Here is a 54,427-nt window from a genome sequence, read left to right as displayed (position 1 = left end):
GTCCGGGAAGATCCCACGTGCTGCAGAGCAACTAAGCCCGTGCACAACTACTGAGACTGTGCTCTAGATCCTGGAATTCACAACTACTGAGCCCACGTGCCAAAACTACTGAAGCCCGGACACCTAGAGACCCTGCTCCGAAACAAAAGAAGCCACCGCAGTGAGAGGCATGTGCCCGCAACGAAGAGCAGCCCCCGCTCGCTGCAACTAGAGAAAGCCCGCGTGCAGCAATGAAGACCCAACGCAGCCAAAAATACATAAATTAATTAATTTTTTAAAAAGACCGCCATCGGGATGGCTGGGGGACAGCTTCATGCTTCCCGAGGGGGGCCTGCACCCGGGGACTCAGGAGGCGCCCTTGCTCCTGGCGATGTGTCCGGAGGCCCCGGCGCAGGAACAGCACACGTGGCGTCCACGTAGGGAGGCTGGGCCCGAGGAGCACACGGGGTCTCCCTGGTACTATTCTTGCCACTTTCCTTCAGGTGTGCAGTTTTCAAAATAAAGCATTCGGGGAAGAGGGCAGAAGCTGAAAAAGCCACCCAGGCCCCAGCCTTTCAAGACCCCATGCCGGGTCAGGTGGGGGAGGACCCTGTGAGATTAAAGAAACATCACAGAGAGCAGGGGGGGCGGAGTCTCGAGGGACAACTCCCTTTCGGGGCAGAATCTCAGTAGACAGACCGCCACATTCCCCTAGGAAGGATCCAGAACCTTGGGACCCAAACAGCCTGAGCACCTCAGGGGAAGAAGGCCCTCCCGGGGGTCAGGGGCACACGGACGCCTCTCCACCCCCGCGCGGGGCCCGCACGCACCCAGCTCCTCGCGAGTGAAGGGCAGGAAGGTGGTGTCCTCGTTCAGGTTCTTGTTGAAGTCGATGCAAAGGAGACTCAGCTGCTTCTTGATGCTCTTGATTTTCTGAAGGAAGAAGACGGCCGTGAGATCGGGGGGGCAGGGGCACGGAGGGGATGAGAGGAGGGAGATGGGAGAGAAAGGGCCTCGGGTCCTAACTGTTAGGACCCTCCTCAGGAGTTACCCCAAGGTGGCAGTCGAAGCTTCAGCCATTTCAACGGAGCTAAGTTTCTGCCCCTTCAGGGTCTATCTGGTTTGCAGAAACAGGTAGAAATGGACCTGCCTGGGGAAGGGAGCGACGTGGGGTGCAGGGGAAGGTGCCGGTTCCCCGGGGCCCCTGCCGGGCCAGCAGCAGGCGGGGCGCCTCGAGGACCTGCCCAGGCTGAGCGCCCTGCCCAGCCCAAGACTCAGCGCGCCCGCCCCGCTCCCGGGCTGAGCAGACGTGCCTGTCGGAGGACAGGAGGGGCGCTGGGGGAGCGTGCCCGCTGGCTCTGCCAGGAGGAGGGGCTCGTCGGGCACGCTTGGCTCAGAAGCAGCCCGAGGGACACCGGGCCTCTGTGGGCAGCAGGCGCCGTGCCGGGTACTGGCCTCCCTGCAGCCTCACGGCCCCACCGGCCACTGCTGGGCAGGAGCACAGGGCGCCCTGGGAGGGCGGGGCGGCACTCAGGACCCAGCCCCGCGCCAGCAGGCCTCCTCTCCTGGGCGCCCCCCTCCACGGGCGTCCCCGTGGTCCCTCCGGCCAGTGGTTCTCAGGTGCCAAGGCAGTCTGCGCAGCCCCACGGTCCACACCCCCGCCTCCTCCAGTCTCGAAGCTCCATGCGCCTGCCGCTCCGGAGGACTTCGGGGCCCCCGTGCCCATAACCCACCCTGGATGCCAGAGTTCCACAGTCCTCTGAGTCCCGTTTCCTCCACCACAAGGCACAGCACCGACCAAAGCAGGACAGCATTTGTGTTGAGTAACAAGAACTGTCGCTGAGCCCTGGGTCGGGCCTGGTACCTGCATTAACCGCTTCTGTCACTTTCTGACGCAAACCAGCCAGCGCAGGGCTGCACCCCAGCCCCTTCTGTACGGGGCTCCAACACTCGGGGCCACCGCCCCCCTGCGCTCATCATGCCCGGTAGGCCCGGAGCCCCGGGTCATTCTAGCCGATCCTGAGCTGCTCCTACCGGGGACCCACACCTCAGGCTCCAATCCCCAGCCACCCCTCCCCTCCTTGCTGCTGAACCCTCGTGCTCCCGGGAGGCCCTAGGTGACGAGGCGGGCCCCTGCCCAGGACCACGAGTGACAAGCTCTTTCCTCATCTGCTGGCCTTACTGTTCTCTGTCCTCCACACAAACCAACTCGGTCAGCGCTCATGACCACCTGTGAGGGGGTCCTCGGGTCACGCACGTTGCAGAGGGTGAACAGGGACAACGGGGTCCAGTGACCGGCCTCCAGGGACCCAGCCAGTTGGTGGCAGAGCTGGGTCTGATCCCGGCCATCAAGACGCGTGCAGCCACAGCGCCACACGCCCCCCACCGAGGTGACGCGCTCGACCGTGGGTGGCTCACCATGCCCGCCCCCCTCCTCACCCTACGGGGCTGCCACCCGGGAGGGGCTGGGCTGCCCATCACCTGCCTGTCCAGGGCGCCGCAGGGACCCTGTCCGGCTGGACCAGGGGTGGGAAGAGCTGAGGGCTCTGGGGTCCACGCTGGGGGCAGAGGGGTATCAGGCAGCTGGGAGGACCTGAAGGGACGGGCCCTGGGGGACTGGGCCCACTGGGACCCCATGGGGCCGCAGGGCTCAGCCCAAAGAGGAGGGAGGGGGTGAAGGCAGACGCCACACTCGTCAGCCTCCCATTGCCCCCCAGCCTCCATGCAGGAGGAAGGAGACGGGGCCAGGAGCTGGCTCTGCGTCCAGGCCATGCTTTCCAGCCGGGCGGTCCGGGAGCCCCCTTCCCTTCCCTCGGCCTGGCCGCACCTGGGTTGGCCTGCTGGACTTGGTGAGCTTGTCCAGAAGCTCCTGGGGCATGGCGCTGCCTGTGCGGTGGTGCTGGGACATCCTGAGCAGCGGCTCCACCTCCCACACCCCGTTCTCCAGCGTCTGCGAAGGTGCCTCCACGAAGTCCCGCTCCCTGTGGCGAACTCGGCCTGCAAAGCGGCCTGTGGAGCTGCAGAAGGGCCCTACCCTGGACCACAGACCTGCCCGGGACACAGTGAGGCAGAGAGCCAGCCGTCCTGCGGGTCACTGTGCCCCCTCCCCACCCACGGAGCCAACAGTCTCCAGCCAAAGCCCCGCGCCCAGGAGGCAAAGGCGCAGACACAGAGGATCCGGATGGCGGCCGTTGGCAGGTACTCGTTGTTCCTCTTGTGCCTGAAATTCTTCCTGAAGACACGGCGCCTGATGCAGTGCGGCTGGAACCCAGGCCCGGCAGGTGTGGGTCCACACGAGCCCAGTGACCCCGGCATGTCCTTCCCAGGCTCCAGGGAACAGGGCAGACGCTGCCTCCTCACTCCTGGGTCACTCGACCCCCAACTTCTGGTTCCAGCCCCAACTGCAAACAAGCGTCCTTCTCTCGGTCTGCTGAATGCCCCGATGTGTGCATTTTTGTGTTTTCGGGGTGATTTCTCTGCTCAACACGGCTCCGAGCGTAGCGCTGAAGTGTTGGCCGGTGTCCCAAGTGCAGGAGGGCGGTGACGTGCTCACGGGGACAGTGCGTGTGTTAGATGAACTTCCTTTAGCCCCGCATTGAGTGAATCAACAACTGCTATCAGACCAGGTGTCTCTAAACAGAAACGCATATCACATGTGACCGCGTGGGGATCGGTGGCGACAACGTGGTGACAGAGGGTGACCCCCAGCCTCACACCACAGAAAACACTCCACCACAGTGGACAACAACAAAATGAAAAGCTTGACTACAAAACTTCTAGGCAGAAAATTTAGAAGAAACTCTTAGTGCCTCGGGTTAGAGAAGGATTTCTTCCATAGGACACAAAAGGTGCAAGAAAACAGTTAATAGACTGAACTTCAAAGTCAAAACCATCTGCTCATAAACATACTAGTAATAAGATGTCCCTCCACACACGGGGACGTCCCTCAGCCACGCAGAGGGGTGAAGCCCTGACACTCGCTGCCACGTGGATGGACCCTGAGAACACGATGCTCGGCGAGAGAAGCCAGACACAGAAGGACACACAGGGTGTGACCCCACTGAGGAGAAACGTCCAGAACAGGCAGATCCACAGAGTCAGCGAGTGGGTTCCTGGTTGTCAGGGGCTGGCGAGGGGACGGAGTGATAGCTAAGGGCGTGAGGGACATATTTGGGGTGATGGAAATGGTCCAAAACATGGCAGTAGTGACGGCTGCACAGCTCAGTGAACTGTCCCCACGTGCTCCGGTGCAGCCTGTGACAGCATCGCTCTCGGGACGGAGGGCTGACCGCAGGAAGACTGAGCGAGCAGTGGGTCCTGGGCCCGGCCGCTCAGCTGGGGGCCCCAGGTGGGGAAGTCACTGGGACTTGCTGAGCCTCCACCGAGACTGGCAGCAGCCCCAGGGCCTCACTGGGCGCGGCGTTCCCGGCCCCATAGCCTTCCCTCTGGTTCTCGTCACCGGCTGTCACCAGACTTGCAGGCAACGTTCCTTTCTTTTGTCTTTCTTAAAGGCAACTCTTGAGTACATGTATTTAACATGTAGGGAACCAGCCCTGACACCTTGATCTGGGTCTTCCTGCCTCCAGAACCTCGAGGACATCCATTTCCATTGTTTACGCACCGAGTACGTGGGGTTTGATGATGGAAGCTGACCCACGTGCGGGGTGACATCAGCGGAAGAATCCCGTGGCGAGGGCCTGCCTGAGGGCCACGGGCGCCCGGGCCCTCCCCGCCCCCTGCCTGCAGCCCTGCGCCCGCACCCACCTGGGAGCAGAACAGGTGCATCGCCTGCCGGAACTCGTGGAAGTAGGTCTCCAGCTCATCGTGCTGCAGTAGGGAGGGCGGGTCGGGTGTGGGCCTGGTGAAGTTGGCCACCGTGGCCGCGATGGCGATCTGGCGGCTCCCATCCTGCTGCAGGCAGCCCGGCTGCAGGCTGAAGCAGGCCGTCTGCTGAGACACAAGAGGAGTTTGTGGATGATTTTCAAGTTGGGGAGCGAGTTTGGGTGAATGGGAATAAGCCTGGATTTATCGAGTTCCTGGGAGAAACCCAATTCGCACCAGGCCAATGGGCCGGGATCGTTTTAGATGAACCCACAGGCAAGAGCGATGGTTCAGTGGCAGGAATTCGGTATTTCCAGTGTGAGTCTTTAAGGGGCATATTCACGGGACCTTCAAAGTTGACGAGGAAGGTACAGGCAGAAGACGAAGCGGACGGCCTGCAGACAACTCATGCTTCCAGAGCGACTTCGCCTCTGTCCACTTTGACAGCCAGCATGGTGTCCTCTTCCCCAGCCACCCCCTCAAATATTCCCCATAAATCGCCCCAGCCAACCGCAAAGGAACCTTCAGCTACGCCTCAGACCAGCAACCTTACAAAAACCACCAGTGAATCTATTTCCAATCTTTCGGAGGCCGGCTCAATCAAGAAAGGAGAAACAGAGCTCAAAACTGGAGACCGAGTAGTGGAGACGCGGGTTTGATCCCTGATCTGGGAACTGAGATCCCACGTGCCGAGGGGCAACCAAGTCCGGGCGCTCTGGAGCCCGTGTGCCACAACTAGAGAGAAGACTGTGCGCCGCAACTAAGACACGATGCAGCCAAATAAATAAATATTAAAAAAAAAATACAAACAATACAAACTTGGACTTCCCTTCCCTGGGGAGGGACGCGGGGTGAGGCCCAGCTTCTGCCGAGGAGCCCCAGCCCATGGCCGGCAGGTTCTCCCACGCACGCACCGACGTAGAGGTCCAGGTAGAACTTGTCGATGGAGGACCTTGCCCGAGGCCACATCCCGGACCATGTAGAGCCTCACGCCTTCGTGCCACACGTTGGCGCCCTCCTCCAGGTCGAAGGTCAGCCCCAGCAGCTCCTGGGAGATGCCCAGCAGCCCGCGTGTGAGCGCCTGCATGGGGAAGTACTCCTTGAGCAGGTTTGGTCCACGCGGTAGCGCGTCTCCTCCCCCTGGTTCATGTAGTAGCGCAGGTCCCAGGCATTGATGGGGCCGTCAAAGTGCAGGCCCCGCCTCTGGCACTCGGCCTTCTTTAGCTCCAGGATCACGGCCGCTCCTGGCTCCCCGAGGGGCTTCAGCTCCTGGGCCAGCTCATCTGCGGGCGGAGGGGAGAGGCTCGGCTACATCCCTGGGGCGGCCCCCCAGCCGCCCCCCACCCAGCGCCCCTCGAGGCAGAATGAAGGGTCCGGGAAGGCGACCCCCAAGGGCTGACACTGTGGGTCTCAGGCAGCACCACGTCCGGTCAAGGTCCGCCTGACCCCGTCCCCACTGGGACTCAGGGAGAGGCGGGGTTACCTAGGACAGTGGCCACCACCTGGCTGGTCTTGGCCATGTTCACCTCCAGCAGGGAGTCGGCATGCGTGCAGAACCCCAGCAGGTGGGACTTCAGGGCCTGCAGCCTCACCAGCTCCCCGAGGATCGCGCAGTTCTCCTGGAGTCGGGCCAGGTCTCTGCGGGTGGGCAGGGCTCTCAGGCCGCTGGCGGGCACAGCCAATCCCCCTCCCTCCTCCTCCTGGCCCGGATTTCTAGACACTTTGGTGCTGTCCTAACACGTGGTCTTTATAAACACAGGTCCTTTTGGAACAAGAAAGGGCATGAACCGTGATGGGTTCTAAGGCCAAGGGCAGGAAGAAATGCGGCCAGGCTCTCCAGGAGTCACCAAGGGGCCTCCCCGGGCTCAACAATACAAACTCGGCTGCCATGCAGACAGCAGCTCATCCCCACGGCGCCCGAACACCCAGCGCCTGGACGGTGAGACACCTGTTGCTGCAGGTGGCCCGTGGCTCGCTGGTGAGGCCCGGCCCCAGGCGTACGTCCCCTTCTCCGGGGCCACCTCTTCGGTTCTGTGGTGGGGTTCTCCTGGGAGCCCCCAGTCACCACAGGACCAACGTAGCCTGTGTGCAGCCCAAGAAGGCGGGGACACAGGACTGTCCCCGGTGCCCCCCGCATCCCCCGCAAGGCCGAGCGAGCACCAGTGGTGTCTGCGGGGAGGATGAAGGGCTCACGCACAGCCCCCATCTACTGAAGATGCGAAACGGGAGAAGCACAGACTGCAGCCACACACGGTATGGACCAAACACAAGTGTCCATGCAGGACCTGATGTCTGAATGTCAAGGCTGTGCCCGGGCCACAGCGAGAAGGCCCAGCCGCCACGCAAGGCACAGAGAGGGGATGGGGAGGCCACCTGTGCATCTGAGCTCATCGGGCATCACCCCAGAGGGAGAGGGAGAGGGAGAGAGGGAGAGACGTCTCTCCCTTCCCTGGGGGTTCTCTAGTGCAGCCAAGGCTGAAAACCACTGCATTTCGGGAGATGGGTCCTTGTGGAAAAGTTAAATAGTAGCTCATGGCATTATCGACACATATTAAAAAGGCTCAAATTCTTGGGGAGTCAGGGAGGGTAGCTGGCAGCTGCCTCGTAAGCAAGGAGAGATTGGGCATCAGAGGAGGTGCCTGTGCAGCCCGCCGCCCAGGGCCCCGCAGACCTCAACTCCCAGCGGTGGTCCCGGGCTGGAGGTCAGCGGGGAGGTCAGGCCGTCCAAGCATCAACGTTAACTTCAGGGCTGATCTAAAAGGCGCCTGGTGGTTGTTGAAGCAGAAAGAAGAGAAAGCAGTGGGGAGAGGATGGGAGGGGGAGGGAGTCCCCCTCCTCTGCCCCTCTCCCTCTCTCCCTCCCTCTCTCCCTCTCTCTTTGCTGTACACCTGAAATTAACACAATACTGTAAATCAGCTATACTTAACTATATTTTAAAAAATAGATAAGTAGGGCTTCCCTGGTGGCGCAGTGGTTGAGAGTCCACCTGCCGATGCAGGGGACGCGGGTTCGTGTCCCGGTCCGGGAAGATCCCACATGCCGCAGAGTGTCTGGGCCCGTGGGCCATGGCCCCTGAGCCTGTGCGTCCGGAGCCTGTGCTCCGCGATGGGAGGAGCCACGGCAGTGACAGGCCCGCAAAAAAAAAAAAAAAAGATAAGTAAAATGAGGTCATTAGGGCGGGCCCAAACCAATATGACTGGTGTCCTTATAAGGAGGATGTGAAGGCACAGGGAGAAAACAGCCATCCACAAGCCAGGGAGAGAGGCCACAGAACGACATTTTGATCTCAGATCCCCAGCCTCCAGAACTGTGAGAAAATAAAATGCTGTTGTTTATAAGCCATTCAATCTGTGGTATTTTGTTATGGCAGAAACGAATTCAAATTGTTCCCAGTTTTGGCCATTGTGAATAAATCTGCTATGTACACACTCTAATGCATGGTCTTTTGTGGACGTGTATTTGTGGCTCTTATGAAGAATACTGAGAAGTGGAATTCCACGTGGACATCCAGTGAGTCCCCGAAGCTGCTGCTGAATTTCCAAGGGATGGCACACCCCGCATGTCCACGCTCTGCTCCTCATGCCTTTTGCAGGGGTTGCTTCTGCCCTTGTCTTGGCTGCTGTCCTGTGGAGATTCTGGATGTGGAAAGAATGTTTGTGCCATGAAAAGGACCAAAAGAAGGGCTCGGGGACGTTTTTCCATTCAGTCTTGGACTCAGGCTTCTCCCCACTGCCCTATGCTTCCCTGGGCATATTATTCCTTGGAAAATTCCTGATTTTTAGAAAAAAATAATACACACTTGATGTTTAAGAAAAAGTGTTCCAGGGACTTCCCTGGTGGTCCAGTGGTTAAGACTCCACGCTTCCACTGCAGGGGGCACGGGTTCGATCCTCGGTCGGGGAACTAAGATCCCGCATGCCGCACAGTGCAGCCAAAAAAAAAAAAAGAAAGAAAGAAAGAGAAAAGAAAAAGTATTCCATACAGAAAGAATACTGAAAAGGAAGTACATGCATACCTCAGAGATATTGCAGATTTGGTCGTGAACCACTGCAGTAAAGCAAATATCAAAATCAATCAATGGGGGCTTCCCTGGTGGAGCAGTGGTTGAGAGTACGCCTGCCGATGCAGGGGACACGGGTTCGTGCCCTGGTCCGGGAAGATCCCACATGCCGCGGAGCAGCTGGGCCCGTGAGCCATGGCCACTGAGCCTGCGCATCCGGAGCCTGTGCTCCGCAACGGGAGAGGCCACAACAGTGAGAGGCCCGCGTACCGCAAAAAAAAAAAAAAAAAAAAATCAATCAATGGATCAATCAATAAAGGGAATATCATGAGTCACCGTTTTTTCTTTGGTTTTCCAGTACATATAAAAGTCACATTTACACTGTACTATAGTCTATTAAGTGCACGATAGCATTATGTCTAAAAAAAAAATAAATCTTAGGGACTTCCTTGGTGGTCTAGTGGTTAGAAATCTGCCTTCCAATACAAGGCATGCAAGTTCGATCCCTGGTTGGGGAACTAATATCCCACATGCTATGGGACAATTAAGCCCTGGCGCCACAACTACTGAGCCCATGTGCTCTAGAGCCCTTGTGCCACAACTAGAGAGAAGCCCGCGCACCGCAGCGAGGAAGATCCCGTGTGCCGCAACTAAGACCTGATGCAGCCAAATAAATAAATATTTTTAAAAACCCTTAATTTAAAAATATTGCTAAAAATGCTAACATAAATTATCTGACAACACACAGTTCCCACAAACGTTCAACTGGTAAAAAAAAATCTGCAAAGCGCAATGAAACGAAGTATGCCTGTAAAGATGAGGCCAAACTGAAACACCCAGAAGCATCAGTGTTTAGTGGTTAACGTCCTTCTGGGCAGCCAGAAATGGGCACAGTTTTCCCTCAAGGGGTGGTGCTTATATGAGTGGGGCGACATTTAGCTAATCCCTTAATCATGATGGTTGTGCAGCTTTCAATTTTCCAATCCTTTAAGCCACACTGTGCTGGACACTTTCTTACAGATAATTTAGTGCACTTGGATGTGTATTTCCTTGGGCCAGTCCTGGAAGAAGAAGTGCAAGTTCCTGGATATGAAAAACATATTAAAATACATTTATATGTTACATCTCGCATGTATTACATGAATGTGTGCTATATATTAATATACAAAGTATAATTTTATAGTTATGTATGTGTTTGTATTTAAACCAAAAAACATCACATGATAAAAATTTTAAATACAACAGAAAAATCCGAAAATAAGCTTTTCCTTCCTAATGGCTTCCTCTCAAAGCATCCCTTAGCAACAGTTTGATATTTCTTTTCCAAAAATAGTTTGCATATATTTACATATATATGTGCTATTAAAGATTTACAAAATTGTTTCCTATAGCATTTGCCATTTTATATCTTGCTTTCTCTCCTTATCATATATATATATATATATATATATATATATATATATATATTTTTTTTTTTTTTGGCCGCACCGTGCTGGAATGTGGGATCTTAATTCCCTGACCAGGGATCGAACGTGTGTGCCCCGCATTGGAAGCGTGGAGTCTTAACCGTCTGACCACCAGGGAAGTCCCTCAGATATATTTTTTAACATGACCACAAAGGGATCTACTTCCTTAAAGACTGCATAGCATTTAATAGATTACAGCATAGCATGTCTTAATCTATTTAAACAGCCCCATGAACGGACAGATAGGCGTTGCTAGTTTTTGTTATCATAAACAATACTGCCCGGATAGCTTATTCTCACATCTTTGCATACATTTACAAGTTTTTCTCACAGGTTGAGTTATTAGCTAGTTCAAAGGAAAATACATATGTGCATTTAAGTTTTAGCAGATGTTGTCAATATTCCATCCAAAGAATTTGCATAATTTCACGGAATAACAAAGTGTCGGAGTGTCTTTTTCTCTACATCTTTGCTACCATTGGGTAAGATACATCTTTTACAGTTTTGCTCATCTGCTACATTGTTTGGATTTTGCATTCCTTGGAGTAAACTTGAGTGAGTTTGCGCAAATGTTTATAGGTTCTCTGTACAAACTTTATAATAGTTTCTTCTGTGTGGACACTCTCTTTCTGTCTGTCTTTTTTTTTTTTTTTTGTGGTGCTGCATGGCTTGCAGGATCTTAGTTCTCTAACTAGGGATCGAACCTGTGACCTCTGCAATGGAAGCTTGAAGTCCTAACTACTGCATGCCAGGGAATTCCCAACCATCCTCTTTATTTACTTACTTTCCCAGCCTCCTTCCTGGACTCCTGCTAATTTATTCCTTTCCACTCTATCCTCTACAGGCTTCCAGAATAACCTTTCTCACAAGAAAATCTGGTCACATTGGGTCACCACTCAAAACATGTCAGAGACCTCACCCACACCCCGCAGCCTGCAGGATAAAGAGCCTATGCTCTTTAGTCTAGTTTAAAAAGTCCTTTATAATATGGTTCCTCCCCCATCCCAAATGCCCATTAATTGAGCACTAAGTTCAGATACCCTGTGGGTGCTGGGGACCCAGAGATGAATGAAACAGGCAGATGTCTGCTTTCTGCAGCAGTCTACAGCAGTTTTTACTATTTTTTTCATTATTGTCTCTCTATAGGAGAAAAATAGAATTATCTTTAATTTAAATCAGTTTTAATCTAATTACATTTAATTTCTCCCTAACAACAGAAATTAAATGTTTAGGAATAAGATTTTGTCAGGGAGGGTTGGCTTTGGAGGGCCACAAGCCATTGTCATGTCTAAGGTTTTTTGTTCTGTTTTGTTTTGTTTTCGCCACCCAAGAATTAGTTTTGGCCCTCTTGGGAGCCATATCACTCCCATTGAGAATGCATGCTCTAGAGGGAGAGCTGGACAGTAAACAAGTAAATGGAAAAGATCATTCCAGGGAGCCAAGAATGTTACTGTGAATTCCCTGGTGGTCCAGTGGTTAGGACTCTGCGCTTCCACTTCAGGGGACCCGGGTTTGATCCCTGATTGGGGAACTAAGATCCTGTAAGCCCCGTGGCGCAGCTGAAAAAAAAAAAGTTACTAAAGGAGGAAGAATGGTTGAGGGAGCCACGACTCTTGATCATTTGAATCAGGAAATCTCTTTCCAGACAAGGAAGACGAGCCTTGGTTTCTTCAGCTGCAAAATGGAAATAATAATTTCTCCCCACAGTTCCTGCAAACAGTGAAAGCTCAATAACTGAGCTTTGTTGTTATTATTAATTTTTAATTTTTTAAAAAACGTAAATGAGATACGCTTCTATTTAGCTACCTAGCAGGGTACCAGCTCCCAACCTCTCACACAGCCGGCGCCTCTACCTCCGTCCGTACGGTGGCGCTGTGGGGCACAGCGGTTGGGCTGCTCTAGGCAGCGGAATCGGAAGTCTCGTGCTCCTCCCACTTCCGGTCTTTGGCCCAGGCTTGGGCTGCGTGGAGAAGGTGTCACAATGCCGACCGGAGACTTTGAGTGAGTGTGGGGTCATGGAGGGAGGCTTGGGAGGCGGACTGGGCGTTCTAGGGGGTATTATAGAATCTGGATGCGCCGAGGCCGCGGGAGCCGGGCCGCGCCTCATCCAGCCCTCCTCCTGGCCAACTTGTCCCCGCAGTTCGAAGCCCAGTTGGGCCGATCAGGTGGAAGAGGAGGGAGAGGACGGTGAGTCTGCCCTGTCGCCCCCGATCACCACAGCCAGCCCTCCAGGCCGTCACTGCTGCCTGTTCCAATCCCCCACCCTGGCACCGCCGTCTGACCCTGCATCTCCCCTCACGGCCAGCCCCTGCCCCGCGCCATCCTTATCCGGGCCAGCCTATCTCCAATTCCGGACGTTCACCTCTTCCTCCCATGCCACCGCCCAAATCCTTGATCCCAGCACAGCTGCTCCCCTTCTCCGGGGAGGAAGTTGTAACAGCCTCCCTCCTGCCTTTGTACTAGCGCCCGGGTGCCAGGGATCCCCTATGCTTGCCATTGCTGGAAGTTGCTACAGCCAGCTTCGTGTCCCCAGACGGCTATCCCAGGACACTTCCTGGCCAGTCGTCTGCCCTCGGTCCCGCCTTTCTCAACTCTTGGTGCGGACATCATCCCAAAGTTCCCTCCATTTCGGTTTGGGAGCTCTTGCCTCTCTATCTAATCCCTGTTCCCTACACTCCCTTTCACAGACAAATGTGTCACCAGCGAGCTCCTCAAGGGGATTCCTCTGGCCACCGGGGATACCAGCCCAGAGCCTGAACTATTGCCGGGAGGTGAGTGACAGACTCCTCTCCGTCCCTGGGCTGCCTCTTCTCCCCAGCCGCCTTCCTGCCTGGTCCCCGTTCCCCAGGGCTCAGTTCCTCTTGTGTCTTCCCCTCTCCCAGCTCCACTGCCGTCTCCCAAGGAGGTCATCAATGGAAACATCAAGACACTGACTGAGTACAAGATAGATGAGGATGGCAAGAAGTTCAAGGTGAGGCTGGGGAAGAGGTGGGTGCCCTTTGCTTGGGGGCACTTGGACAAGGAGAGAATGATGTGTGTTGGGTGCATTGATGAGGAAGATCCCCTGGCCCCAGGAACCTTGAGGAGCTGGAAGCCCACACGTCTCCCCTTCTGTCTACAGATTGTTCGCACCTTCAGAATTGAGACCCGGAAGGCTTCAAAGGCTGTGGCAAGAAGGAAGGTAAGGACTTCCCTGGCAGTCCAGTGGTTAGGGCTCTGCGCGTCCACTGCAGGACACATGGCTTCAATCCCCGGTCGGGGAACTAAGAGCCCACATGCCGCGTAGTGTGGCCAAAAATAGAAAAGAATAAAAAAAAAAAAGAAGGGGGAGGAAGGTAAGACCCTTCTTCCCCTGTCTTGGGGGCGCCTCCAGGGCTGACTCAGAGAAAAATAGGAATCCTTTTCCCCGGTACCTTTATTTTTAGAAGTGGGGTTTAACTGTTTGCACTTGTTTTACTGGAGCAGAACTGAGGCCTGTTTGTAGTCTGTGGGGGGCCCTGAAAAGTCCAGCAGGTGCAGCAGTGGGTGGGCTTGATTCTTACTCCTCTTGGGTTGTCTACCAGGAGGAACAGAGCCAAGCCTTCCCCTCAGGTGGCTGTCACAGCAGAAGAAGTGATAGCAATAAATACATGTGGCACAATTCCCGGCGTACTTTCTCTGTGTTAGACCCAGGTGCTTTGCAGGAACTATTTTCTCATTCAGTCCCCGTAGCATTCCTGGGAGGTGTGGGGAGCATTGTGGTCCCTTTTTTTATAGGGGAGGAAGTTGAGGTTCAGATTGTTTAATTAGCTCAAGGCCCCTGGAAGTCTGGGTGACCCTGCACACCCCTGCGCATCACTCCATGGTGGGGGCTGGTCCGCTACCTGCACGGCCCCCACCAGGAGCTGTTGGCTGTGGAGCTGTTTCCCCCCTGAGCCTCAGTTCTCTCATCTGGAACATGGGGCTGAGAGCTGCCCTTGCCTCCTGGAGCTGGTGTGAAGCTAGGGCCTGGCAGGCACTCAGGGAACAGGAACTGTCATCACCACTGCTTTGAGGAGCATTTGGGGAGGGTGTTGAGTGGGGTTCAAGGCCCAGACACCCTGGAGGTGGCGCTTGTAAGTCTAGGGTGCCAGTGGAGGGGGTCGCATTTGTCCTTGCCTTAACCTGTCCCCTATCCCGCGCTGAGCTCAGAACTGGAAGAAGTTTGGGAACTCAGAGTTTGACCCACCAGGGCCCAATGTGGCCACCACCACTGTCAGTGATGATGTATCCATGACATTCATCACCAGCAAAGAGGTAAGTGGGCCAAGAGGCTGGTGGCCAGGGTGGTGGTGGTGTCGGGGTTGTGCCAGCCCAGTCTGAGCTGCTCTGACCTGCCCCACCAGGATCTGAACTGCCAGGAAGAGGAGGACCCGATGAACAAGCTCAAGGGCCAGAAGATTGTGTCCTGCCGCATCTGCAAGGGCGACCACTGGACCACCCGCTGCCCCTACAAGGACACACTGGGGCCCATGCAGAAGGAGCTGGCCGAGCAGCTGGGCCTGTCCACTGGCGAGAAGGAGAAGCTGCCCGGAGGTGCCAGGGCCCGGGGATGCGGCTGGCAGGCTGTGGGGTGGAGGACAGGGATTGTGTGCGCCTCTGGGAGAGTCGTGGGTCGTCACCTGGTGTCTGAACGGGACCGCCACTGCTGGGGCTGTCGTCTCCCACACAACAGTGTCCGCACTGCAAGGCTGTGACCACAGGCCACGTTCGTTTGTGTGAGAGAGACTGGCAGGTGGGTGCTCTGACTGCTGGTGATGTCACCTGACTCTCCTCACTGGGGGCCGTGAGAGCCGCTCGTGGGCACGGCCACGTGTGTGACTACATACACCGTGAGTGGTGGGGAGACGGTTGTTCCCCGGATGTGTCTGTGAGTTTCCTGACTTGAGTGCACTGTGTTTGCACGCCCACACCAAGGAGCAGACTCACCCAGGTGAGCAGCCACTTGTCACCTGCCCAGGGGCAGGTACCTGGGGGCTGTCCCTAACCCTGTGTACCTGTCTTCCCATGTGTTGTGAGGCTGGACATTGCTGTCAACCCCTGTGGGTTCTCTTGCTCTTCCTGTGCCGCCGGCAGGGTGTTGAGGTGGTGTCAGCTTCCTGCATATGACCTTTAAGTCGTGACCACGAGGCTTTGAAGGAATCAACCGATCACCTGTGGTTTGACAGATGGTGCTTGGGCGGGGCCGTGGCTGGAGCCGCCAGCATCCTGGGGCAGGTCTGTGCCGGGGAGGCCTGACTGGGCCTTGCTTTTGGTCTCCAGAGCTGGAGCCTGTGCCGGCCACTCAGAACAAGACAGGGAAGTATGTGCCTCCGAGCCTGCGGGATGGAGCCAGCCGCCGCGGGGAATCCATGCAGCCCAACCGCAGAGGTGAGGTGGCGAGCACCCTGGCACTGGGCCGGCGGGCGGGCATCTCCCTGCACCCTGTGATTATCCCGCGGGTGGGGCCGGCCCCTTACAGATGCCTCTCCTTGCTTGCCCAGCCGACGACAATGCCACTATCCGCGTCACCAACCTGTCCGAGGACACTCGTGAGACCGACCTGCAGGAGCTCTTCCGGCCCTTCGGCTCCATCTCCCGCATCTACCTGGCAAAGGACAAGACCACCGGCCAGTCCAAGGTGGGCTGGCGGCCAGGGGGCGGGGAGGGGTCCTCCATAGGTCCCAGTTGTGCCTTGAGCATCCCTGACCCCACCCTCTCCCCCAGGGCTTTGCCTTCATCAGCTTCCACCGCCGCGAGGACGCCGCTCGCGCCATTGCCGGGGTGTCCGGCTTCGGCTACGACCACCTCATCCTCAACGTCGAGTGGGCCAAGTGAGACCCCTGCCTTCCCCCGCCCCCTCCACGGTGTCACGGCCCACAGATGCTCAGGCTGACTGCAGGCCCCAGGCCAGGTTAACAGCCACAAAGGCTGTCCTGGGGCGCAGGTCATTTACTGTCCTTCTCCTCTTACGGAGGGGCGCACGGCCCATGCGCGGCGGGGCCTTCCCGCCGGTCTGGCTCGTCGTGTGCTCTGCGCTGCCACCCGGTCTCGTCCTGCCCTGTCCCCCTCATCCCCGTTGAGTTCCCTGTGGTGTGGGTGTAGGGTGTGCTCTTGGGATTCCCTTAGGGGTCGGAAGCCCCCATACTTCCCATCCTCAGCCACCTCGTGTTTCTCTCTCTAGGCCGTCAACCAACTAAGCTGGCTGCTGCTGCTTGGCCCCCAGCCCCCGGGACCCTTCAGTGGCAGAGGGCAGCCTCCGGAAGCAGGGGGCTCCGAGGGCAATAAAAGATCTCCACCACCCTGTGCTGTTCCATTTATTCGCAGATGTCACTCACACTGTGGTGGGCGGGGCCAGGCCTCCTCCCCGCCTTCCCCCTCTGTTGTGGGTTTGCTCCCTGGCCCTGCCCGGGGTTACTGCTGCGGGTGGCGATTCCTGCTGCTCTGGCTTGGGCGCTCCCTGGTCCCACTGCAGGCCTTTCCTTGGGGAGGAAGTTTTGACTCAGGGCCTCTTGGGGGATCAGAGCCAGGGGCCTGCTGTGCTCTCAGCCTCCATTCTGCTGCTGGGTCCCGGTGTCTCGTGATGAGGAGGGGGCTGAAGATGGGCCAGGTCACGGACTCAACTCAGGGGACTGGGGCCCCGAGGTTTTGGGGGTGGCTGTGACATTGAGAGGCAGGGCTTGGCCGGAGCACTCCATGTTCTCTGGGGCCTGCCCCTGCCCGCAGCCAGGGCAGCAGCAGTCCAGGCTGGGCACCACAGCCATGTAGAGCAGCGGGTGTACGCAGATGGCCAGGGGAACGAGGCCCCGTGTTACCTGATGGGCCACGTACGTCCTCCAGCTCAGTGCCGCCTTAGCCTGGGCCGCACTTGCAAAGCCTGGGCAGAGGGCTCTCCAGCGCTGCCGGGCATACACGTTGAGCACCCCTGTGACGTAGTAGGGCACATAGGAACTAGCGTAGAGGGCAATGCCACCGGCCACCAGCATCATCACGTGCAGCTTGTTGGCTGCTGTCATGCCGTGGCTCTGCAGCACGGCCTGCCCGAGGGCGCCGTAGGCCACCAGGCTGAGCAGCAGCGGCAGGCCGCAGCCCAGAGCCATGAGCGCCAGGCTGTAGACCCTGTAGGCCTCAAGCTGCTTGTCATCTGCTGTCCCCAGGCACTTGATGCAGGCAAGGGGCCTGTCCACAGTGCACTTGCCTTCCTGCTGTGGCCCACTCAGGTGGGAGAAGCTGAGCATGGGTGCGGCCAGCAGGGCTGCCAGTGCCCAGCCAGCAGCACTGATAGCCCAGGCGTGCTTGGGCCGCAGTTGGCTGTGGGTGAAGAAGGGGTGGACAATGCCCAGGTAGCGGTTGAGGCTGATGCAGGTGATGAAGATGACGCTGCCCAGCAGGTTGCAGGTGAAGAGGAAGCGCTCCAGGCGGCAGGCAGTCTCCCCGTAGCTCCAGTGTTTGGGTGGGTAGAAGTAGGCGGCCAGCGGGGGCAGCGTCAGGGCATAGAGCAGGTCGCTGACTGCCAGCTGGGCTGAGAAGATCACGGCTGGGTGCCAAGGGCGATGGTCCTGGGTGCAGAAGCGGTACAGGGCCAGGCTGTTGCCAGCCAAGGCCACCAGAAACACAGCCACCAGCATGGGCCACAGAAAGTCTTCCTGGAAACCGCTGAGGATGTGGTCAGCAGCCGCTGAGAAGTTGGCTGGGCAGTGTGTGGGACCTGGGGCAGAGAGCGTTGCTGCATCAGCCTGTCTCTGACCATGGCTCCCGCCGCCTTCAGAGTCGGAAACACTGTGACACCCATACCGGCTGTGCACCAGGAGCCCTTTGCGGGGTATACTCCGCTGAGTACTTTTCCACACCCAGGAGCGGGGGGCCAACCACAGCTCCTTCGTACAGAGGGAATCTGTACGAAGAGGCCCAGAGGCCCAGAGCGGTTAGAAGCACAGAGTCCTTCATTCAGCCTCTCTCTGTGTCCCGCACCATCAAGAACCAGTTGGAGCAAGAAGCAGGGACGCAGGCTTCCCCGGCGGCGCGGTGGTTAAGAATCCACCTGCCAATGCAGGGGACACAGGTTCGAGCCCTGGTCCGGGGAGATCCCACATGCCATTGAGCAACTAAGCCTGTGCACCACAACTACTGAGCCTGCGCTCTAGAGCCCGCAAGCCACAGCTACTGAAGCCTGTGCGCCTAGAGCTGGTGCTCTGCAACAAGAGAAGCCACCGCAATGAGAAGCCCGCCCACCACAACGAAGAGTGGCCCCCACTCGCCGCAACTAGAGAAAGCCCGCGCGCAGCAATGAAGACCCAATGCAGCCAAATAAATAAATAATAATAAAAGTAAAGGAAAAGAACCAGGGACGCATGTAACCTGGCAGTGACCACCCAGAGCCATCGGGGCCTGGGGTGGAGGAGAGGGAGCCCAGGCGAGTATCCCACCCCACTACACAACTCCCAGTCCGATCTGACAGTCGTCACCCCCTTAGTGTCACCCAAGTCCAGCCCCCACCATCTACCTGTTGGCTGCACTCGGATCTCCCTGCTCTGGCCCTCACCCATCTGTTCTCTCACATCCTCCAAAGGGCACCTGAGACAGGTCACATCCCTATCCTCCCAGCCCTCCCCGGCTTCCTCCTCACATGGAAGAAAAGCCAGAGCTCACCTTTTCGCACAAGGCCCTGCAGGAGCTATCCCTCCCACCCCACCAGGGCTCTCATTTCCCACTCCCAGCTCCCTGGGACCGCAGTGTCCTGGCTGTTCCTTAAGTCACAGCCTGCCTCAGGGCCTTTGCACCGGCTGAGTCACAGGCAACAGGCATCCTTAAGGCTGTCCCACTCACCTCCTCCTGGTCTGGTCCTGAGAGAGGACCTGAGATCACTCTAACGTTGTGACTGCACCCTTGGTCCCCTACCCTGCTTATATTTTTGCCACAGCTTGTCACTCCATCTGATCACTGTAAGAAAAATCCCCAGAATGTTCCCTCCTGAGGGTGAGGCAGTGCCCTGCTACTGGCTTCCCAGTGCCCAGAACAGCACCTGGGACTGAGCAGTGCGGGGGGGAAGCTGAGCTCTGCAGTTGACCCTTTACACGCCCCACTCAGCCTCAACTTTCCAACCTGAGAATTGGCCTGTTCCCAGGTTGGTCCAGCAGGCTGGCCAGGAGCTCTGTGCGAGGTGCATGTACCCCTTCCCCGACCCGGTCGGCTACCCCACTCTCACTTCTGCCTTCCTATCCCATCCCTCTGCCCTGGGAGGAAGTCGGTCCAGACGTGATTCTAAACCCCTTCTCCCCTCTGCCCTCCAGGAGCCGGCCGCCTCCACCCCCATGGCCCTGGATGTGTGCCTGGCTCACAGCAGTGCTGGCTCCTCACCTGAGGTGGTGGTGGCCATGGCCCGCATGGCCTGCCTCTGGGTCTGCAGCCCAGTGTGCTGTGCTGCACACGGTCCTTTGCTGAGCTACTAGCAGTGCTGCCGGCCCTTCCCCTTCCCAGCAGCACCTCCTTCAGTCTGCAGAGCTGGTCTGGGCACACGCCTCACTTCCACCCCCGGTTTCCTTCCTCATGACACCCAATCCTCCAGAGCTGGCCCATCTGCTTGTGGGGGCCTTTGCTAGGCTGGGGGAGGGGCCCAGGACGCCAAGGCACCAAAGCAGGGTCAAATCTGCCCGTCACCCTTGCCTGTGAAACAAGGCCCTGCACTTCCACTGCCCAGGGTCGGGGAAATGGGCCCAGGCTTCGGGCAGAAACCAGGCCCCCCATTTCAAGCGCAGACTAAGACTCATGAGAAATCAGTTTATTAGAGGGGGAGGTTAGGAAAACAGTTCTCCTTTATGAAAGGAAACCGAGGGCTGCACCTGGAGGCCCAGGAGATGGGGAGCCCAGGGCAGCATTTCTCAGGCCCCAATCTGGGGCATTCCACCTGCCACCCAGGCTTGGCCTCAGGCTACTCTCTTAGGTGGCCACGGTCGGCCTCGCCTGTGGTCCCGGGCAGCCCCTCTGGGTCCCACCTTGGCCTGGGCCCCCGGGTGTCTGCCCTTGGCCTTTGGAGGCCTCCGGTCACTGCCTCGGTCAGGCTTCCGTTCCTTTACCCGTCGCTTCTTGCCTGGGGGCCCGGCAGGCCGCCTCCACTTGGCTGCCTTTGGGAACATGTCTGTGGGAAGAGACTGTGTCAGGGCCACCAGGGCACAGGGACAGACAAGCCCATGGTGCCCAGCTACACTGACCCCTGCCTGCCACACACCCTCATCAGGCTCCTCGCCCACAGCCTGGCGGAAATACTCGGCCTCATCCTCCTCTTCCTCTTGCTGGCTGACCCCCTCTGCCTCTGCAGGGGCCCCGGGGTCCTCTGCATCGCTGTCCCCATCAGCCTCTGCCTGTGCCCGCTTCATGCCCGCCAGGCTCTTCTTCCTGGAGGAGGAACACTGGTCAACGTGGCAGCCTGCGCCCAGGACCCCGCCTCATCCGCCTGGCGACCACACACCTGTGGGCCTCTCGCTGCTCTCGCTTGCGCTGAACGTTCTGGGCCTGCTGGTCCTGCCTCTGGGCCTTGAGCCGCAGCTTCTCCTCCTTGGCTGCCAGGGTGGCCTGCAGTTCCTCCTCTGTTTTGTGCACTAAATGGGAAGAGACAGCCACTGAGGCCTTCACCAAGATCCAGGTGAGCCCTCCAGTACCTTGAGACCCACCTTCGATCAGGCCTCAGACCCCGGTGCCCCTCCAGCCCCGTCCTCACCAAAACTATGGAACAGCACGTTCCCTTCTCCTACACCCTCCTGGATCTTGATGAGCTGCAGTGTCATCCGAGGCCCGATCTGGAGGAACGGGGGAGGGGGTTGGGGCAGTGTGTGTCAGTCCCTCCTTGAGACTGGGGGAAGCCATCAGGCCTGCCTGGGCGGGGCCTCACCTCGGTGAGCCGCACTGCGCTCTGCTGGGCTGGCATGTTGCCTCGCCCTGCCACGGCCTGGGGCAGCACCGTGATGTTGTGCTCGCCGTCCGGCTCCGCTTCACTCTCGGACAGCCCTGCGCCCCTGTGTGGGGCACACACGGGGCTCAGCAGGGGATCCCGGGCTCCTGGGACAGCTCTTGGGCCCCCTGCCCCCACCCTGAGCCCTCCTCACGTGGCCAGCAGCTCACTGACGTCCTGCAAGCGACTCATGTTGGGGAACTTCTCCTGAAGCAGTTTCTTCATCCCGCGACTTGCACCCACAGGGACAACTCTGATGCTACTGCAGGGGTCAGAGCGAGGGAGAACGGGGGTCAGGAGCCACGGGGTCGCGGAGCAGCTCCACCCCCCACCCACCCTTTCCATGGTCCATCGGAGCGTGTACTTTGAAACTAAGCAATCACAGAGGCTCAGCAGCCGTGCTGTCATCAGCTGCAGAGCGGGGCCACACCCGCCACCCCACCCCACCCCAGACTCACTAATGGCGGAAATCCAGCTCCTGGGAGTCAGGGTTGTAGTTGATGAGAAGGCAGCGCTTGATGGTGTTCAGGTTCACCTGGAAGGGAGAGAAGAGAAGGCATGGCGCCACGTGAGCTGCACCCAGGCCCCACTGTGTGCTGGAGCCCGTGCCAAGCCCCGGCTATGGCTGCACTCCTGAAACCTCACAGTAAAAGGGCACAGAGTGCTGAGAGCACTGCAGGGATGGATGGGGCTGCAATTGGTGTCCATGGGCTACCTGGACGTTGGCTAGAAATCCTGGGTCCCAGGCCCACTGAGGCCGTCGACACCGGACTTCCTGGTGACTGGCATCTAACAAGGCTAATTTGAGATCCACTGATGCCACGGATTAGAAGCAGGGGCTCTGCTGCCAGACAAATTTAAAAATCTGGTCCTGCTTTCTTCTCCCTCGTATCTGACCTGAGACTAGTGACTTCACCTCTGTCAGCCTCAGTTTCCCCCTCTGTAAAGTGGAGCCACAATACACGCTACTCTACTTAGACCAGCACTCAACGTGCATTTAGGAAATAAAGCACTGTGGGCATAGTTTTCCACCTGCCAGATGGGATGGCAGCTCATGGAGGAAGCCTCTTGCGCAGTGTCACAGAACGCTATGAGTGGGATTCGACCTCAGAACCCGGAGTTCTCACCCTCAATGCTAGGAGGTGAAGACTGAGCAATCAACCCAAGGGCCCGTGCGTGGTAACTGTTGCCTGGCCCAGCCCACCTTGTGCACGTTGATGGAGGGGAACAGGTTCTGGAACATGGTGGCCATGAGCTTCACGTGCATGCCGTGGGGGCCAAAGCTGTTGAGCACCAGGAGAGGAGGGTGGGCAAACTGCTGCTCGTGCATGCGGTGACGTCGCAGCGAAGAAACCACATCACGCACCAAGGTGTACTGCAGGACAGGGTGACGAGTGGATAACTGCCAAGCACACATGGCTGGGGCAATCCCCAAACCCAGCTCCTACCCCTCGGAGGCCTCATACCACCTCTAGTCCTTACCTTGTTGATCCGGAAGGTTAAGGTAGGGCCTCCCGGGAGGCGTATCAGCTTCTACAGAAAAAAAGGATCAGTGAGGGTCAAGGTGTCCAACTAGGGAGCAGGGGGAATGGGAACCTCTGCCCATCTCTTCAGAGCGTTTACTTTGAAGCCAGAATCACGGCAGCTCAGAGGCACAAGGGGTCATCATGAGAGCTGGGGGAGGAGGAGGGGGTGGGGGAGTGAGGGGTGAGAGCATCCACTCACAAAGTAGACACTGGTCTCCGTTTTGCTCAAGATCAGGAAGTGTGTGACCCCAAGGGGCCCAGCCACTGCCACACAATCTTTCAGAGAGTTTTTCTTTCGAATCTGGAAATGATAAAAAGAAAAAGGGACGATCACTGATATCCCCTTATTGAACAAAGCCTATACGCTTAAGCTGTTATGCCCTTTCTTGCATTTAACCCTCGGAAGAAGGGGGGAGGAGAGAAGAGTGCAATGCTCTTGACCTCTAGAGCCAGTCAGACTTGAATCTGAGCACCGCCTCTGTCCCTCGACAGCCAGCTGAGGCCCAGACAGGTTAAGTAACTTGATCGAGGCTTTTGAGAGAAGCCAGCTTTGCTGATTCCTGAGTCCCCTCTTAACCACCAGTCCTAGGCACCCAGCCAAGCTGCGCGCGGTTCATCTGCTCGCCCTCGCTGCTGCCACTCAAAGCCCTGAGAGGCAGCCACTATGGTCCCCATAAGGGCTCCTTTCTCCAGCTAGGGAGACTGAGGCCTCGCGCGGTTTCGAGGATGGAGCCATCCCCACAGAGGACGGGGCCCACAGCGGGTGGAGATGGGCTGGGCGATGCAGACCTGCAGGCGGGTGGCGGTGAGCGGCTCCATGACCCGCCGCAAGTCCAGGCTGAGCTGTCGGACGCTACGACCCGCGCGGCCCCGAGAGAACACGAAAGAGTGCGGCTGTGCGGCATAGGCCTCGAGGTTGCGGAGGTGCGCCTGGGCGCGCGCCCGCTTCTGGTGCCGGGACTGCGGGGGCGAGAGGCAAGAGGTGAGCACTGCAGCCACCGCCGGGACCCCACCCGCGCTGCCCGCTTTCCCGGCCGCCGCGCCTCACCCGCCCCGACTGCCCCATGCCACCGTCTCTTCCTCGAGGCCTCTTCTGCTGGCTGCTTCCGGCGCCGCACAGCTCACTTCCGGCGCCGGCGAGGCGACTACGTGAGGCGCCGCTGCGTGATGACGTCACCACATGGGCTTGCGCACCAGGTCGCGGGAAACCTCGGAGGGGTTGCTATGGAGACACCTGGTGCCTGTTTCTGTGGAAACCGGGGCGGGGGGGGGGGCGGCACGGTTCTAAATGAGCCATGGGTTCGAATCCCGCCTCGGCCATTTCCACCAGCTGTGCGATTTTGAGGCACACGTTCTCCACTCCAAGGCTCCTAAAGTATCCCAAAGTGAGGATGATCATCATTTCCTCTCTGACCCGCGAATTAAGAGAGATGATGTATGCACAGTACTTGGCACACTGGCGCCAGGCACTTGGGGACCCGAAAAGGGGATAGCACCTTGGCAGTTACTCATTTAGGCCCCAGGTCCTGAGGACCAGCTGTCCCCCGCGGGGGCCCTGTCTGCGGACGGGCTGAGGGATGGAAATTCCACATCACCTTCTGGAAATTCAGAGCAAGGCGGTAGCTTCGTGAATAATTCACCCCCTCCCAGTTTCCGCTCAAAGCCACAGCCTTGGCCTCAGGCCTCTGGCTTCTTCCCCAGAACCTTCGGGTGGGGGGAAGAGATCCCCCAACATCTCTCTCCCTGTTCCATCTGTCTCTGTCTCCCTCTCCCCAGCTTTGAACTTGCCAAAAATTGTCTCCTTCGTCATCTGTAAGTTTCCATCTTTCTCCTCTCTCTGTCTGTCCCTATCCCCATTTCTCTCTTCTCATCTCTATCCCCATCTCCCATCTCTCTCCCGATCTATCTCCCAGACGTTTCTCCTTCTCTGTCTCTCTGACTCTCTCTCCCTCCTGTCATCCCCTCTCCTTGACTTAGGAGGTTTCTTCTCTCTCTGCTGCCAGTGGGGGAAGCTGGAGGGGGCCCAGCGTGGTGGGGGGGGGGGCGCCAGCCCAGGCCGGGAGCCCAGCCTGGCAGCCTCTCTCAGATCTGGGACGACCATTTCCTCCTTCAGCCCGGGAGGCCACTCGGGTTACGAGTTCAGGACTGTAGGAAATGGGAGGAGACTGCTAGTCGGGAAGGCCTTCTTACAAGTCGGAGACCCTAGCCTGGTGGGGGCTCTACGTGAGTCACTTTGTTCTGTCTGTTTTCTGCCCTGCAGGACCTGACCTGTGTGAGGATGTGAGAGTGTGTGTGGGAGATAAATGGAAACTTGCGCTGGGCTGTGGGCGGGTATCAGGGGCTCGCCGTGTGCCTGGTTTGTGTCTCTGCGCTTGCCAGTGTGTGACCATGTGTACCTGGGTGTGTACATGCCTCATGCAGATTTACAGACACGCTCAGCCCACGGGGTATTTTCCTTTAAGTCGTGGTGTGTGCGTGTGTGACCGCATTTTGTTTTTAGTTTTTGTTGTTTTTTTAATTAATTAATTTATTTTTGGCTGCGTTGGGTCTTCGTTGCTGCGTGTGGGCTTTCTCTAGTTGCGGTGAGCGGGGGCTACTCTTTGTTGCGTTTCGCGGGCTTCTCATGGTGGTGGCTTCTCTTTGTTGCGGAGCACGGGCTCTAGGTGCACGGGCTCTAGTAGTTGTGGCACGTGGGCTCAGTAGCTGTGGCTTGCGGGCTCTAGAGCGCAGGCTCAGTAGTTGTGGCGCACGGGCTTAGTTGCTCCGTGGCATGTGGGATCTTCCTGGACCAGGGCTCGAACCCGAGTCCCATGCATTGGCAGGTAGATTATTATTATTATTAATTAATTAATTAATTTTTGGCTGCGTTGGGTCTTCGTTGCTGCACGCAGGCTTTCTCTAGTTGCAGCGAGTGGGAGCTACACTTTGTTGCGGTGAACGGGCTTCTCATTGTGATGGCTTCTCTTGTTGTGGAGCACAGGCTCTAGGCGCGCGGGCTTCAGTAGTTGTGGCACGTGGGATCAGTAGCTGTGGCTCGAGGGCTCTAGAGCACAGGTTCACTTGTTGTGGCACACGGGCTTAGTTGCTCCGTGGCATGTGGGATCTTCCTGGACCAGGGCTCGAACCTATGTCCCCCGCATTGGCAGGCGGATTCTTAACCACTGCACCACCAGGGAAGTCCTGTGACCACATTTTGAACACATAGTTGCTTCCTAAATCTGTGCTATTTCCAGTTGTGTCTTTATTTATTTATTTTTTTTGACTGTACCACGCGGCTTGTGGGATCTTAGTTCCCAGACTAGGGATCGAACCTGGGCCCCAGCAGTGAAAGCGCTGAGTCCTAACCACTGGACCCCCAGGGAATTCCCTCCAGTTATGTTGTTGTAATTGTCTGTGCCGGGAAAATCCACGGACACACACACATACACATACACACACACAGATTCCATCTGTCTATCTTTGCTGCTTTGTGCAGTGGTTTCCATGTCTCATTGGGTATCCGTGTGTGTCTTTGTGCTCTACTGTTATGTGCACACACAGAGGTGTGTGTGTGACTGTTGTGGTATATGTGTGTGAGTTCTGGAGCCATGTTACCTGGGCCGAATACCATTGCCGATCCTTTCTTTGGCTGTGTGACCACAGGCAAGTTGCTCACCCTCTCTGAGGCTCCGTTCTCTGCTGTAAAATGTGGCTACATACAGAAACCAGCTCTGGTTGCTAGGATTAAATGAGATACAAAATGTAGAGTTTAGAGTCATGCCTGACAGGCTGCAGGTGCCGCTGATATTCGCTACTGTTGTTCTCTGTGGGGTGTGTGTGTGTGTGTGTGTGTGTGTGTGTGTCTGCCTGTCTATGTCTGAGGCTGGGATCCATGCAGCCTCCCTGGGCCTGCAGCCTCCCACGCTCTGTGCTGTGCTGTGGGGGGAACGTCCAGGGCGCTGAACTGTGTTATCAGGCTCTGGTGGCCTGGGCAGGAGGGTCTGGCAATTCTGCCTCAGTTCTCACATGGGAAATGCTAAATATTTACAGTTTGGAGCTCCTGGGCTCAGCATCACCACTCTAGTCCCAGGCTGTGGGTAGTTACCAAGCCTCCTCCCTCCTGCTCTCCCACCAGCCTCTCCCCTTCTCCAGTTCAGAGGCCCTGCTGGACCCTCAGCTCCTCCTCGGACTTCTTGTGTCTGCTGCGGGCCTTGCTGAACTCAGGGTCTTGGTCGTGAGAGGTGAGAGCGCAGGAGGGTGGGAGGGCAGGTGGAGGCTGAATCTGTCTGTTGGGAAACCTGGGTCTTGGCTTGGCTGGGGGACTCCCCAGACCTCCTCTTTACTCCAGGCTGAGATCCTGGAAGGCAGCGGATGTTACACACACACTAGTTCAAACGGGTTTGGTCCATCCCTGTTGTGGAGGGCCTGATGTCTTCGGGCGGGGGGCGGCAATAAGAGGTCCCTGCTCTGCCCTTGGTAGCTAGTGCTTGGGGTGTGAGTACAGTAGTGAACATGCCTTTCTCCAGCACAGAACCCTCCATGATTCCCACATGACTCAGAGTAAAACCCCAAATCCTCCTCAAGGTTCACAAGGCCCTGCACACTTTGCCCCCATCACTTCCTCCTGCTCTCCGCCTCACTCATTCTGTTGCAGCCTTACAGGCTTCCCTGCTATTTCTTGGGAATATCAAGTAAGGTTCAACCTCAGGGCCTTTGCACTCGCTGTTCCCTCTGCCTGAATGCTCTTCCCTTTCTCTCTCTTCCTTCAGGTCTTCACTCAAGTGTCATCTTCTCAGTAATGTCTGACTCCTCTATTTAAAATGCACCCCCAGCCCAGGTCTCCCACCCCCTTCCCTGTTTTTCTACGAAGCACTTACCTCTGGCCTACCCACCATCTGTTTTCCCAACCTGCTCCACAAGGGCAGGGGTTTTGTCTGTGTTGGTCACAGCTGTGTCCCCATCTCCTGGAACAGCTCCTGACACACAACAGGTGCTCAAGGAATGCTTGTAGAGTGTGTGAACCAGGCAATGTGTGTGACAATGAAGCCTGCAGGACATGCGCCTGTGTGGCCACCGGGATGTGTGGGTTTGGAATATGGTGGATTGTGGCGCGGACAGGGCCAGCATGTGGACATGTGGAACATTTTCTTAATGTTGGCATGTGCACGTGGGAGGGATGTGTTTCCCCATCAGACAGCCTGCAAGTGTGTGAACCCCAGGAATGAAGACAATGGAGGCCTGCGTGTGGATCCTGCAGGGCCGCGGGTTGGTGGCCACATGTATACAGCTCACCTGTGGGAGCCAGGGAACACCTGGCGGGGGCGGGGCACGTGGGCAGACCCGGGGCGTGTGGGTGTTGCGGGGTGTGTGTGATGCCTGGCACTGTTTTAGGCGCTGCGGACAGAGCAGTGAACAAAACCCAGGCTCAGCCTCTGGGAGCTTATGTTTTGGTGGAGGAATTCAGATCATAAACAATGGCAAACAAACAAGGCAATTGCAGAGTGATAAATGCTAAAATGAAATGGACGGACTGTGCTAGGGCGTGCCCAAGCAGGGGCGACTCTAAACGGGGTAGTCAAAGAGGGCTTCTTTTTTTTAAAATTTATTTTTGGCTGTGTTGGGTCGTCTTTGCTGCCATGTGGGCTTTATCTAGTTGCGGTGAGCGGGGGCTACTCTTCATTGCGGTGCGTGGGCTTCTCATTGAGGTGGCTTCTTTTGTTGCAGAGCATAGGCTCCAGGCGCATGGGCTTCAGTAGTTGTGGCACGCGGGCTCGGTAGTTGTGGCTCACGGGCTCTAGAGCACAGGCTCAGTAGCTGTGGCACACGGGCTTCGTTGCTCTGAGGCATGTGGGATCTTCCTGGACCAGAGATTGAACTCGTGTCCGCTGCATTGGCAGGCGGATTCTTAACCACTGTGCCACCAGGGAAGTCCCTCAAAGAGGGCTTCTGAGGAGGAGACAACTGAGCTGAGACCTGAATAAGGAGAGACAGGGAGCTGTGATAAATTCAGGGAAGAATATTCCAGGCTGCGGAAACAGCAAGTGCAAAGGCTCTGAGGCTCGAGGGTCCCTTGTGTGTTTGAGGAACAGCCAGGCCAGGGTGCCTGAAGCAGAGTGAGCGCGGTGGGTGGGAGGATGAATGGGAGGAGGGGAGGGCAGGGAGGGGCCTGGGCAGAGCATGCAGGGCCTTGTGGGCTGCAGGGAGGACTTGGGCTTTTCCTCGGAGTGAGGAGGAAGCCACAGAGGTCCTGAGCAGAGGAGGAGGGACGTGACCTGTCTTGGGTGTTCACGGGTATCCTCTGGCCACTGTGGGAGAAACAGAGCAGAGATTGAGGATGGAAGCCTGGAGACCTGGCAGGCAGCTGCTCTAAGGAAATCCAGATGGTGTCTTGAGCTAGGATCATGGGAGGGAGTGAGAATGGGGGGGAATGTGGAGGAAGTCAGGGTCTAAACACAAGAGCTGATAGGCCTGGCTGATGGGTTCCATCTGCCATGAAGAGACATGAATGACTCTGGAGTTTTGGTCTGAGGACATGGGAAATAGGGTGTCCGCTAGTAGACTGAGTTAGTGAGACTTTCTCCTCATCTCCCCTCACCCGCCCCCCCCCCCACCTGTTTCCCCATGGCTTCTGCTCCAGTCTCCTCCAGGTTCCTTTAATACATCAGGCATGGTCCAACCTCAGGGCCTTTGCACTTTCTACTCCCCCTGCCAGGGACCTCTTTTCTCCCAGATACCCCCATGGTTTCCTCCCTCACCTCTTTCAGGTCTTTGTTCAAAACTGTCACCTCTTCCAGGTCTTCCCTCCTCTCAAATTGCCCCTGCACATATCCCCATATCTCTGTCTTTTACTGTTCTTTTTTTTTTTTGTAGTTGTTTGTTTCTTTGGCCGCGCCGTGCAGGTTGCGGGATCTTAGTTCCCAGACTAGGGATCGAACCCTGGCCCATTGCAATGGAAGCCGGGAGTCTTAACCACTGGACACCCAGGGAATTCCCCTCTGTCTTTTACTAAAAGTACCTTTTATCTTTAGTGCCTAGGGCTGTCTAATACACTCAATTAATTCTAAGTTTATTTGGTCCTTACTCACCAGGGCAGGGATTTTTGTGTTTTGTTCCCAACTGTATTCCCAGCGCGTAGAACTGAGGCCAGCACACAGTTAGCACTCAGAGAATGCTTGCTGAATGAATGGACGAGACACACTGACCCGCAGGGCGCCTGGAACTCAGTGGGGAGGCCAGAGCTGGATTCTATTGGCGTATCTCCAGCCTCGGGACAGGGAAAGGGATGGAGGCGGGCGTGTGTGGACCCTGATCTACGCAGGTGTACACCTGTGCATTCCCGCGTGGGACCACATAGGTATGGCCCAGCTTGAGAGTCGGGGGTCGAGCCTGCGTTCCGAGGCCCCCTCCTTCCCGTTCATCCTCTGCCTGCAGGTCCGTCATGTCGGCACCCCGGCTGCTCACGATGCAGCTGCTGCTCTTGCTGGACGCTTGGTGGGCGCGCGCAGCCGCCCCGCGCTGCACCTACACCTTCGTGCTGCCCCCGCAGAAGTTCACAGGCGCCGTGTGCTGGAGCGGGCCGGCGGCTCCGCGCCCAACTCCGGAGGCCGTGAACGCCAGCGACGTGGCGGCACTGCGCGTGCGAGTGGGCCGCCACGAGGAGCTGCTGCGCGAACTTCAGCGGCTGGCGACGGCCGACGGCGCTGTAGCCGGCGAGGTGCGTGCGCTGCGCAAGGAGAGCCGTGGCCTGAGCGCGCGCCTGGGCCAGCTGCGCGCGCAGCTGCAGCACGAGGCGGGACCGGGGGCGGAGCCAGGCCTGGGGGCGGAGCCTGCCGCCGCGCTAGCGCTGCTTGGGGAGCGTGTGCTGAACGCCTCGGCCGAGGCGCAGCGCGCCGCCGCCCGCTTCCACCAGCTGGACGTCAAGTTCCGCGAGCTGGCACAGCTGGTCAGCCAGCAGAGTGGCCTCATCTCCCGCCTGGAACGCCTGTGCCCGGGGAGTGCGGGCGGGCAACAGCAGGTAACTCTGAAACTATCTCCCTCCCCAAATAGCAGCCACTTCTTGTGAGCATCTTCAGTAGATGGGCCCCCTGAAACCCCGTGCCCTTTTTTTTTTTTTTTTGGCCGCGCTGCGGGGCATGCGGGATCTTCGTTCCCCGACCAGGGATCGAACCCGTGCCCCCTGCAGTGGAAGCACCGAATCTTAACCACTGGACCGCCAGGGAAGTCCCAACCCCATGATTCTCAGTTCCGAAATACAAAAAGCTCCAAAAACGGACCCCTACCTCTTCCCCAGTAACTCATTTGGGTCAAAACGCAACTGGTAGCTACTTGAAGTCTTTACTTATCTACCTAATATGAATACTCATAGGATCCTATAATCAAGCATATTATTAATATGTGATAAAGACCAAAGACCTCGTTGGGGGTGTTAGGTAATATAGAGGTAGACCCTGCATTACTGTTTCTAACTCCTGCTATATTATTCTAAATTCTGGATTATGTCTCACCTTAGGTTTTGAATAAGCAATTGTTGCTTTGTGACAGTACCTAACTTACAGGGTGGTTGGGAGGATTCAGTAAGTTAGTAATATTGGATGTACTCATATTATCCCTACTTCACAGAAAAGTTTGGAGGCACAGATCGGTTAAGCTATTAACACCAGAGCAGGAGTTTAAGCCCAGCTCTGTCTCTTCTTGACTACTAGAGTTAGGCTTGGGAAGATCAATACACGCCCCTGCTTGATCTTCCCATCTGGGTGCTAGGAGATTTACGAGCCCAGAGCGTCCTGGGCTAAGGGTTAGTGCAATCACATCTAACTCTCTTGGTTACCCCAGGTCCTGCCACCGCCCCTGGTGCCTGTGGTTCCAGTCAGTCTGGTAGGTGGCACCAATGACACCAGCAGGAGGATGAACTCAGCCCCAGAATCCCAGAGAGACCAGACCCTGAGACAGCAGGGGCCCTTGGCCTCTCCTGTGCCCTCAGGGCACCCTGCTGTCCCTACCAAGCCAGCAGGTAAGACAAGGGCAGGGCTGTTGAGGGTGTGAGGAGCCAGGAGATTCCCAGTGCAGCATGAATAGAGGGAAATATGAGTCAGGACTTTAATGCCAGATTCCTCTCATGCTGGGGGGCCTGGAGGAAATGATGCTTTTATCCTGATAATGGAACAGGGAGATATGGCTCTTACTTTGATAAACACCAAAATTCTTACTATGGTGTGAAAATAAGAGAGGTACTCTTACTTTGACAAGAGGGCAGGGGATTCAGGACTGCTACTTTGGTGAGAATTTGAGGGAATTCAGAGGGCCATGTTCAAGACCTCTATTCTGATGAGGAGACCATAGAAGGAGAATTTAAGAATCCCAGGCTCCACATTTGCTTTAGTGAGAGAAGAATGACTTAGAGTCTTATTTAGGTAAGAAAAGGGGTATTGGGGCTCTTATTCTGGAGAGGGAATAGGAGAGGCAGTTCGACTGTTCTGGTAAGGGGACCAGTGAGAATCAGGACTCTTACTCCAGTAAAGGGTTGACTGGTCCAGGTTGTGCCTGTCCCATATCCCTGTGCCCGCAGGCCCATGGCGGGATTGTGCAGAGGCCCGCCAGGCAGGCCATGGACAGAGCGGAGTGTATGAGCTACGAGTGGGCCGGCATGTGTTGTCAGCATGGTGTGAGCAACAGCTGGAAGGTGGAGGCTGGACTGTGATCCAGAGGCGGCAAGATGGCTCCGTCAACTTCTTCACTACCTGGCAGCACTACAAGGTGGGCACAGGTGGGTGGGGCAAGGCTGGGCAGGGGAAGGAGACCTGCTGCTGACTCCCTGACTTTCCTGCCCTGCCAGGTGGGCTTTGGGCAGCCTGATGGGGAATACTGGCTGGGCCTTGAACCTGTGCATCAGCTGACCAGCCATGGGGACCATGAGCTACTGGTGCTCCTCGAGGACTGGGGAGGCCGCGGGGCACGTGCCCACTATGATGGTTTTTCCCTGGAGCCTGAGAGTGACCACTACCGCCTACGGCTTGGCCATTACCACGGAGATGCTGGAGACTCTCTATCCTGGCACAATGACAAGCCTTTCAGCACCGTGGATAGGGACCGAGACTCCTATTCTGGTAAAGAGCTCTCATTCTGGTGGTGGTGGTGGGGAGGGAGTAGGAGACTGTTAGTGAGGAAATGAAAGGGGGTGGGGTAAGACTTTCCTCTGGTAAGGATCAGGATAAACAGGAGAGTGGAGGACAGGACTCTTATTCTGGTGAGGGGGTGCGGAGTCCAGATTCATTCTCTGATTAGGCAGTAAGAGTCAGGATTCCTGCCTTTGTGAAAGGTGGTGGGGGGGTGGGGGGAATAGGGGGAGGTATGAGAGCTAGGACTCTTATTCTAGAAAGGAAGTAGAGAAGGTTGTTTTCCCTGATAAAGGAATGAGAGGTAAAGCTCCTAGTTTGCAGAAAGGGTGGAGAAAATGTGACTTGTACTTTGGTAAGGGGATAAGGAAGGAATTAAGGCTATTACTCTGAAGAAGGTATGGGGACAGAGGATGCCTGGCAAAAGCCTTGTACTAATGAGGTGCTGGTAGAGGCTTTTATTCTGGTGAGAAGACATGGATTCTCTCTTCCCTCAGGTAACTGCGCCCTGTACCAGCGGGGAGGCTGGTGGTACCATGCCTGTGCCCACTCCAACCTCAATGGTGTGTGGCATCGTGGTGGCCACTACCGTAGCCGTTACCAGGACGGCGTTTACTGGGCCGAGTTTCGTGGTGGGGCTTACTCTCTCAAGAAGGTTGCCATGCTGATCAGGCCCCTGAGGCTGTGACCATCTGTTCATCTGTCCCCCAGGTCACAGGGGATGTGTGTCCGCAGGAGCCCAAGTTGTCCTGGCCACACCTCCTTTGTGACTCAGTGTGGGCCGCGTCCCACAGACCTCTTCCCGTTGTGGATCTGCTCCCCAGGACCCTGAAAACAGCACCCAGGAATCCCCCTGCCAGCATCTTGGACCCAGACGGCTCCCCAAGGGCATTTAGATCTCCATTTGAGCTCGTATTTTATAACAACACAAAATATGCACAGACCGTGTCTGGTTTGCATCTGCACCTGGCAGGGGTCACTCCCCGTGCCCGCCCTCGTCCTCCTCCTTCAGGTCCTCCAGAATGAGGTTGTCCAGGTCTTCCAGGAGGCCCCCCTGGCTCAGGCAGGTGGCCACAGTGGAGCCACTGCTGATGTGGAGGTTGCTGGGGTGCAGGACTTTGGGCAGGTGGTTCTGCTTCCGACTCTTGGGGTGTGCGCAGGACGTCCCAGGCACGTGGGGCTCTGGGGAGGGAGAGGTTCTGAGGTCGTGGGGCTTGAGGCCACGGGGAGCTCTGGGAAGGGGAGGGGCTGAGGCTACAGGCTCTGGGGCCAGAGCTACAGGAAATTCAGAGGTGAAAGTCACAGGTGTTGAAGCCACAGGAGACCCAGGGACATGGGCGTCACCTGAGACTACAGAGGACACAACAGGAGCCAAGAACACAGAGACCACAGGGACAGAGTCCACAGGACACTGGGGTGTGGGCCACCAGAGTGAAACCACAGAACTTTATGTGAGGAGACATGGAAGGTGGATGACGCCATGGGAGGTGGGTGTTAGGAGGGGCAGGGGTCCTGAGTGACCTGGAGGTAAGGAGGCTGGAGGCCCGTGGAAGATGTGGAAGGAGGGGCCATTGCAGTGGGAGATGAAAAGGCCTCCAGGACGGAGGCCTTAGGAGGTATGCGGAAGAAGCAGGTAGAGACCTTGGTTCTTAAGGGCTCAGAGGTGTATGCCCGGAATGGGGGGGTAGGCCATGGGGACGCGCCAGGCCCTCACCTCGCCGATTGTAGCAGTCCTCAGCCGAGCAGGAGTGGGTGTGGGTGCTGCGGCGATCTGTGTCCCGGTCCCAGCGTGGAGGGAGGATCCGTGTCAGATCCACGGGGAAGCCGCACCCGTAGCAGGGGGACCGGGACCCCATCTGTGCCCAGCCCCTGGGGGCGGGCAGGGCCGTGAGGGTCCAAGGGCCAGCTGGGCCAGGGTGGGGCCAGGGCAGGGAGGGGCAGGGCTGGGGTGGGGCAGGGCCGAGGATGGGAGGTGGGGGTGGGGTCAGCGCCCTCACCGGAAGTTGTGCCGACATCTCGGGCAGTGGAACTCAGCCACGCCCCACATCTTATCACTGGGCACCGGCTCGTAGCGCTTCCGGCATTTCCTGCATCTGGACACCTGGGGGTGCGGAGAGAGGGGCAGGCTTGCTGTCTGAGGTGAGCAGTGATAGCCTGATGTTAGCCAGATCGAGATTTACACTATGGAAATTGGCAAACACTGTAAATCTGGGGGTGCCTCCGCCCCACGAGAGCCGGTTATTAGGCATTTACCAGAAGCATACCACTGGTCAGGGGGTTCAGAAGCCAGATTTGGGGTTGTGGGTCAGGTTTGATTTCTGTGGTAGCTGTCAAACTGTGTAGTCAGAGGTCAGGCTCTGGGATAAGAGTTGAGCTTCTCAAGTTGAATGTCAAGTTGAAAAGTCCAGCTCAGTGGGTTGGGGTTAGGGTCTGAGATTGGGGTTGATCTCTGAGGTTGCAGGTCCGGGGTTGGGCTCTCAGAGGCTGATGTTCTTGGGTCAGAGGTTTGGACACTGAGAGTGGGGCTTTGGAGTGGAGCCGGGACAGAACCAAGGTCAGAGGTTGGGTTATCACCTCCTTCCGCTGGGGCACGCGGCGCCACCAGACATGGTCACAGGAGGAGCAGGCGAACTGCCGGTCCACGGCAGGGATGAGATCTTCCTGGGCACGTTGGAACATGCGTAGGTTGGCTTCTGTTAGTGGCAGGAGCGAGGTCGCCACCGCCTGCAGAATGGAGACGGTGGTCAGCCCTCTTCTCCCCTTCCTGCCCCTACAATGTCCCTCCTCCTCACCTATGAACACCCCCATGGATGTCCTCCCTGCTTACCTCCCTGTCCCACATCCTGGACTCACCTGGATGTCCCGGTCCTGCTTCATGTCCTCTGGGGGGTCCTGGGTGGAAACACCAGGGGCAGAAACTGGAGATGTGGTTCACGCCTCTTTTCTGGGGGCGGGGCTTCTGCACGGGGAGGCAGGGTTCTGGCCCCATATAAGAGTAGAGTGTCCCTAACTCAGGAGGAGTTGATTGAGCAGCATACACTTCCTGAGGGCAGGATGTGTGACCTCAGTTGTCCTTATAGCAACCCTGGGAGGTGGGCACACCTGTCATCCCCATTGATCAGACGGGGATACTGAGGCTCAGAGCCGGGAGAGGGCTTGCCTGAGATTACCCTGAGTGAGCATGGCGGAACAGGCTGGACCCCATGCTCCCTTCCTGCCAATGAATGCCACACACTTGCTGGCATTGTGACAGGTCACCTCTTTGAGGCCATGCTGCTTTAGGTTAAGTGCTTGAGCTCTGGATTCAGATAGATGCAGGTTGAAACCCTGGCTTCATCACTTCCAGCTGTGGGGGTGTGGCCAAGCCACTCCTCCTAATGAGGGACATCTAAGAGCCCAGGTTCTGACTCTTGGTGGCCTGGGTTCAAATCCCAGCTGCCACCTGCATTCAGCATGAACCTGGTGAGTGACGTCATCACCCTGTGTCTCAATTTTCTCATCTGTAAAATGAACGTGATAAGTAATAGGACCTGTCTCACAGGACCTGTGGCAATGAAATAAGTCAACAGGTAATATTCCTGGAGTCCTGCCGCAGGGGAAGTGCTCAATCAATGATACTCTTGGCTATTTTTATCATACTCATTATATGTATAACTGTAAATATATAAATGTTAAGGGTATAATACGTACTTTATTATACTCTTTAACAACTCTGTGCTGGGTCTTTCAGGCAGGCCAACCGGTACGCCAGCCACCAAAGCCATCTAAGGGGCAAAGTGGCCATGCAAAGCCTTTCATTCATTCATTCATTCATTCACATGGGTTCCCCTGCCCCTCTCTCCTCTCTGATCTCCTGCTCATCCCAGCCTGTCTGTATGTTCCTTTTGTCATGCCACCCCTCTTCCAGGAAGACCCTCTCCAACCCCTCCCCTTCCCAGAGGTCACTCCTCCTTAGTCTTGAAGAACTTGGTACCACCTCCTCCAGGAAGCTTTCCCTGATCTCTTTGGCTCCTCTATAATGACAATCGTGATTCGTTTCACTGCTTAGTTTCTTGTCTCTGTCTTCCATTTAATACAGTCAGCATGTAATGAGCATCTACTGTTTGCAGGCTCCCTGGCCAGATACACGACTGAGAGGTGCATAAGTGAATGAGGCTAGACCATGAGTTGTGGACTGACAAGGCACAGAGGGGGCTCACCATGGATGAGCCTGACCCTTCTGTTCTCCCTCCCCTTACCACATCCTTTGAGGGGAGGGCGCAGTTTACCTGGGCATCCAGGTCATTACTCAGTTCCTGTCCATCTTTCTGCTTTACCCCTGGTGGGGAGAGTAAGTGTAAGTGAAAGGCCTTTGAAAGATCTTGTGGGAGTTTCTGGGCCCCGAACCCGATACAGACCACCCCCCAAAGAGATGATCTCATCGCCTCTTCCTACCCTCAGCAGAGACCACACCCCCTCCCCGCTCCCCAGCGGAACCCCCTGCAGGCAGGACCCCCGCCTGCTCACCGTACACGATGGAGCGCCCCACGCCGGTATGGTCGCTGCCAAACTTCCTCATCAGAGTCCCCGCCTTCTTGGAGGATACCTTCCCATGAAACTTCTCCCGGAGGCGCCGGACGCTCTTCTCCAGCTGGGGTGGGGAGACAGGGGCTCAGATGGAGGAAGGAGAGGCGCGATTGCCCCTCCCCCATCCCTAGGCATCCTTTTTTCACGGCCTGAACTTGACCCTTGGTTTTAGCCTCCGCACCCCACCCCCCCAATCCCTCTACTGCATTTCCTGGAAAAAGCCAAAGTCCCCACAGGGCACTGGGGGAGGGAGCGGACTAAGGCGAACGTCCCACGCTAAGGGAGGAGGCCGGCCAGGTAACCCCTGGCCTCTGACCCTTGACCCAGCAGCCCCCGCTTTTCCTCGAGGAGGCCGCATTTCGCTCTGGGGCATGTGGCGGTCACTCTCCTTTCTGAGGGAGACGAGTGCCAGCCTGGGGGAAGGTCTAGGTTTCGGATGGAGTCCCCAGGAACTGCGAAGCCCCCTCCGCGTCCCCCGGCTCCTCCCCAGCATCTCTCGCGGGCCCCCGGCCCGGTTGTAGCCTTCTCCTACCTCCACACCTTCCTGAGACATGGTGGCGGCGCAGGTCCCCGCGAGGGTCCGCACTGGGCGCTCAGCGCCCCCCTACCTGGGTGCGCCCGTCTGTCCAGCTGCCTCTCAGGGCAGGGGGCGGGGCCTCCAGGCCGGCTCCGCCCTTCCTTTCCAGCCCTCCGTTTCGCTTTCGATTGGAAAGAGGGGGGACGGGGCGCGGTGGCTCCGCCCTGGCTCCACCTCTGCTCTTGCGCCCCCAACCCAGGCGGGCGCCCCCGATCTGCACCCTGCGGCGGAGCGCGCAGACCTCGGGCGGGGGAGGCGGCGCGGCCTCTGCAGTCGGTCACATGTCCCCACGCTGCGCGGGGTCCGCGTCTTCACGTCCCTCGTGGGGGCGGGGCCGCATCTGAAGGCCGCGGTGTGTCTCCCGGTCCCCGCTAGCTCGTGCTCCCCCAGTCCATCGCTCTGTCCCCTCCCCTCCCGTCCCCTCCTCTCCCCCAGGAATCAGGCGCTAATTAGGACCTGGACCCCTTTCTCACTTTGAGCCTCTTACCTCGCCACGTCCCCTCTCTGAACCTCAGTTTACTCCTCTGTAAGATGGGGATGATGATAGTGGCTACATCCTGGAGTGTGTGTGTGTGTGCCCGCGCGCGTGCGTGTGCCAGGATTCGAGTCCCCGGGTAGAGCACTTAGTAGCTCCTGGCATGCTGTAGACATTCAACTAGTCCCTGGGCCACCTACTATGTGCAAAATATGAAGGGGCAGGCAGTTGGCGGGAAGGAGGAGGTGCTTGCTAAAAATACTGATTCCTGGTCCCTAGCCGTTCTGCAGAATCGGGCTGTCTAGGGGTTCCAGGGGATCTGCACTGTAAAACGTAAGGTTGAGAACCCCGGGGGGCCAGGACAATTTTAACCCAGCAAGCGGGGGAGGGGCTCTGTCCCAGCCTTGCCGCATCAGAAATGTCTTCTTGGAGGAGTCCTGGAAGTGTGACGGCTCAGCAGGTGAAGAATGGAGTGGGGGAAGGAAGCAGCTAGCCGTGCAAAACCCCCAGAATCAAGAGAGTCTAGCGCTTTAGGCCAGGGCTTCTCAACCTCAGCAATATCGGCATTTTGGGCTGGATGGTTCTCTGTGGTGGGGGCCTGCTGTGTGCGTCGTAGGATGTTTAGCAGCATCCCTGGCCTCAACCCACTAGATGCCAGCGGCACCCCTGCCCCAGTCATGACAGCTGAAAATGTCTCCAGATGTTGCCAAATGTCCTCTGGGGGTGGCAAAATTGCATTAGGATAAATGACTCCTAAAACTTTTTCAACATGCACCTCTATCAGTAAAAATGTTGAAGCTCAACCCCCAGAGGGATATTTGTTTATAAATTATATACAAATACAGTTATACTGAGAGATTCTGTAGATCACTTTATAATAATGTATTTATTACATGATGAAATTCCTTAGCAAACTTAACAAAAAAGATTAAAAAAATGTTCTAATGTTTTCTACTTGAACCCCAAAGTTTTGTTTGTGGGGTCTATGCAGCCCTCCCTGGGGTGCATGTAAACAGTTCATGGTTCTTTGTGCTGAGTGGTGGGATTTCGGGCAGGGAAGGGGTGGTATAGGCAGCACAGAGGACCTGGGATTTTATCCTGAGGGAAGTGGGGAGACATGGAGGGGCTCTCCCAGTATAGTTGCCAATTACTACTTACCCAGTGGAGGGGGAGGTCACAGCTACGTCCCACCCCTTGGTCAGGGTGGGCACAGAGCAGGCAGGAAACAGGTGGTAGTCTGATCCAGCCCCCACACAACTCAGGTCTGCTAGATTCTCATCCTAATGGCCACCACAGTGAGAGCTTACTCTGTGCCAGACACTGTTCCACTGTGGACGCAGCATCAAAGAAAACAAAGATCCCTGCCCACATAAAGCTAGCATTCTAGTGGGGGAGACAGACAAGAAACAAATATGTAATAGGATAGGAGAGAATACATGCCAGGATGAAAAATGAACTGGGGCAGGGGGATGGGTAAAGGGAGTTTAGGGAAGCCTGCAGGAAGTAACATCTGAGTGGAGACCTGAAGGATGTGGGAGAAGAGAGTTCCGGGTAGAGGTGGGAGCCTGGGACTCTTGTTACCAGGTGTTGTAGTTCTCTGTTGCTGCATAACAAATTATCCCCAAATGTTATGGCTTAAAACAATAGACACTTATCTGTTCATACGGTTTTTGTGTGTCAGGAATCCAGCAATGGCTTTACTGAGCTTTCTGGCTCAGGGTTTCCATAAGGTCGTAGTCAAGATGTTGACTGGGGCTGCAGCCATCTGAAAGTTTGACTGGGGCTGGAGGATCTTGCTTCCGTGGTGGCTCACGCACATGACTGGCAGGTGGGTGCTGATTGTTGGAGGGATGCCTCAATTCCTCCCTACTTGGGCTGTTTGTGCTTGATACTCCCAACCTGGCAGCTGGCCTCCACAGAGCCAGCAACCCAAGAGAAGGAAAGCCAGGTGGAAATTGTATATTTCCAAGACCTCGCCTTGAAAGTCACGTAGCATCACTTCTGCCGCCACATCCTGTGCGTTAAAATTGAGTCACTAGATCCAGACCATGTTTAGGAAGAGGGGAATAAAGACCCTGCCCTCTCTCCCCTCCTCTCCTCCCATCTCCTGCTGGAGCCTCTCACTGGCTGCACCAGCAGGCAAGGAAGGTAAGGGAGCCAGTCATGCAGTTAGCCTGTCAGGGCACAGGGCAGGGGGAGAAGGGTGAGAGTCAATTCAGAAGGACAAATAAAGATACAACCTGAGTATTCAATTTTGGCATTTGTAGACGATCAGAAAAACAGATTCCCAGCGAACACATGGGGGCGCTACCTACCCACCAACAGTTCTGTTTGAGCTTTGTGGCCATCTTGGTCTGTTTGGCCAGATGTAGCTTGGTTGTAGTGAGTGGTGTGAACATTTCCGCATTTTATCCTTTGTCTTTATAAAAAGGTGTGGAAAGGGAGAAAATGGATGTGCTGATAACAGTGATAAGAAGTGTAGCCTCTGACACTTTAGTATAATTGAGTCAAAGATGGAGCCCATTTGATCCATCCATTCATTAATTTGACAGACATGCATCAGGTGCCTCCTATCCGGCAGGCGTGGTGTCTGGCACCATTTCTGCCCTTCTGGAGTCATGGTCTTAATGGGAAAGAGAAACATGAAGCACATGATATCACAAGTAGTTATTTAATTATATTTATGATATGTACCAAAAAAGAGAAATTGAGAGATCCATGAGAAAGGACAACACATGGGACCCTGAACTGGGTAGGGTGGTCAGGGAGGGCTTCATGGAGGAGGTGCCTCTTGAACTGAATTTTTTTTTTTTGACCGCTCCACGTGGCTTGCAGGATCTTAGTTCCCTGACCAGGGATTGAACTGTGGGTCACGGCAGGAAAGCTCTGAGTCCTAACCACTGGACCTCCAGAGAAGTCCCAATGAACTGAAATCTTAACACTTTCTGAAACACTGTATCAAGTGTTTTGAACTATGTATCTCATTTGATCCTCATAGCAATCCTATAAGGGGGGTAATATTATTACAAAAGGGAAGACAGGTTCAAGAACCTGCTCAAGGGGGGCCCTCCAAAGGATGAATAGGAACTAACTAGGTGAAGAGGTGCAGGGCAGAAAGATCAGCAAGTGCAATGACCCTGAGTTGGGATGGGGCAGGGTCTATTGCAGAAATCTATAGGCCACCATGGCTCCGGCTTAGCGAGCAGGGGGAGAGTGGAGGGAGGGGAAGCTCATGCCCAAAGCAGCAAATCTTGATCTTTAGTTGAACCTTTGAGGCATATGCTGGGTGACCATAGGTTTAATTGTGGAGGAAGTGGACCTGATTGGAGCATGTGTGTACTTTTTGCAACCTAGTCAATTTCCCCCTCAGTTTAATTAATTAATTAATTAATTAGACCATGCTGCGTGGCATGCAGGGTCTTAGTTCCCTGACTAGGGATAGAACCCCTGCCACCTACAGTGGAAGCGAGGAGTCTTAACCACTGGACCGCCAGGGAAGTCCCCCCTCAGCTTAGCCAAATGAAGAAATTTGGGGATGCCCAGAATTGGAGATGTTGGGAAATGGGAAATCTCCAAACTGTTGGTTGGAAAGGGCATCCCTTGGTAGAACCTTTGGAGACGGCAACTCGGCAACACTTACTAAAGCATTGTGTGCCATTTTTTTAAATAACAGAATATTTTTATTAATTAGCTATCAGACATGCCTCTCCAAACTTTTTCCCCACATTTTATGGATATGTACTCTTCTTTTTTATACATTTATTTATTTATATTTTTTATTTTTGGCTGCGTTGGGTCTTTGTTGCTGCGCGTGGGATTTCTTTAGTTGCGGTGAGTGGGGGCTACTCTTCGTTGCGGCGCGCAGGCTTCTCGTTGCGGTGGCTTCTCTTGTTGAGGAGCACGGGCTCTAGGTGCGTGGGCTTCAGTAGTTGTGGCACGTGGGCTTTAGAGCGCAGGCTCAGTAGTAGTGGCACACGGACTTAGTTGCTCCGCGGCATGTGGGATCTTCCCAGACCAGGGCTTGAACCCATGTCCCCTGCATTGGCAGGCAGCTTCTTAACCACTGCGCCGCCAGGGAAGTCCTATGGCTATGTACTCTTTAATTGACTCTTCATATGACAATGATTTGTAATGTTTTCTATAGAGAGAATACAAAGATAATTTATCTTTTCTCTAGCATGGTTGATCAGTATTTGTTTTTTATTATTAATAACAGAAAAAAATTTTTCATCCTCGTAGTTCATTATTCCTGTGTGTGTACACGCGCCCATGAAATTTCAGAAGATTGTGTGCTATTTTAATTGTCTCTTTCAACTTTCGTATTCTGATGCTTTGACAGCTGGGGCCTCGCTGATGACCCTCCCTGGGCACACACACAAACCATTTGTGTGCATTTCTGCATGTGGATCTCCACAACACCTTTGCTTTCCACATGGCATATTTCTCTAACAATCAAATTTTTGGGTTTTTTTTTTTTTTTTTTGCAACAAGCATCCATAACTTTTGTAATGAGAACCAAGAAAATACACAATAAGACAAAACCAATTACGTTTTAAAATAACATGTACGAAACCCTGGATATCTATCTTTGACAATGACACCTAAGAGGTGAGAAGTAATTTGGGATTTCATAATCTGTGCAGTCTTTAGTAAATGGAAGGTCCTTTACAGCACAGAAATCTATTGTTCAAGTTTTGCGAAGTCACATTCAAACATGTTTCCAAGAATGCATTATGTGCAAAAGTTGGGTAGCTTGTTTGGGACTCTACTCAAATGAATTTGGTGAGTGGAGAAATCGCAGCAGCTAGAAGAGCCTGAGTGTACCCAGGGGCCAGCTGGGCGCCAGGCTCTCTGTGGGGTGTCCTCCAGGCTTTAGGCTATCAAGTCATCCCTCAGCCTTCTGGCTAGGTGCCAGTGTCCCTTTTTCAGATGAAGAAACTGCGTTTCAGAGCAATTAAGCAAATCATGCAGGCACCTGGCTTATAGGTGGCACAGTCAGGACTTGAACTCAGGCCAGCTAACCGCAATGCTCCTTCCAGCTGGAATTGACAATGAGAAGTATAGAGGTCTAGAGGGCACACGTTGGAACCAGACAGTCTGGGTTTGAGTCCATTCCTAGCTCTTTGAGCGATTTCTTTGCCTTTCTGGGCCTCAGTTTCCCCATCTCTGAAATGGGAATAGAGTTACTGTGAAGGTTCCATAAGTTAATATAGATAAACCATTTAGAACTGGGCTGTCTGAAAGGGTAGCCACTGGTCACATGTGGCATTTGAGCTCTTGAAACGTGGCAGGTCCTAATCAGATGTGCCATCAGCGTCAAATGCACGCTGGATTTTGAAGATTTATGTGAAATAACACATCATTGACTTTTTGTACTGATTTCATGTTGAAATGGTATTTTGGATATATTGGGCTAAATAAAATTATTATAATTACTTTCACTGGTTTTGTTTTGCCTTTTTAATGTGACGAGTAGAAAATTTAAAATTACATATGTGGCTTGCATTATATTCTTATGGGATTTAGAGGATGCAAAACATAGTAACCCTCCACGGAGCATGTAGCTATTTTTATGACCACACCACCTTGGTTATGTTGCTTTTCCTAAGGCATTAACTGTGGGAAAACAGTTCTCTCCTCCAGCCCTGGGCCTGGTGGCCCCGTGTCTGCTCCTGGCAGCAGAAATACCCACAGTTAATTATTATTATTATTATTTTTCCACAGTTAATTATTGATCCCACGTTCTGGAAAGTTCACAGGGAAAGTTCATGAGGTACCCTTAGCTCTGGGAGCTGGGGTGGCCAGGTGACTTCATTTCTTTGTATTTCACATTTTGAAATTTCAAATTTGTGGATAGCCCCCTCTAAAAACACAGGACACTCTGCCTTTTTTTTTGTTCTGATTGCAAAAATTAAGTGTGCTTGTTCTTAAAAAAAAAGTTAAACATTAAGAAATATTTGTTTTAGAAAGAGGAAGTCTTTATATACATAGGAAAATAAAACCTTAAGTTATAGTTTTGCCTGTGGCCATAGAGGTGAACATAAACTGCAGGAAAGAGGACACAGGGTGTGCAAGCAAACCATGGACAGTTCTGGTTCCTTGCGGGGGAGGGGGGATTTGGATGGGGCATCACATTTTCTATCCCATATGCCTGCCTTTTGGGGAATCTGTTTGCTAGATCTTCATGTATGATTAAAAACAACAACAACAAGAAAAATAATAAAGGAAGGGATGGTAACTCCTCATTGCCTTGCTCCTAGGATAAGCCTCATTAAATTTGATGTATTGGATTGGCCAAAAAGTTTCTTCAGGTTTTTCCATAACATCTTACAGGAAAACCCGAATGAACTTTTTGGCTAACCCAATATATTCTTCCAGATCTTTTTCCTTTGAGCTACTTATTTTTCTATCTGACTTCACGATGGTGATATTTGAAGAAAAACAGTAACTTAAAAACATCCAGATTTCCAAACAGAGTTCAGAATCAAAAGAGAAACTTTGTTGCCAGGTACTCAAGGAAGAGATGCACCCTTTGGGTGCCTTCCTTTTGTCATTTAGGAAAAGGGAAGAAAACAGTCCTCATCTCCTAGAGTTGCTGGGAGAAGAAAGGCATTCATGTGTGTGAAGTGCTTAGATCAGAGCCTTCACATAATAGGTGCTCAATAAATGTTTGTTTCGACTCTTGTTACAAGATGCAGGTTCAGACTGATACCGACCAGTGGTCTTGGCCTTCCCCAATCAATAGAAATGGACTAGAGGCCAGACAAAAAATTCAGGCAAGGCTTTATTGGGGCCCCTGCTGCAGCAGCCGGGGCAGCAAGAACAAGCAACAGGTCCCCTTGCTGCTCGCTCCCTGAAGGGGGGAAGCTTGTTCTTATATGCAGTGAGGGTGAGGGTGTGTCCAGGGGTCGAGCTGGAGGGGTGGCTTAGGTGTTTTGCCCACCCCTCTGGCGGTGTTGTGTGCAGGGGGCATGCTCAGTCCCCTGCTTTTGCTCCCAATGTCCTGTTTTTGGTCCAGGCTGTTCAGAAGTGGCAGTTGAGTCTTTTTAGTCTTTTCTATCTTTTTGTCCATAACTTTCCCGAACTGCTCATGCACGCAGTTATTTTTCGTCCCATATAGTTTCTTTGTATTTTGTTGCTCGAGGTTTGTCCAGATTTAAGCACTGCAGCAAAGGGTCCCAGGTCCCAGCCCATCTCAAGACCAGAGTCCCAAGATACCTCTCTGCTCATGGCTGACCCCACTTAAACCCTTTGTTGGCTCATCTGTAAAATGGGATCATAGCACTCATGCCTATTGTAGGATTAAGTGAGAGAATGAGACACAGAATATACCTGCTCTGCCTTCAAGGATGCCTCAGGGGCACCAGTAAAAAATAAGCAATCATAACGCTCCCTATAGATGTCCAGGTTGGGGGAGGACGGAGCATGTGGGCAGTATTCCAGAAGGAGGTGGTATGTGTGGCATGAGAAGCTATTGGCCCCGAGGTTGGGTGGGGAAGGGGGGAAGAACTGAACTAGGAGTTCTCAAACTCTCCAGAGTGTCAGGGCCTCACTGGGGACTTATTAAAAGGCAACTTTCCAGTGTCCACCCCAGACCTATTAGAGGTGCCCAGGCAGTGAGAAGACACTGGTTCTTGTCTATTCAATAAATGCTGAGCGCTTGGCATTGCTCTGGGAGCAAGGAAAACAGACACACATTCCTTTCCTGCAAGGAGCTGACATTGTAATGGCAGAGAGAGTCATGTGAAAGTTTATTGTTAGGGGCTGCAAGACAATGGAGACAGTGGCGGGTATGTGGAGAGCAAGAAGGAAACTATGATTATCATTCTTTTTTCGGCCGTGCCGCATGGCTTGTGGGATTCTAGTTCCCCGACCAGGGATTGAACCCAGGCCCTCAGCAGTGAAAGTGTGGAGTCCCAACCACTGGACCACTGGTTATTATTCTTAAGACATGTCTCATTTTTGTCTCCTACCATATCTAGAGAAGCAAGATGCATGACCAAGCACTCAAGATCTGGAGTGAGACAGTCCTAGGATCAAATCCTCCCTTCTTCACTTACTCATTATGGGCCATTGGGTGACCGATATAACTTGGCCATGCTTGAGCAGGACAGTGAAATCAGGTCTCTGAGGAGAGTAAGGAGGGAGATAGGTTCATCGAGAGGTCTTAAACAGCCCAGAGATGTTGGACAGGACCCAGGTGGTGGCACACTCTTTTCCAAATGTAGCCACTGTATTAGCTATCTAGTGCTGTGTAACAAGTTGTCCCCATATTTAATGGCTGAAACAGCAAACCTCTATTATCTTGTGGTTTCCTTGGGTCAGGAATCTGGGCATCACTTAGCAAAGTGCCTTTGCGTCAAGGTTTCTCACAAGGTGGCAATCATGATGTTTGCTGGGACTGTCATCATCTCAAAGTTTGATTTGGTTGAATTTAGGTCTACCATTTTATCATTATTATTATTTTGGCTGTGCTGAGCAGCATATAGGATCTTAGTGCCCCAACCAGACATCGAACCCAGGCCCTGGCATTGAAGGTACTGAGTCCTAGCCACTGGACCGCCAGGGAATGCCCTACCATTTTATTGTTTATTTCCGTTGGTCTCCTTTGTTTCTTTATTCTTCTCTATTTTTTTTTCTCTCCTGCCTTCTTTTGGATTACAGGCATACCTCGGAGATATTACAGGTTTGGTTCAGGATCACTGCAATAAAGCAAATATCACAATAAAGTGAGTCACATGAATTTTTTCGTTTCCCAGTGCGTATAAAAGCTATGCTTAGGACTTCCCTGGTGGTGCAGTGGTTAAGAATCCGCCTGCCAATGCAGGGGACACAGATTCGAGCCCTGGTCTGGGAAGATCCCACACGCCACGGAGCAACTTAAGCCCATGCGCCACAACTACTGAGCCTGCGCTCTAGAGCCCACAAGCCACAACTACTGAGCCCATGCACCACAACTACTGAATCCCGTGCTCTGCAACAAGAGAAGCCACCACAATGAAAAGCCCACACACCACAACGAAGAGTAGCCCCTGCCCACCGCACCTAGAGAAAACCCACGCACAGCAACGAAGACCCAACACAGCCAAAAATAAATAAATTAAAGAAAAAACTTCTAAAAAAAATACAGGGACTTCCCTGGTGGCACAGTGGTTGGGAGTCCACCTGCCAATGCAGGGGGCGTGGGTTCGATCCCTGGTCCGGGAAGATCCCACATGCTGCGGAGCAGCTGGGCCCGTGCGCCACAGCTACTGAGCCTGTGCTCTGGAGCCTGCATGCCACGGCTGCTGAGGCCTGCGTGCCACAGCTACTGAGGCCCGGGTGCCTAGAGCCCGTGCTCCGCAACAAGGGAGGCCACCGCAGTGAGAGGCCCGCTCACCGCGACAACGAGTGGTCCCTGCTCGCCGCAACTAGAGAGACCCAACACAGCCAAAAATAAATAAAAAATAAACTAAATTTATTTAAAAAATACTAAACAAACAGAAAACAATTACAGTAGTAATGTCAAAGATCACTGATCACAGATCACCATGATAAATATAATAACGAAAAACTTTTTGTAAAAATTTTATTGATTGATTGATTGATGGCTGTGTTGGGTCTTCATTTCTGTGCGAGGGCTTTCTCTAGTTGTGGCGAGCGGGGGCCACTCTTCACCACGATGCGTGGGCCTCTTACTGTCGCGGCCTCTCGTTGCGGAGCACAGGCTCCAGATGCGCAGGCTCAGTAGTTGTGGCGCACAGGCCTAGTTGCTCTGCGGCACGTGGGATCTTCCCAGACCAGGGCTCGAACCCGTGTCCCCTGCATTGGCAGGCAGATTCTCAACCACTGCGCCACCAGGGAAGCCCGAATAATGAAAAACTTTGAAATATTATGAGAATTACCAAAATGTGACACAGAGACATGAAGTGAGCAAATGCTGTTGAAAAAATGGTGGCAATAGAATTGTTTGACACAGGGTTGCCACAAAACTTCAACTGGTAAAAAACACAACATCTGCAAAACGCGATAAAATGAAGTACCATCAACAAGGTATGCCTGTATTTGAATATTTTTGAGTATTCCATTTAAATTTAGCTCTTGAGTTTTTCACAACCTCTCTCTCCTTTTTAGAGATGGCTCTATGGATTACAGTATACATACTTACCTTTTCACAGTCTACTTAGAATTAATATTTTAGCACTTCAAGTGGAGTGCAGAACCACTGTTTAGTTTCCTTTTTCCTCCCCTCTCTGTGTTGGAATTGTCACATGTGTTACATCTACATACACTGGAAAACGTCATCAATGTTTTAATTTTTGCTTTCAACCATCAAACATTTTAAAGAGAAGGAAAGTAGTGTATTACCAGAGATGTATCATTTCTGTTGGTCTTTGTTCCTGAAGTTCCGACCTTCCTTCTGGTATTATTTCCCTTCTATTTGAAGAACTTCCATTAACCATTTTTTCTTTTAAAAGAGAGGATTTGCTAGCAACAAATTTTCTTAGTTATCCTTCATTTGAGAATGTCTTTACTTCACCTTCATTTCTTCATTTTCATGGGGAATAGAATTTGGGGTTGACAATTCTTTCAGCACTTGAAAAATATTATTTCCCTGTCTTCCATCCTGTATGTTTTTTGATGAGAAATCCATCGTCATTCAAATCATTGTTTCTCTGGACACAATGGATTGTCCCTCTCTGGCTGCTTTCAAGAGTTTTTCTTTGTTTTTAGTTTTCAGCAGTTTGATTATGATGTGTCCAGCCATGGATTTCTTTGAGTTTGTTGTGCTTGGGATTTGCTGAGCTTCTTGAATCTGTGGGCTTGTGTCTTTTGCCATTTGGGGGAGTTTTCAGCTATTATTTCTTCAAATATTTTTTTCTGCATTTTACTTCTTTCTCCTCTCTTTCTGGGACTCTCCTGACAGGAATGTTAGACCTTTTAATATTGTCCCACAGCTCTGTCGTTGAGACTGGATAATTTGTATTGCTCTATTTTCAAGTTCGTTGGCTCTTTTCTCTACCATCTCCATTCTGCTATTTAGCCCATCCAGTGAATTATTAATTTTGGTTATTGTATTTCTCAGTTCCGAAATTTCCATGTGGTTCTTTAAAAAAATATTTATTTCTCTATTGAGACTTTGTTTCCATTAGTTCAAGAGTGTTTGCTCTTACTTCCTGGGCATAGTTATAATTGCTGCTTTAAAGTATTTGTCTGATACTTCCAACATCTGCATGATTTTAGGGTTGGCATAGGATGATTTTCTTTTCCTTTGTGAGTAGTTGGAAATTTCCTACTGTTTCACATGTTGAATAATTTTGGATTGTATCCTGGACATTTTGGACATTATATACAACATATTGTACTATTATATTATGATACTCTAGGTCTTGTTTAAAACCCTACAGAGAATGTTGATATTTATGTTTTGTCAGGCAGTCAACTCAGTTAGGTTCAGGTTGTAGGTTGCAACCCACTTTCTCCAGGCAGTGCTTCCAATATCATTTCAGTTTTCAAAGCTATTGCAGTGCTATTTGGATCCGTTCTGTGTATGTACCACCACTCTCTCCGACCCACAGGTCCTCCTTCCTTCCCTGCTCATCAGACCAGTAAGAAAGGGTTTTTTAAAGAGCCCTTTCTGTCTACATCCAGCGTGCAGTTCTGGGTTTTGGGCTGCCTTTAAGTCTAGGCTGGAAAATACCAGAGGAAAAATAATAAGGTGGGGCAGGACACCAGGCAGCTTCAGAGAAAGGAATTATTACATTTATCTATGCACTCAGATGTATAAGTGTAACCTTTTAGTGCCCTGCTTCTTATCTCCTTGGCCTACCTGGATTTCAGCTGCATTTGTTGTGGACAACTCCAAAATGCGTAGAACTCCTACCTCAAGAACGCATGTGTTTTTCTATTTTCTCCTTCAGGGTCTTTGTGGCCCCCAGCATGTGCAGCTGTTAATGCCCTCTGGAGCAACTGTCAACCCTCAGCCAGACGTGATCTGGTGGGTAAATAATACCAACAAACTGAATCCAACAGTACATTAAATAGATCGTACACCATGACCAAGTGCGATTTATCCCAGGATATGTTCAGGCATTGGAAAACTCAAATGGGTATTTGTATGCCAGTGTTCACAGCAGTATTATTTACAATAACCAAAAGGTCAAAACAACCCAAGCGTCTATCAACAGATGAATGGATAAACAATGTGGGGGACTTCTGTGGTGGTGCAGTGGTAAGAATCCGCCTGCCAATGCAGGGGCCACGGGTTCGAGCCCTGGGCCGGGAAGATCCCACGTGCCGCGGAGCAACTAAGCCCGTGCGCCACAACTACTGAGCCTGTGCTCTAGAGCCCGTGAGCCACAACTACTGAAGCCCGCGAGCCACAGCTACTGAAGCCCGCGCGCCTAGAGCCCGTGCTCCTCAACAAGAGAAGCCACCGCAATGAGAAGCCCGCACACTGCAACGAAGAGTAGCCCCTGCTCGCCGCAACTAGAGAAAGCCCGTGCACAGCAGCAAAGACCCCACTCAGCCAAAAAAAAAAAAAAAAAAGAATTAAAAATAATCCACCTCCAAAATGTGGTATCTCACACACACAGTGGGATATTATTCAGCCATAAAAGAAACAGAGAACTGTCACATGCTATTAACTTTGAGGAATCTTGAAAACATTATGCTAACTGAAAGAAGCCAGACATCAAAAGTCACATATTGCATGAATCCTTTCTTATGATGTATCCAGAACGGGCAAGTCCATGGAGACAGAGAGCAGGTTCGTGGTTCCCAGGGGATGGGAGGTAGGAGAAAGTTGGGGATGATTACATAATGGGTACAGGGTGTTTTTCTGGGGTGATGAAAAAATTTCGAAACTCGAGAGAGGTGGAGACTCCACGTATTGTAAAGATACCAAGTGCCACTGAATTGTCTACTTTGAAATGGTGTGTTCTGTGAATTTCACCTCCACAAAAAATAAAAACTTCAATCTATGGTGGAGTGGAAATCTAAACTGCCCAAACTCTTAGGATCTAATTTAGTAATGCCCATGAAAATTTAAATGTATTTTCTAGCAGCCAACTGCAAGAGCTCCCAACGGTCAAACTGGAGAGATTTGCTCATGAAAATCAAGTAGTATTGGATTATAACCCGAAGTATAAAATAAGTATTCATGAATCCATATGGATATAAATAAAGGATTGAATAAATTAATAAGTGGGGGGAGAAGAGACAAATTTCTCACGGTGAATTCCAAATAATCAGTGTAGATGCTCTGCCCTGGAGGAAGGGGAGTATAACTCCCCGCCCCTTTTGTATGGACCCTGCACAGAGACTTCCTTTCAAAGAGTACATTATGGAAAAGGGAGCAGGGATAATAATTTTGCAGTTAAGAAACCTGATAAACTGTACTTCAGCAGGTTGATCAAGGCAACATCAATAGTCATAAACCATGTTGGTCATATATACCCTTGATATGATATGATTAAAACGGCGTTTTAGGGGAATTCCTTGGCGGACCAGTGGTTAGGACTCTGCGCTTCCACTGCAGGGGGCCCGGGGTTTGATCCCTGGTCGGGGAACAAAGATCCCGCAAGCCACGCGGCACAGCCAAAAAATAAAATAAAATAAATGGCATTTTACTTCTGTGATATACCTCCCTCAGCCCATAACCCGGTAAGCCTAATCCTGAGAAAACATCAGGTAGATCCCAATAAAGTGTCATCCTGCAGTATTCATGACCAGTCCTCAGAACTGTCAAGGACATCAAAAACAAGGAGAAGTCTGAGAAATTGCCACAGTTAAGTCAAGCCTAAGGAGACACGACATCTAAATATAATATGATGTCCTCAATGAGATCTTGGAACAGAAAAAGGATATTAGGTGAAAACCAAGGAAATCTAAACTGTGGACTTCATGTAATAATAATGTATCCATATTGGTTTACTAATTATAACAAATATACTGATGATAATGTTTATAGGAGGGGAAACTGTGCAGGGGTATATGAGAAGTTTCTCATACATGTACTATAGTCTCAATTTTTCTGTAAATCTAAAACCGACCTAAACAATGAAGTCTATTTCAAACATTTACCCACCTTTTGCCATTGAAGGACATCTGTATAGGGCGGTGAGGGCACAGACTCTGGATCCAGATTGTCTGGGTTCAAATCCCAAGCTCTGCCACTTACTAGTTGTGGTCGGCAGCCTGCAAGATGGCCTACAGTGATCCCTGCCTGTTGCTTGTCATGCCATGTGTAGCCCTCACCCACACTGACTAGGGGCGTCCTCATGTGACTGATAGGAGGTTGCAGAAATGATGGTGAGTGATTTCTGAGGCTAGGTCACAAAAGGCACTGTGGTTTCCCCTGTGCTTTTTCTCTTGGGTCACTCACTCTGGGGAAAGCCAGCTGCCATATTGTGGGGAGACTTGAGGAAGGTTCCACATGGTGAGAAACTGAGACCTCCCACTAACAACCATCACCAACTTGCCAGTCGTATGAGTAAGCTACTTTGGAGATGACTCCTCCAGCCCGTCAAACCTTCAGATGATGGCAGCCCCAGCTGATATCTTTTTTTTTTTTAATTGGAATATAGTTGATTTACAATGTTGTGGTTTTTAAAAAATTTTTATTGGAGTATAGTTGATTTACGGTGTTGTGTCCAGGGACTTCCCTGGTGGTACAGCGGTTAAGACTCTGTGCTTCCACTGCAGGGGGCATGGGTTCGACCCCTGGTCGGGTAACTAAGATCACACAAGCCCTGTGGTGTAGCCCCCCCCCCCAAAAAAATGCAATAGTCAACAATGTTGTGTCCAGCTGACATCTTGATTATAACCTCATGAGAGACTGCTGCACCAAAACTATGCAGCTAAGTTGCTCCCTAACAGAAATTGTGAAATAATAAATATTTAGTGGTTTAAGCTCCTAAGTTTGGGGGTAATTTGTTTCATAGCAATAGATAACCAATGCACTAATTCAGGGGTAGGCACACTTTTTTTTCCCATAAAGGACCAGATAATAAATATTTCAGTCATTGCAGGTCATGTACAGTATCTGTCAAACATCCTTCTTTGTTTTTTAAAAATCCTTCTAAAATGTAAAAAAACATTCTTAGATCAAGGTCTGTACAAAAACAAGCCAGAGGGCTTCCCTGGTGGCACAGTGGTTAAGAATCCACCTGTCAATGAAGGGGACACGGGTTCGAGCCCTGGTCCGGGAAGATCCCACATGCCGCGGAGCAACTAAGCCCATGAGTCACAACTACTGTGACTGTGCTCTAGAGCCCATGAGCCACAACTACTGAGCCTGCGTGCCACAACTACTGAAGCCTGCGCGCCTAGACCCCGTGCTCCGCAACAAGAGAAGCCACCACAATGAGAAGACCACGCACTGCAACGAAGAGTAGCTCCTGCTTGCCGTAACTAGAGAAAGCCCGGGTGCAACAACGAAGACCCAAAGCAGCCAAAATAAATAAATAAATTTATATATATAAAAAAAGACAAGCCAGAGCCTCCCTGACATCTTTCCTTTCATCCTTTCTACTTTCCTTCCTTCCTCCTTCCCTCCCTCCATCACTCTCTTCTTTTTTTTTTTTTTGCGGTACGCGGACCTCTCACTGTTGTGGCCTCTCCCGTTGCGGAGCACAGGCTCCGGACTCGCAGGCTCAGCGGCCATGGCTCATGGGCCCAGCCGCTCCGCGGCATGTGGGATCTTCCCGGACTGGGGCACGAACCCGTGTCCCCTGCATCGGCAGGCAGACTCTCAACCACTGTGCCACCAGGGAAGCCCTCTCTCTCTCCCTTTATCCCTCCCTCTTTTCCTTCTCTCTCACTGTCTTTCATTCTTTTATTTATTCAGTCCTTCATTCAGAAAAATGAACAGCTACTATGTGCCAGGCCCTCACTGAACTGCTGCAATTATATCTGTGACCAAGACAGCCTCCCTGCTCTCCTGGGGCTCCCAGTCCAGTCGGGGAGACAGACAGCAAAGATGTAAGTAAAGAATCTAATTTA

At 53.6% G+C, this 54,427-nt stretch overlaps 5 protein-coding genes across 6 annotated transcripts; 2 read left to right on the top strand and 3 right to left on the bottom strand.

Moving 5' to 3' along the window:
• Positions 1-12,212: 12,212 nt before the first annotated feature.
• On the top strand, positions 12,213-16,557 carry EIF3G (eukaryotic translation initiation factor 3 subunit G; the record flags this gene model as incomplete). 2 transcript variants are annotated; one of them, XM_082837114.1, is made up of 11 exons in its annotated part: positions 12,213-12,267; positions 12,407-12,453; positions 12,954-13,037; positions 13,149-13,237; positions 13,388-13,447; positions 14,437-14,541; positions 14,631-14,820; positions 15,547-15,654; positions 15,768-15,904; positions 15,991-16,097; positions 16,448-16,557. In XM_082837114.1, exons 1-11 carry the CDS (start codon positions 12,248-12,250, stop codon positions 16,461-16,463), a joined length of 963 nt encoding a protein of 320 aa, XP_082693240.1. In that variant the 5' UTR covers positions 12,213-12,247. The 2 variants fall into 2 exon arrangements, with proteins under 2 accessions (XP_082693240.1, XP_082693241.1); XM_082837115.1 differs by lacking the exon at positions 16,448-16,557 and having other exon boundaries at positions 15,991-16,101.
• A 317-nt stretch (positions 16,558-16,874) lies between these two features.
• Positions 16,875-19,639, bottom strand: P2RY11 (purinergic receptor P2Y11; the record flags this gene model as incomplete). The annotated part of the gene is made up of 2 exons (XM_082836508.1): positions 16,875-17,971; positions 19,621-19,639. 2 exons carry the CDS (start codon positions 19,637-19,639, stop codon positions 16,875-16,877), a joined length of 1,116 nt encoding a protein of 371 aa, XP_082692634.1.
• A 418-nt stretch (positions 19,640-20,057) lies between these two features.
• Positions 20,058-23,822, bottom strand: LOC309960360 (suppressor of SWI4 1 homolog). The gene is made up of 12 exons (XM_082837083.1): positions 23,783-23,822; positions 23,524-23,694; positions 22,934-23,035; positions 22,691-22,741; positions 22,413-22,583; positions 21,667-21,743; positions 21,363-21,470; positions 21,149-21,272; positions 20,978-21,056; positions 20,729-20,858; positions 20,489-20,655; positions 20,058-20,398 (listed from the first exon to the last, which is right to left on the bottom strand). The coding sequence occupies exons 1-12, from the start codon at positions 23,798-23,800 to the stop codon at positions 20,187-20,189; spliced, it is 1,410 nt and encodes a 469-aa protein (XP_082693209.1). The 5' UTR covers positions 23,801-23,822; the 3' UTR covers positions 20,058-20,186.
• Positions 23,823-24,919: 1,097 nt separating this feature from the next.
• ANGPTL6 (angiopoietin like 6) lies at positions 24,920-33,521 on the top strand. The gene is made up of 6 exons (XM_082837084.1): positions 24,920-24,957; positions 30,145-30,727; positions 31,546-31,723; positions 32,279-32,466; positions 32,546-32,816; positions 33,323-33,521. The coding sequence occupies exons 2-6, from the start codon at positions 30,152-30,154 to the stop codon at positions 33,511-33,513; spliced, it is 1,404 nt and encodes a 467-aa protein (XP_082693210.1). The 5' UTR covers positions 24,920-24,957; positions 30,145-30,151; the 3' UTR covers positions 33,514-33,521.
• A 65-nt stretch (positions 33,522-33,586) lies between these two features.
• SHFL (shiftless antiviral inhibitor of ribosomal frameshifting) lies at positions 33,587-38,197 on the bottom strand. Its single transcript, XM_082837124.1, has 8 exons — positions 37,924-38,197; positions 37,332-37,455; positions 37,094-37,143; positions 35,679-35,717; positions 35,400-35,549; positions 34,823-34,926; positions 34,540-34,694; positions 33,587-34,007 (listed from the first exon to the last, which is right to left on the bottom strand). Exons 1-8 carry the CDS (start codon positions 37,942-37,944, stop codon positions 33,802-33,804), a joined length of 849 nt encoding a protein of 282 aa, XP_082693250.1. The 5' UTR covers positions 37,945-38,197; the 3' UTR covers positions 33,587-33,801.
• Between the last annotated feature and the right edge of the window lie 16,230 nt (positions 38,198-54,427).

The sequence above is a fragment of the Leucopleurus acutus genome (genome assembly GCF_964270905.1).
Source record: "Leucopleurus acutus genome assembly, chromosome: 3".
In the NCBI taxonomy this organism is placed as follows: domain Eukaryota; kingdom Metazoa; phylum Chordata; class Mammalia; order Artiodactyla; family Delphinidae; genus Leucopleurus; species Leucopleurus acutus.
The sequence above is the reverse complement of the archived record's forward strand: the minus strand, read 5'-3'. Positions and strand labels throughout refer to the sequence as shown.

What these genes read in the sequence shown, in the direction of transcription:
- ANGPTL6 (XM_082837084.1), top strand. Translation starts at nt 30,152, where the DNA reads ATGTCGGCACCCCGGCTGCTCACGATGCAGCTGCTGCTCTTGCTGGAC. An exon ending in TGTCCCTACCAAGCCAGCAG is followed by an intron (nt 31,724 to 32,278) that starts GTAAGACAAGGG and finishes CTGTGCCCGCAG; the next exon opens with GCCCATGGCGGGATTGTGCA. An exon ending in CTACCTGGCAGCACTACAAG is followed by an intron (nt 32,467 to 32,545) that starts GTGGGCACAGGT and finishes CTGCCCTGCCAG; the next exon opens with GTGGGCTTTGGGCAGCCTGA.
- LOC309960360 (XM_082837083.1), bottom strand. An exon ending in TCACCGCCACCCGCCTGCAG is followed by an intron (nt 23,036 to 23,523) that starts GTCTGCATCGCC and finishes TATCATTTCCAG; the next exon opens with ATTCGAAAGAAAAACTCTCT. An exon ending in CCTCCATCAACGTGCACAAG is followed by an intron (nt 21,744 to 22,412) that starts GTGGGCTGGGCC and finishes TCTCCCTTCCAG; the next exon opens with GTGAACCTGAACACCATCAA.
- SHFL (XM_082837124.1), bottom strand. Translation starts at nt 37,944, where the DNA reads ATGTCTCAGGAAGGTGTGGAG. An exon ending in GGGGCGCTCCATCGTGTACG is followed by an intron (nt 37,144 to 37,331) that starts GTGAGCAGGCGG and finishes TCTCCCCACCAG; the next exon opens with GGGTAAAGCAGAAAGATGGA. An exon ending in GTAATGACCTGGATGCCCAG is followed by an intron (nt 35,718 to 37,093) that starts GTAAACTGCGCC and finishes GTTTCCACCCAG; the next exon opens with GACCCCCCAGAGGACATGAA.